The sequence below is a fragment of the Lissotriton helveticus genome, chromosome 8 (genome assembly GCF_964261635.1).
Source record: "Lissotriton helveticus chromosome 8, aLisHel1.1, whole genome shotgun sequence".
NCBI classification, from domain to species: Eukaryota; Metazoa; Chordata; class Amphibia; order Caudata; family Salamandridae; genus Lissotriton; species Lissotriton helveticus.
Window position 1 is genome coordinate 1,072,089,776 of NC_136069.1, and position 72,089 is coordinate 1,072,161,864.

Sequence of the window (72,089 nt, forward strand, 5' to 3'; positions counted from 1 at the left end):
TGGATGATGTCATCAGTGATGTCATCAGTGATGTCATTTGAGATGTCATCAGTGATGTCATCAGTGATGTCATTTGAGATGTTATCAGTGATGTCATTCGAGATGTCGTCAGTGATGTCATCAGTGATGTCATTTGAGATGTCATCAGTGATGTCATCAGTGATGTCACTGACCATGTCATGAATGATGTAATATGTGACATCATCAGCAGTGGATTGCGGGTGCGCGATATATAGTTAGTGCAACTAACTATATATGGAATTTCAATGGTTTTGTGTGAGTAAAATAAGGTTTTGTAAATGCTAATTCCTAACTATATATGGTCTATAACCTATGGTTTTTTCAGTGAATATATATATGCATATATATGCATTTATATATATGTATGTTTATATATATATACATACATATATAATCTGCATATCTATATAAATACAAATATAAATGCATGCATACATATACATATATGCACACATATGCATGTTATTTACATGAAAGTTTGAAAAACACTATTAAAAGCAAAGCTAAAAAGCCACCTCATTACAAACAGAATGGCTTTAAATTAAACGAGGGCGAGATCTATTGCATTTTCAATGCTTGTTTACTTTGGTTCCATCAAGAAGGCATTCAGATGTGTCACACATTTGCCATAAATTCTGAATGTTAGCACTCTAGTTGCTCATTATATTACTGTAGTAAAGCTACTGCTGACCAGGGAAGTCTGCTGCTGGTATTCAAAGTGCATGTTTCAGTCTGCATGTCAGAATTTTTTTAATGAAATAGAAGAGGATTTGAGAAGTCACTCAAAATGTGCCCTCATTTTTATTTCTGAAGCACTAATCATACTTTCTATGGCAAAATGAACCCCCTCATTTTGTTCCTTTTTAAATTAAATGTTTTCAGACTTACCACTTCATTCCAATCAAGATGGCTTCTGGTGTGCCATACTTTTGTCATAAGTAAGACTGTTAGCGCTCTAGTTGTTCTTTAGAACACTCTGGGACATTCTGTCATTGGGCTATACTTGGGCTACATCTGGGTGCTATTTGGGCTACATTTGGGCTCTTTTGTCTCTGGTGGCCATCGTGGGAGACTGCATGTCAGAATTCTTTAATGAAATAGAAGAGGATTTGAGAAGTCGCTCAAAATGTGCCCTAATTTTTCTTTCTGAAGCACTAATCATACTTTCTATGGCAAAATGAACCTCCTCATTGTGTTCCTTTTTAAATTAAATGTTTTCAGACTTACCACTTCATTCCAATCAAGATGGCTTCTGGTGTGCCATACTTTTGTCATAAGTAAGACTGTTAGCACTCTAGTTGTTCTTTAGAACACTCTGGGACATTCTGTCATTGGGCTATGCTTGGGCTACATCTGGGTGATATTTGGGCTACATTTGGGCTCTTTTGTCTCTGGTGACCATCTTGGAAGACTGCATGTCAGAATTGTTTTAATGAAATAGAAGAGGATTTGAAAAGTCACTCAAAAAGTGCCCATTTTTTCTTTCTGCAGCACTAATCATACTTTCTATGGCAAAATATACCCCCTAATTTTGTTCCTTTTTAAATTAAATGTTTTAAGAGTTACCACTTTATTCCAATCAAGATGGCTTCAGGTGTGCCATACCTTTGTAATAAGTAGGACTGTTAGTGCTCTAGTTGTTCTTTAGAACACTCTGGGAAGCTGCAGTAGAACACAAAGGAATCAACTGACAGTCTCTCTCCTTGTTGGCTGTACATGTTTTACTGAGAATGTCAGACTTCATTCTCACATGACTGAGAAAGATAATGTGAATTTACAGAAAATATGCTTTCAGTTTAGCTGATAGATCCCCTTCCAAACCACTGTGGGAAAAGCATGAGATAATAGTTTTCTTTCAAACATGATTCATGATATCCCAGCAGAAGGCTTTTTCACATGGTAAAATCACCTTAGAACACACCACAATTCCTAAAATGAGTATGGTACCATCAACAAATTATTTATAATGTAACTAAAGTCCTAAAACCTTCTATTAACTGCAATGCTTTTTAATGAGGTGCTATCATGTATATTGGTCCCAAGATGGCTGCCAACACTTCTTGGATGAAGAATTTGAATTTTGAAAACAATTTTTTTTTTGCCTTGGGGGTCCTTGTGGGACCCCCTGAGCAGGCCTAGGGGGTCAGGGTGCTTCTACCCTGCCCCCTTTTTTAGTTCTACACGTTTGTTTTTCAGCTTTCCTGTGCCTCAGTCTACCGAGGTACAAGATGGCTGCCAACAATTTCTGTTTTGGAGTGTTGACAGACATTGGCAGCCAATCAGAATGCAGCTCGTACTCGGGAAGGTACAGAGAACAGTAAGCTTACAGTAAGCTTATATAGATATATATGTGTTTTTGAAGTTAATTTTCATGAAAACCACTGGAGCAATTTTCACCAAATATAGAAAAGGCACTTCTGCGTACCAGTCCCTACAATTTTGCAAAGTTTGGTGTAATTCCATTCAGCGGTTCGGGCTGTAGCCTTGTCTATTCGTCCTATGGAAATCAACATGGGGAAAACACGTTTTGGGACCCCCCTTTTTTCTCGGCCCACGCATGACGAATCCCCCTGAAACTTCTAGGGAAGAAGCGGAGCGGGCCTAAATTTTAGAAAATTACACGCAAATTCCTCAACCGGCGCCAAAGTTATTCTCAATAGAATGCTGCGGATTTCCTATGGTAGCTAGGTCCTAACTATATATACCTACTGGCTATCGCCAGTAGGTAATATTACCTACTGGCGGTCGCCAGTAGGTATATATAGTTAGGATTTTTTCTCTATGGGATTTTTGAAAATTCTATGTCTAATAACTTTGGCGTTTGTGGACGGAATTGGCTGAAATTTTCTGGAAAATGGAACATTTTGTTTCTGAGCAGCCCCTGGAAATTTGGGGGGGGTTCGTCAAGGGGGGGCCGAGAAAAAAGGGGGGTCCCAAAACGTGTTTTTAACATTGAGTTTTCCATAGGGCGGTTGGCCTCACTTTTAGCCCGAACGGCTGAATGGATTTCCACGAAACTTGCCAAAATTGTAGGGACTGGTAGCCCGATGTGCCTTTGCTAGGTCTCAATATATGTGCTTCAGTGGATTTTGAGAAATTAACGTTTAAAAAAAGATATATATCTGTAAGCGCGCTCTGGGCAGCGCTCCGGTTCGCGGACTTTACGCGTAACGGAACTTCGCGAAGCGAAGCTGATTGGCTCTCCGGTGTCTGTCAACATTCTAAACAGTCCGAGGCGGCCGCCATCTTGTCTCTCGGTAGGATCGAGAGACAAGAGGAGGCCAAAACAAAGGGGGAAATGACCATAAGGGGGCATAGTAGATCCTCCCTGACCCCCTAGGTTTAATGTGGAGGCTTTAAAAGGGCCCCGCGGGGCAAAAAAAAACAAACATTTTTTTTGTTTTTTTTGCGTGGGTAGCGCCCGGTTCGCGAACCGGGAAGCGTTCTGGGCAGCGAACTATAAGGAAAAAAGAATGATAGACTTTTCAAATACTGTATGTTAATTGATTGTTGGTTTTGTTGATTATTTTTTAATTTTTTTATTTTTTAAGCAATTATTTATTTTTGTGATTGTGTTTCAAAATTTAATAACATTTCTAACATTTAACTAGTTTATGAATTACATATAAAAATGATTAAAGACTCAAACAATTTTTTAATATTACATACAATTTTATTTTTCGGATTGTTTTTCAAAATTTAATAGAACGTCTAGCATTTGACTGTCCGATATGTCCTCTTGTTGAGTGAACATAAGTTCCCACATTTGACCGTCATCATAATGAAGTAAATGATCCACAGATTCTACACATTGAACTAATTCATGGTCCCGTGATTCATCCATGAAATCTGAGTCATCATTGTCCTCAATATCTTTTTCTGTGTTGTTCTCCAGAACAATTTCGAAGGAAACATTCTGCTCACCTTCCATTTTATTGCTGTAATTTGCATAAAAAATAAATATATCAGTAGAGATAGGGCACTGTTGGGTTTAAGTTCAGACAGGTACTTGTGAGTTTATAACAGAGAAGTAATCTATGGGCACTGTATGGTTTCAGGCGTGAAGTAGTACTATTAAAAAGTGCCTGTGAAGAAGCCTAAGTAAATTCATAATTATACCACAGAAACCTAAATCAATCCATAATTATAATAAAGAAGCCTTTCTCAATGTCTAACTCTTACATAGGGATAGTATATAACTATCTGAAAATGTTTTCAAATTTATAAAATAATATCTCACCTTCTAAAAAGAAGTTTAAGTTGTGAGTGAAAATGATCTTGCAATGTAGTTCAGGAAGTAGTAGTCAAAATGGCTGTGTTTCTCTCTCTTCCTTTATATATATTCAGGTACATAGCCAATCAAATGTCAGGTAAAAAAAGTAGAAAATGAAAGTAACATTTTAATTGGTTGTCAATTCCAACACTTCAGATGTGTTTTGTGAAGTAATTTACCTCAGGGTATTTAGAGAGGTCTACAGGCTAAATGGTTAAATGGAATTTCAATCAAATTTGTGAAAATGGTAGGCATTGGTATGTAGTATGAGCTAATCTATATTTGGTGAAATTGTCTCCAGTCGCTTTTCTGTAAACTACTTTTCCACCTTTTTTGATGGTGCGCTTCCCAGGGAGCGACCCGGTACGCGAACTGGTGAGCGCCCCGGTTCGCGAACCTTAAGCGTTACGGGAGTCCACCATTTTGTGTTTCGGTCGAATTAAGATACAAGATGGAGGGCAAATAATGTTCAGAATGGGTAGAAGGGGGCACGGTAGACTTATCTTGACCCCCTAGGTTTTCTGAGGGTGGCTGAGGAGGCCCATATGTGCGAAAAAAAAAACATTTTTTAAAAAATTTAGCGAGGTTAGCTCCCAGTTCGCGTACCGGGAAGCGCCCCAGGGAGCGTACTTTGTTGAAAATTAGTGAAAAAAGTTAGAGTAAAATAATAATTGTGAGTGATCAGATGTAGGGTAGCTCTGAGAAGAGCTTTTGGGTTTATGGTACATTTAGGTACTTATAAGTAGGTACCAATGCACAGTCTTAAATTCAGAATGAAAATTCTGTTGCCCTCATCTGAGAAGTGAACTCCATCTCCTCTGTAGATATCTTGCATGTAGTAACGCAAGTTATTGTTGTACAGGGAGCCCATTCCATGGTCTCTCATGTAAGCTGAAACAGATTTGTTTACATGCTTCCTCGACTTCTCAATTTGTGGACAAAATTGGTTTGACCACCTCCATTTCTGTCTTTGGCATATATTTGAATATACCAAGGCAGTCTGAGGAAAAAGTGCCATCAATTGCTCAAAGGTGTCCTTTAAAAGCATTTCCAGACCTACCCCAGTCAAAGTGCCCAAATCATTACCTCCACAGTGCACAATTAACAGGTCAGGTTTTGGCAAATGCATAAAGGTTTTCACCAATGGTATCAATTGGTGACATTTTAATCCTCTGTGGCCAAACCACTTAATTTCCACATCTTGTAAATTGAGGTTAGGTAAATTCCTTTTCTCAGCATACCTCTGAGCCCAATAGATGTAACTATGTCCAACAATCCAGACAGAAAACATGGTGAGAGAAGGTTCTCCTGCAGTCAGATGAAGTGTGGCAATGAAATGGCAGTTGAAAAAATAAGAGTTTAAAATGAAAAAAACTGTGGAGTTTCTGTGTTAATGAAGCAGTAACAGTGATTGGTGGATTTTGATTGCTGAAAACAGAAAGTTAGGGTGCATGGATGAGTTGTTTGAAAGATGTATTTTGAGTGGTCAAGAAAAAATCATTAAATGAAAGACTGCACTGGATATGAGGTGCACTGAGAGTTCAGAGTTCAATTGCAACATTGTTGTGTGAACTTGCAAACACCAGAAGTCTTCCAAGAGGTGGTTGCCATGCAGAAAAGGCATGAAATGGCAGAGGGGGGAAGGGTTTTCATTTGAAAAATAGTGAGGGAAGAGTTTTGATTGGGTGACATGAGAGATATGTGTGAAGAGTTACAGCATTTCTGTGCTTTTGATAGCTGCAGACTCTGGAGTGCATACCTTTTGCTCTGCTGAAGACAAATTGGTGTGTTTCTGAGACTGTTTTGAAACTCAAAGTATTTGCTAAGGTGAGAAAAGATTTCTTTAATTTAGATAGAGAATAGTGTGCTTTAAGGAGAAAATTATGAAGAAAGTTGTGTTCTTCAAATGTTGCTTTGTCTCAAGTGTTTTACAAATAGATTTTGTTTCTTTGAGAAAATGTAATTGGAGAAAATGTGAAGTATTAGTACTGACAGGGTGTTATTGTGCATAGGAGCTGTGGAGTATTTTCAAATTATGATTTGAAAATCGTTTTTGAGGAAAATGAATGGTTATAATATTTATGACAAGGACATAATGGTGTATGCTTCATTATAAGGCAATTGAGTGTCTCTGATGTTATTTTTCCCATTTTAATGTAAGACCTTTCTCTGTGGAGCATATTGCTTGTAAATATGCTCCCACCTGTGCATGGCAAATTTAGATTTTGAATGTTTGTGTTACATAGCTATGTTAAAAGTGACCCAACCATGCTGGAAAGGCAATCAAAAAACGCTTTCATGTGTCTTAAGGACATTTTAAGTCATTTCCCTATGTGCAGTGTTTTCAAATTATGATTTGAAAATCGTTTTTGGGGAAAAGGAATGGTTTGTAAATTTATGACAAGGATATAATGGTGTATGCTTCTTTATAAGGCATTTCAGTGTCTCTGATGTCATTTTTCCCATATTACATTAAAAGACTTTTCCCCGTGGGGCACATTCCTTGTAAATATGGTCCCACTTGTGCATGGTAAATTTTGATTTTTACTGTTTGAGTTACATAGCCATGTTAAAAGTGACCCAAAAACTTGCAAAGGCTTTAAAAAAACACTTTCATGTGTCTTAAGGACATTTTAAGTCATTTCCCCCCGGGTGCAGTGTTTTCAAATTATGACTTGAAAATCGTTTTTGACGTAAAGGAATGTTGTTAAAATTTATGTGCGCCATATGCCCCCAAATTTCTTTTTCAAGGGTGCAGCAGGGTGTTCTTGATACACCCCTGCGGAAAAATTCTTAATTTGCGATGAGCTAATTGCTAATCGCAAATTGCACCTTCATTCCTATGGGCCTCCTGGCCCATGGAAATGAATGGGTAATTTGCAATTAGCAATTTGCTCATTGCAAATTAGGAATGGTAAAGAATCGCTATTTATTCCTTAAAATTCGCTATTTTGGAAATGCAAAATAGTTTGATGATACATATGGCGGTTCATCTCTAACAAGATAAGAAGCTTAGGGATACATTTATGATGACTGGCGCAATGAAGTGGACATCACTTACTTCATTGGTAGAGCTTTACATGTATTATCTCCTCTGTATTCTTCTTCAAGCGTAACTTTCATCTGCAATCCTGAGTAGGCCTCACCTTAAACAAACCTCTGGATAGGGCACACCTTATCGTCATCCTGAATTAATCATTTAAAATGCAAGGGACAGATTTATGATAGGTGTATGCCTCTTTTGCGCCACTGTGCGTCACTTTTGTGATGCAGCGGCGGTGCAAAAGATTTGCTATGAGGCGACAAAATTACAAATTGATGCATTTAGGCAGATGTGTCATGGTGTAAAAAACACCGTGCCACATGAAACTGATGCAGCAGTGATGCAAAAGATGCACCATGTTGCAAGACAGGCCTCACTTGGGGCCATATGTATCAAGCTAATTAGCATTCGCAAAGATCAAAATTCTGCGAATTTCGGCCTTTGCGAATGTTAATTAGACAAATGGTATGTATCAAACAAGTTTGATGCAAAATAAGGAGTAGCAAAATTTGCTATTCCTTATTTTGTGATTGCACTGAAGCATTTGCAAATTTTGCGATTACTTAAATGCAATGTATCAAACAAAAAATATGTAAAAAATGACATTAAGGATTTGGAAACTATTGTGGTAAATTGGTGGTAATTTGTGAATTCTTTTCAAAAATCTTTTTTTCAAAAAAACAAAAGGTCCCATATGACGCCAACACATGCCCTTAGGGCATGTATGTGTGCCATATGCCCCCAAATTTCTTTTTCAGGGGTGCAGCAGGGTGTTCTTGAGACACCCCTGCACCCTTGGAAAAATTCCTAATTTGCGATGAGCTAATTGCTAATCGCAAATTGCACCTTCATTCCTATGGGCCTCCTGGCCCATGGAAATGAATGGGTAATTTGCAATTAGCAATTTGCTCATTGCAAATTAGGAATGGTAAAGAATCGCTATTTATTCCTTAAAATTCGCTATTTAGGAAATCCAAAATAGTTTGATGATACATATTGCGGTTCATCTGTAACAAGATAAGAAGCTTAGGGATACATTTATGATGACTGGCGCAATGAAGTGGACATTACTTACTTCATTGGTAGGCCTTTACATGTATTATCTCCTCTGTATTCTTCATCAAGCGTAACTTTAATCTGCAATCCTGAGTAGGCCTCACCTTAAACAAACCTCTGGATAGGCCACACCTTATCGTCATCCTGAATTAATCATTTAAAATGCTAGGGACAGATTTATGATAGGTGTATGCCTCTTTTGCGCCACTTACAAACACTGCCCACGGGGAAATGACTTAAAATGTCCTTAAGACACATGAAAGTGTTTTTTTTAAGCCTTTGCAACTTTTTTGGGTCACTTTTAACATGGCTATGTAACTCAAACAGTCAAAATCTAAATTTACCATGCACAGGTGGGAGCATATTTACAAGGAATGTGCTCCACGGGGAAAGGTCTTTTAATGTAATATGGGAAAAATGACATCAGAGACACTGAAATGCCTTATAAAGAAGCATACACCATTATGTCCTTGTCATAAATTTACAAACCATTCCTTTTCCCTAAAAACGATTTTCAAATCATAATTTGAAAACACTGTACATGGGGAAATGACTTAAAATGTCATTAATTCAAAATTTGCTATTCCTTATTTTGCGATTGCATTGAAGGATTTGCAAATTTTGCGATTCCTTAAATGCAATGTATCAAACAAAAAATATGCAAAAAATGCCATTAAGGATTTGCAAATTACCACCAACTTCTAGTTGGTGGTAATTTGCGAATTCTTTTCAAAAAGCTTTTTTTCCAAAAAACAAAAGGTGACATATGACGCCCATACATGCCCTTAGGGCATGTATGTGCGCCATATGCCCCCAAATTTCTTTTTCAGGGGTGCAGCAGGGTGTTCTTGAGACACCCCTGCACCATTGGAAAAATTCCTAATTTGCGATGAGCTAATTGCTAATCGCAAATTGCACCTTCATTCCTATGGGCCTCCTGGCATCGCTGGACTTGGCTAAATAATAGCTGCAAAATGTTACTCTTGTTAAACAATTTTACTATTATAATCTCTGAGATTTGTCTCTTACTCTGCAACATCTCATTGTTGTTATCTTTTTTTAAAGATAAAGACAACATCAACATGAGCGACAATCAGCAAGTTGATTTCGACCTCATCATTGAACTCGTAATTGAAACATCAGTGGATGTTGATCCCTTGGATGATTTAAATCCTGAGGATGAAGAAGAACGTGATGAGGATGCAGATTTGTCCGAATTATATGACATAGGGTGGGAAGCTGACCTGCTTGAGCCTATGGAACTATAAACATTTATTTTTAAAATTTACAATAAATGAAAAGTAAAAATGTAAACTGTTTAATTTTAAATTAAACACACCTTCAAAAACAGGTTATGTGTAGTGTCTTCAATAAAATATTAAAATATGCTCATAAAATTAGATCAGATTCACATATAAAACAGGACAGGTAAATGAAGAAGAATTCCATTTCTTTTCTGCTATTTCTGTATTCTAAATTTGCCAAAGCACTAAAAAATATTATATGTAAAAATGTTAAGTAGTGTGTTAAGTTTTTGTTGACTGTTATTGATTTACTGTTTGGTAATAGTGGTTAATAATATTTTTTATTATATTTTACCACAGATTCAACTGCAGATAATTTCAAATTTTGAGAATGCCAACTAAGGAGAGAATGAGAAAGGCTACAAAACGTCAAAGACAGCAGGTCCATCATTTACAGCAGCAGTCCTCTACAAAAAAAAATCGTCAAGTCACCAAGAAAGCACCGGGTAAGAGTACAAAAACATTCATAAGAAATATTTGTAGTAAAAAAAATATTACTACAGAAAATGTTTCAGTCCAGAAAAAGAGAAGCAATTCAAACGGAAAGGAAAGGCCAATCAAAAATGTTACTGCTAGAGCAAGAGATAACTCTGTGCATGATAGTAGAAGGAAACAACAGTTTAGGGACATTCGTAAACGAATGTTCCGCAACAGGATAATTGGCAATTTGTTAAAAAATATTAAGAAAGGTCAACAGAAAGTGCTTTTTTATAAGAGAAAAAAAAAAGTTGAGAAAGTTATTGATCAGGCATTTGAAATTAAACGTAAGTTATTTATTTTGATAATCAATAGAATTAGGAAGCTAAACAAGGCAATTTATGATTTCAAAAGAAATAGTAGATGGAAGAGAATAGTTAATCGTAGTAATTTTTGTGAAGTTTTTTCTGGAGAATGGATGCATAGTTCAAGCTGTGAGGCATTTTTTAATGAGGAGAGTTATTTCCAGGATAATGATTTGGTGCATGCAGTTGACACCAGTGGTCGTGCTTATGAAGTGAAAGATGGTTGTCCAGTTGAAAAAGAAAAACTTGTGACAACAGAGGCAGAAGAGGTGTTAGGTAATGAGGTTTTAGGAAGACGTGCTAAGGGTCCTGTGTACACCTGGAAGTGTAGTAGTATTTGCAGTGTGCGACAGGATTCCATCAATTTGCTTTGTGATTTTGTACGGTCATTTAATAAGAAAAGTTTGAAGCAGAAAATGAGGTTGTTGCAAGAATTAGATCCTTGCAGAGTGAGAGAAGTGACAGGTTTGCATGGTCATTCACTGGCTTGTCTTTCCAGGAGAGTATGCCAGAGTGTTTTTCATCATTTCAGGATGCTAGCAGTGCATCATAATAAAGTGAGGAAATTAGTTAGAATGTTGTATTATGCTAAGAGTCCAGCAATTATGCTTAAACAATTATGCGCTGCTCTTTTGCATGGTTCTGAAATAGATGTGAAGAATATATGTGAAGAAATTGAGTTTTGTTACTTTGGAAGTAAAGAGGAGAATGTTGAAATTGACCAAGAAGAAGCGGGTAATGTGGAAGATAGTGTACAGGTTTCCAGTACAGATAATTTCCAGAGGGAAATTGCGACGTTTCAGGTCAAATCAAGTGAGAGGCCAAATTTCACTTGTGTATGTTGTCGACGCACTTATTATAAGAATCAGACTAAGTTAGTGGATTTATATGCAAAAAGTGAAAGGGAAAATAATAGTGAGTGGAAGGATTTCACAACATACTTGATGGTAGAAAATTGTTTTGATTTGGGATTGGATCAACGTGTGTGTACTTATTGTTGTTGCAAATTAAATCAAAACCAGATGCCTGCTAGAGCAGTTCATAATAATCTGGAATTGGTTGAGATTCCTTCTGAATTGAAGGATTTAAATACTTATGAATCTATTTTGATTCAAAGTATCCATCCCTTTCAGGCTATTGTAAGAATGGAGCCAAAGACAGGGAAATTGCCTCCATCAGATTTACAGAGAGGATTAAAGGGAAGAGTTGTTTATTTGCCTCTAGATTTGAAGAAAAACATTAACACAATTGGAGTAGAAAAAGTGGAAGAGGAACCTCTGGTTATCTTAGTTAATGGGGTTCCGACAAAGAATAAGAAAATATGGCAAGATTTAGTGGATGTTAGGAAAGTTAAAAAGGCAACATTGTATTTGAAAAAAAATAATAAATACTATAAGAATGTATATGTTGCAGAAGAGGAAGTAAGTGAGGAAGAGGATAGCGATTTGTGTGCTGGTCAAATTGAGAAAGTAGAACCCTCTACTATTGAAGAAATATATGAACATTATAGTGTTCATCCTTTGCATTCCAAGGAAGTCATGGGGAATGCTATTGAGTTGTTTCAAATGAAACAAGCCAAAGGGAGTCCCATTAGTGTTTGGGAGGAAAGTTTGGAAGCTCGGTGTTTCCCACAGCTTTTTCCAACAGGTCAGGGAGGAAGATATGATGAGCGACCTCATCAAATTCATGCTTCTGAATACCGGACTTTGCGATTGTATGGAGGAGATGCTAGGTTTCGACAATGCATTCCCTATTTGTTTCATCTCCTGTTTGAAAGCGATCTGTCTGGACTGTCATATGCAGTGAACCACATCTTGAAAAGTGGTATACACATGCAAAACATCTCGGCAAGTGACTTTATGGATAAAGTCAATGTCCAAGACAGTATTTTGGATTCTCACCTGATTAATCTCATGGCGTGTCAGCGTGGTACTAATGAGTACTGGTACCGTCGTCATGGTGATTTAAAATGTATGCTGAGGAACTTAGGAACTCCCACATGGTTCCTCACTCTGAGCTGTGCCGAGTATGGCTGGGAAGACTTACTTGAATTTCTACGAGAGGCAAATGCTAACGTAGAAAACATCGAATTCAAGACACCCGGAGAACTGTGCTCTTTGGATCCAGTCAATGTATGTAGGTACTTCAATCATAGATTTGAAGCTATGATGTCTTTCATCATGAATAAGAAGAATCCACCTCTTGGAGAGGTGTTGGATTTCTTCTGGAGAAAGGAGTACCAAGCAAGAGGTGCTCCTCACATACATATGTTGCTGTGGATCAAGGATGCACCTAAATTTGGAACGGATCCAGAAGACTCAGTGATGAGTTTTATACAAGAGTATTCTACGTGTGCTGTTCCAAACGCAAAGGAGAAGAAAAGCCTAAGAGAAAAAGTTCTGCGTTTCCAAAGCCATCGATGTGGAAAGTACTGTCGTCGTAAATTCCGAAACAAGGACAAGTTCTACACCAAATGTCGTTTCGGCTTTCCACGACCGGTGATTTCTAAAGGAAGAGTAAACAGTTTGATGTCTTCGCTGCGACATAATGTGATGAAGAAATCACCTAAAAACACATACAATTTGAAGAGGAACGAAGAGTCCAAGTACATCAACGACTACAACCCGGTGATTTTGTCCATGTGGAATGCTAACATGGATATACAGTTTGTGGCTGATAACTGTATGGCTGTGGCTCGGTATGTGACGTCTTACATCACCAAAAAAGAGAAGACAGAATTGAAGGATATGTGGGAGGACATTTCCCATGAAAAGAGCCTCAGCAAGAAGTTGTACAGTTTCAGTCTGAAGATGTTGTCGCATCGAGAAATTGGAGCGTACGAATGTTCTGACCGGTTGTCTTCAGCAAGTCTCTATGCCAAGTCCAGGAGTATCATTTGGGCGAGTCTTGGTCTTGCTGCAACGCGTAATCGAGTTCTCAAACCTGTGCGGGAAATTGAGTATTTGGCGGAAAAGGAGCCAAACAGTACCGACATTTTGAAGACCAACATGTTGGATACATATTATCCAAATCGAAGCATTCACCTCGAGAATGTTTGTTTATATGAGGTTCTTCAAAATTACATATTCAAGAGGAACATCAAAGAAGATACTGAGAAAGGAGTGTATGCTGTAATAGGAAGTAAGGGATGTCTGGTCAAGCAAAGAAAATGCCACTTGGTAAACCATCGAAAATTGAGTGGCGAATCTCCTGAAAAAAAGGAGTTTTTCTATTTAGCACTTTTGCAACTTTTCAAGCCTTGGCGTGCAGAAGAGGAACTGCTTGGAGATTTTCTCTGTTACGAAGACTCTTTCAATGCCGCCAAGGAGACCATAGAATGTCCTGCTTTTCCCAAATATCTAGAAATGTTGAATGTGGAAATTGAGCAGGAAGCAATGATTGCAGCCGAGATTGCCAGAGACAGTTCTCAGGACAGTCAGAGTTCTGCTTCATTGAGTCAGGATCCACTAGGAGGACCTGTTATCGAAAATGAAGCTGCCACTGCTATGAATGAAGTGGAAAGAGCCATGGCACATGCTCAGGAGGATGCGGTTAACTTAGAAGAGTTGGAAAGACAACTCAACGTTGAGCAGAGGAAAATATATGACGAAGTTACCATGCAAATTGATCATGGATTAAGTCATGACAAGAAAGAGTGCTCATGTACGTCGTTGAAGCCTGTCCGACTGTACGTGAGTGGAGAAGCGGGAACTGGAAAAAGTTTCCTTATTAAAGTAATTTCATGTTATTTGCAGGAAAGGACAGAGTCATCGCTGTCTTGTGTTGTCACCGCTCCAACTGGACTGGCAGCACATAACATTAAAGGGATTACTTTACATCGTTTACTGATGCTGCCAGTGGAGCATGACAACAAATTACAATATCACAAGCTATCTGGAGATGCTTGTTTTGAAGTTTCAAGAATCTTGAGGAAAATGAAACTTCTTATCATTGACGAAGTAAGCATGGTTTCCAATGTCATGCTTGCCTTTGTGCATTTGAGAATGCAAGAAGTTCTCAAAACAGAGTATGATGTGTTATTTGGTGGCAAACACATCATTGTTTTCGGAGATCTTCTGCAGCTGACACCAGTGAAAGGGCAACCTGTGTTCAAAATGCTCACGCATGAAGATACCAGGAAGTGCCTAGGCAGCATTGGCAACGTCAATATATGGTTAAACTTCAATTATGCTGAACTGCATGAAAATATGCGTCAGGCGAAGGATGAAGTTTACAAGACTATTCTACAAGATGTTAGAATTGGAAAAGTGACCGAGCATGGGAAAGAAGCTTTACATGCACGATTACTGTCAAATTTATATCCAGAACAAGATGTTGTGCCTGAGAATATTTTTCAGAAAATTACTGAGAAGAAATCTGGAATATGTTTGATGCCAACTCTTGCAGAATGTGCCAAATTCAACAACAAAATGTTGCATTTAGAAAAGCAAGAGATTGTGAAACTGGAAGCTATTGACAGAGTAGAGCATATGGGATCAACAATTATTTTGTCTGAGAATCTGAAAACAAAATTGGATTCATTAGAGAAGAGTATATCTAAAATCGCAGGTTTTGAAAAGACTCTGAATGTGTGCTTGAACTGCCGTATAATTTTAAGAAGGAATTTACATGTTGAAAGAGGTCTGGTAAATGGATCAATGGGTAATGTTGTTGATTTTGTGAAATACAGAAATAGAGATGGAATTGAATTTTTAAAAATTAAATTTGATGGCATTGAGGAAGTACAGCTAATTGGTCGTTGTTCTGCTAGATTTTTGCTTGTAAAAGACTTATATGTTCGCCGTAAGCAGTTTCCTGTTTGCTTGGCATATGCGGTGACAATCCATAAATCGCAAGGTTTAAGTGTAGACAGTGCATTGGTGAATATTGGCAGTTCTGTGTTCAAGGAGGGTATGGCATATGTGGCATTGTCACGAGTTAGAAATTTATCGGGATTGTACTTGATTGAGTGTGATGTCACAAACATTTGTGCTGATCTAGATTGTGTTAAGGAATACAATAGGTTAAGAAGAGAGTATGCGCCACATTTGCCTCAATATCCTTTGTTTGAGAAACGTGTGGTAGGCCGGAAACGAAGAAATGTGACCAATACTAGGGAGGTTGTAGCAAAAAGACGAAAAGTCGATGAACCTGAAATTATAAGCAGAAACAAAAATGATTCTGTTGAAGATGTTGTTGGTTTTCAATTTGAAAACAGTTCTGGTGTCAACTGCTATGCTAATGTAGTGGTTAATGTTTTGTTTTCTCTAGAAAATGTAAAAGAAGACATTGTGGTCAATTCTGATCAAAGATTTTGCAGTTTGTTAAATTCTGTCTTAGAAAAATGTAGCACTGATAGAACAAACATAGAAAGTGTGTCTGAAATTCGAAATCTGTTAGACAGATGTTCAGGCCAAACACAATTCTCTCAAAATATTCAGCAAGATTGTCAGGAGTTTTTAATGTATATGCTTGATGTATTGCATGCTGAAGGTGTAGATGTAGATCAGCTGTTTGGGCTTTCTTATCAATGGCAGCATGACTGCGAGAACTGTATGGTATCAAGTACTACTAGTGTAGACTCAGAAAGATTTATATATTTAACTTTGCCAGACAGTAAATCAGTCTCCTTTAATAAGCTAGTAAAAGCAGCTGATCACAACATGGAGTGTAGCCAATGTAAATCTGAAATGATGTCCACATTATTTATACAAACATATGGCCAGTATGTCATTTTAATGTTCCAACGATGTAGGCCTGATGGAACAAAATTGACAACTTTAATAAAAAATGTTGTGGCTTCGCAGTTGTCAATATCAGGAAGGACTTTTGTAACTGCAGCAATTATATATCATGACGGTCCTTCAATAACATCAGGACATTACACAGCTTATTTAAAGTCTAGAAATGGCTGGTCATTCTGCAATGATTCTGTTTTAATTTTCAAAAAAAATTGCCGTATGACCTTAAAAACTCTTACCTGGTGTTTTTAAAACCAAAATTTTAGGGAAAGAATCTCGGGATGTGCTCTGAGGAATTTCAAGAAGTTCTAATGGCTCCTACACGATTTGGCCTTGAGGATAAGTGTAGTTCAGAGACATAACTTCTAACCATAAGACTGGACGTCATGGAGAAATAAGTGCACTTTGAATGAGTTCAGAAAAACTATTTCTTTTTATAAGCTAATTGAAGCAGCCAATCAAAACATAGAGTAGAGGGAATGTAAGTCTGCAATGCTGTCTACTGTTTTACATTGCTTTGTGATTAAAAGTGATGTAGAGAATTAAATAATTGTAGTAGTCATAGAGGTAGTGTAAGTCTGCTTCATAGTAAGCAGTATCAGTGTCATAGGAAATGTAGAACATGACTGAGGAAGAAGGGGAAGATATTACTAGTCCAGGATTGTGAAAATGATCTTCAACATTTTAATTCTGAAAGTTGCGGAAATGCCAAATGACGGGATTGGCTTACAAGAAATCCAAGAGTTATAAATGGCTCTGACAAGATTTGGCCTTGTGGAAACTTGTGGTAGAGAGCAAGAAGTCATTTATTGTATGTAACATGTTTTTCAAAACGATGGAGGTTTTCTTTCAGAAAGTGGCGGGCTGAAAGTAATAACAGCACAACAGAGTGTAAGCTGTTCATAGGACATCCTTTGACGTCATGGAAAGTAAGTTAACTTTAAGGAGTTCTGAATTCTGATTTGTTATGTTGTATGGGTTTTTTAAACACAATCATTTTGATTGTGTTTTTTTTTCCCCGCTGTTATATGATGAATACCTTCAAGTCACTGTTTTTAGTGAAATTTGATACATTCTGAGAACAGCAAAAATAAACCATTTAACATGTATAATTAATTCTGTACTGTTTCCATTTATGATGTACATTTAGAACTGTGTAGGAGGGGTGGAGAAGGAGAGGCTTCTGTAAGTGTCAAAGTTCTTGCATACAGTGCTCATATTCTACGTAGTCTTTCATATGATAGACTACATTTCCACAATGAGATACCTAAGCAAAGGAAACACAGGTCATATGATTGTGGAATGAGCAAAAAAATGTGCATGTTTTTCAATTATATTACCTGTGTTTCCTAACATTACACACCACATTGTGTAGATGAGGTTTAGGCCTGTTCCTGGAGACAGAGGAGGTCTGACATTTGTTCAAGAGTGCAGTGGACATTAATCACTTCGTTGGTAGGCCTCCACATGTATTATGTCCTCTGTTCTCTTCAAACAACTCGAAATTTCATTTGGAACCCTGAGTAGGTCTCACCTCAAACAAACCTCTCGATAGGACACATCTTATTGGCATCCTGAAGCAATCATTTAAAATGTTAGTGTCTTGCGACACTTTTCTGAGACAACAGCAGTGCAAAAGATGCACCATGTTTTAAGATAGGCCTCACTTCATCTGCATCAAGATACTATTAGTTTAAAATGTATATCTTTAGGACTGTGTAGGGGGCCTGGAGAAGCAGAAGCTTCTGTCAGTGTCAAAGTTGTTGAAAAACTGTTTGTCCTTCAATCTTTCCCCTTGTCTTTTGTAATTTTTAAATACATGTTTTAATATTTTTCAAATGTCTGTTCTCTCTTTCACAGATTGAAAGTATAAAAACAAAAAGTGAGTAATTTAACGACAATTATAAGGTAAATGTTTTGTATTCTTTTCGTTACATTTCTATCACATTCACCTACTATTAGTTCCACAGCTTTATTTCTTTAACCCTCAGTTTCCTGCCTTTGCTACTTTCCTCATTCTTTTCTCTTTTACCTACTTACTCAACTCCTTCCACTCCTTTTCTCAGTCCCTCTCTTCTCATAGTTCCTCACTCTTGTTCACTCACTCCGTCTCTATTACTCTTAGTGTCTTTGACTGATCACTTTTTCACTACTTGTTCATAATGCTTTCTCTGTGTAGTTGAAGCACACTAAGGGGCATATTATGAACACAGCCAATAAAATTATTGCTGTTTTTATTGGCAGAAAACTGGTGCAAAAGTGGTTTTAGCGGCAGTTTTCTGCCGCAAAAGCGGCTTTGGTGACATATTTCTGCCGATAAAAGCTGCAAAACTTTTATTGCCTATGTTGATGATATGGCTCTATGTTATTTACATTTCTTTGCTGTTTCAATTAATCTTTTTCTGTTATTTTTTGTTTTCTGTTTTCTATTTTTTCTCTCTGTTATTCCCCATGTTTTAATCTTATTTTGAACATTCACTCACATTCTCCAAGAAACCCTTCTTTGTTATTGTTCTACTCTCTTTTTTTTCTTTCACTTCCTTATCTATTTTGTTTTCCACAATTATACCCTCTTCCGTCTTTTCTTCGGTAAATATATCTATTAAACAGTATCTCTGGTTTACTCCCTATAGCTGTCTTTCTTTTAACATCACTCTCTGTTTACTTTCCTTATACTTACTCTTCTTTTTTATTTATTTTTTATTTTTTTGGTTCGCTCCCGGTTCGCTCCCGGTTCGCGAACTGGGAGCGAACTAAAAGAAATAGAGCTTGCTAGAGTGCTAAACATTCTAGCAATTTTTTTTGAAAGGGGAGGTAGTTCTGAAAAGAACTTTTTTTTTAATGTTTTTGTTGTTTTATATATTTTTTTATTTTTTGAACATTTTTTGTTTTTTTTGTATTTTTTGAACAATTTTATATTTTTTTTGGTTTTTTTTGGGGGGGGGGAAACAACAAAAAACAGGCATTGAAAAGGGCTCAACAGGAGCAAAAAAAAAAATACTGTGTGGGGCTGTTAGGGCAATTATGATTGTTGTAAGCTAGGTTTATTGAATTGATACTCATGTTGCCACATGACATCAATGGACCGCAGTGCAGACAAGTAAACTTCATATGCCCAAAATTATCCTGGATGTTTGGCACGGTTTCCCGTGCCTCTGCTGCTGTCAAAGAAATCAACGAAGTTGACCTGGCCACAGGAGTTGCTGTTGGGTTCTGTTCCATGTCTCGTATTTCCGCCCGGCTGTAATTGAGTGGATGCCACCTGCTCATGTGCCTATGCATAGTATAGTTCCCATAACTATACTTTTTATCAGTCCCTCTTGATAATTTTTCTTTGCAAATGAGGCAGGTGACATACCTCGCATTCACTTTCTTCTGGCCTGGAGGCATTGAAAAAAACTGCCAAATGAAACTGGCTTTCCTATGGGAAACCCGGGGCACCTCTTCCAAGAACTGTGGTCCTTCTCTCTCCTCTTCCTCTATTTCTTCCTCTTCCTCCTCTGTGTTGGTGATGATCTGGGGAGGTGGTCCTCTCTTCCCATGAGGAGGTGGTGGTGGTGGTGGGGGTCCACCAGCTGAAGCTACCATTGAAGCCATTGCTCTAGTATGAAATAAGGTCTTCCTCTCACAAAGATGAAAGTCAGAGTGAGGAAAGAAGGAGGGGTTTTCATCATTTGGGAAAAACAATAGTTCTAAACCAATGAAAAGTGTTATTTTTAGGTCACCTGACCTAGCCTTACATGATTATGAAACCAAAAGTTAAATGAACCAATGAAAAGTTTTATTAACAAGTCACATGACCTCTCACGCTTATGTTACGCGCTGCGGAACGCGCCCCGGATCGCTTCCGGGTCGCTGCGCTTCGCGCCTCGGTTCGCGTACCGGAGCACTTCCGGGTGCGCTAACGCAGCGCGTCATAAGACGCATTACGCGACAACGTGATACGTCGCGCTTCCGCGACGCGTCACGATGTTGATTTCTAACGCGGCAGTTGCGCTAACGGAACGTTTACCGGTTCGCGGACTGGGTCGCGGCATCAAGATGAGCTAACGGGAAGCTTCCCGGTTCGCGAACCGGGAGCGAAACAAAAAAAATATTTTAAAAAAAATTATTAATAAACATATAAAATATATTTTTGGATTTAAAGAAGAATACATTTTACAGCTATAGATATTAGCTTTTAAAAAACCAATGAAATTCACTGAAAAAACCATAGGTTATAGACCATATATAGTTAGGAATTAGCATTTACAAAACCTTGAAAATTCACTGAAAAAACCATAGGTTATAGACCATATATAGTTAGGAATTAGCATTTACAAAACCTTGAAAATTCACTGAAAAAACCATAGGTTATAGACCATATATAGTTAGGAATTAGCATTTAAAAAACCTTATTTTACTCACACAAAACCATTGAAATTCCATATATAGTTAGTTGTACTAACTATATATCGCGCACCCGCAATCCACTGCTGATCATGTCACATATTACATCATTCATGACATGGTCAGTGACATCACTGATGACATCACTGATGACATCTCAAATGACATCACTGATGACATCACTGATGACAACATCCAGTGAATATATATATATATATATTGCACAGATATCTTAAAGATAAGAGAAAAAGTCCACACTCACAAAGAGTTTCTTCCCAATCTTCCGATTTATTAGTCAAGGTTCAGCATATGAAGTTACAAACCAACGCGTTTCGCAACCCACAGTTGCTTGTTCACGGTAAATGTAACAAGTGTGCAGACTCCTCCTATATTTTCGAAGGACCCGCCACATTTCCTGATGCTGATCTCACTTCCTGTGTGCCCACAGGAAGCTAGATGGGAAATGTAGTTTTATTAATAATTTCTTTGTCCGTATGACACCTTGTACACACACATTTATACCACAAATGCCGGCCCTAGATCAATATATTACTTCATATATTTTGTCAATACTTTGATTCAGTACATTTAGACAATTAAGTATCATTCGCCCCATTCTTATCTCGTGGCAAAGTTCATAAACATTCGGAGTTTTACTTGTAAGCCCTCTAGTGGGCACAGTCATTATTGCATACATTGATCCCATAAATCGGCTACCTTGTAGGAAGCTCTAATCGTATTTAATCATGCCCTCTGGTGGGCTTAATCAATGTTCTGCAAATTGTAAAAAAGTTCCATTGTTTAACTGATGATAATATAATAAGTCAAGGGCATATTTATAACATATTGTAACCACTGATTTTGATTACTATACGTATTGACTGCGCAATGTGTCTTACACTATATATGGCCGTATATAGCAATAAAATTCCCTGTGTACTTCGTGAAATCATAAACATATTTTCCATTTTATCTACATTTAAATATTTGCATTTTTCATTAAAAAACCCTAATGTTTTCACTGTTATCTCTTTTCTCGTTCAAAGGTACATAATTTTTTCACAAACCCCCCAAAACACCCAAAAAGGAAAAAGATAATTTATAAATGTACATAAAGTTCTTCACTCTGATTTAATCCCCATGGGGTAATTGTTCGAAAATTCAGGATTTGTCTCGATTCTCTGCATCTCAGTTGTTTTTCCTGATCTCCACCCCTTTCTTGTGGCAAGATACATTCGAGTGCGTACGTCTTTAGGAGTTTCCAATCACTATTGTGAGCCACCTCCATGTGTTTCGCGACTGCGTTGCTCCTGTCTTTGTTCGTAGTCGCTCTAATGTGCTCTAGAATGCGTTTTTTAAATCGATTTTTCGTGCTTCCAATGTACTTTAAAGAGCACGGGCATTCAATCACATATATCACATGCGTGCTCATACAGTCGATCAGTTGTCTTATTTGCCACATCTTGATTTATTAGTCAAGGTTCAGCATATGAAGTTACAAACCAACGCGTTTCGCAACCCACAGTTGCTTGTTCACGGTAAATGTAACAAGTGTGCAGACTCCTCCTATATTTTCGAAGGACCCGCCACATTTCCTGATGCTGATCTCACTTCCTGTGTGCCCACAGGAAGCTAGATGGGAAATGTAGTTTTATTAATAATTTCTTTGTCCGTATGACACCTTGTACACACACATTTATACCACAAATGCCGGCCCTAGATCAATATATTACTTCATATATTTTGTCAATACTTTGATTCAGTACATTTAGACAATTAAATATCTAGCTTCCTGTGGGCACACAGGAAGTGAGATCAGCATCAGGAAATGTGGCGGGTCCTTAGAAAATATAGGAGGAGTCTGCACACTTGTTACATTTACCGTGAACAAGCAACTGTGGGTTGCGAAACGCGTTGGTTTGTAACTTCATATGCTGAACCTTGACTAATAAATCGGAAGATTGGGAAGAAACTCTTGGTGAGTGCGGACTTTTTCTCTTATCTTTAAGGGATCTTTGCAATATTTAAAAAGCAGGGCTCTGCTTAGTAGTCCGGCACTGGTGGAGAGAGCGCCATTGGACTGCGAAAATTTGAGCCAAGGCTGTGGATATATATATATATATTCACTGAAAAAACCATAGGTTATAGACCATATATAGTTAGGAATTAGCATTTAAAAAACCTTATTTTACTCACACAAAACCATTGAAATTCCATATATAGTTAGTTGCACTAACTATATATCGCGCACCCGCAATCCACTGCTGATCATGTCACATATTACATCATTCATGACATGGTCAGTGACATCACTGATGACATCACTGATGACATCTCAAATGACATCACTGATGACATCACTGATGACAACATCCAGTGACTGTATTTTTCTGTAAAGTTAAAATATGTCTTGAGTGGATGTATAAGTGTCTGGATGAAGGATTTAGTAGGTGCATGACTGACTGTATGAGTGAGTGATTAAATGTGTCTCACTGAATGCATGGGTTAGTGACTAAACTGTCTTAATTTGTGCATCATTATGTCTGTTGTTCTGTAAACTGCTGCATGTGTTGATCATTAGCTATACGAGAGGCTATATGTGTTATTAATTGGTTGCCCAAGTATTTCTATGGGAGATTGAGTTTGTGTGGGGGTGGCTGGAAGGTGTGTGACTCTATGCATAGATGTGTGAGCAGTTTATTCACTAGGTGTATGAGTTCAAGAGTGCATGTGGAAACAGCTACATGGGCAGTTGACTGTGTGCATGAGTGTATTGATGAGTGAATGGATATCTCAATGCTACATGTCATAGTAAGTACATATGTAAAACACAGTACATGTGAGAGTTGGCATATATAAATAACTGTGCATGAGAGCCACTGAATGAGTGAGTGGTTGTATCGATCATTGTGAACTTGTATCAGGGATTGTATAAGAGAGTAAATATGTGTTAGTATATGTTTCGATAAGTAAGGTGTGTTTAACTGTATAGTTGAAGAAATGGAGGTGAGATTGTTTCTTTGCATGACTGACTGGGTGTGTGAGTAACTCCATGGATGAGTGGCAGTGTGTGAGTGTCTGTTTACACTGAGTGTATCTAAGGTTATATTAGAGTCTGAAGAGGTTTATCGTATTAGCACAAGAATGATGTCAAATGAGATGTCATCAGTGATGTCATCAGTGATGTCATTTGAGATGTCATCAGTGATGTCATCAGTGATGTCACTGACCATGTCATGAATGATGTAATATGTGACATGATCAGCAGTGGATTGCGGGTGCGCGATATATAGTTAGTGCAACTAACTATATATGGAATTTCAATGGTTTTGTGTGAGTAAAATAAGGTTTTTTAAATGCTAATTCCTAACTATATATGGTCTATAACCTATGGTTTTTTCAGTGAATTTTCAAGGTTTTGTAAATGCTAATTCCTAACTATATATGGTCTATAACCTATGGTTTTTTCAGTGAATTTCAATGGTTTTTTAATAGCAAATATCATAAGCTGTCGAATGTCAAGTACGTGGTAAGTAAAAACATTTTTGTGTTTATGCACACTGATCTGCTTTGAATGCTGCCCCCCACCCCTCATTTCTATTAGGAGTACTCTCTCTTTGCAGATAGTGAAGGGTAGTTAACGCAGCCCTTTGCCCCCTTTGTAATACGTCGTGCCTGCTTCTCTCTCCATTTGATTGATTGTTCTCTTTGGTTCATTCTCTATTTACAAACAAGCACAGAGTCGCAATACTCTGTTTAGTCTTTGCAGATAGCGAAAAATCGTGTAAAAAAACAAAAGGAATCGAGCAAAATCAGTAGGCCACTAATGGGATCTCTTTTTGACCTCGCTAAAATAGAAACATTAGGAACAACCTGTTGAAAATAGCAATGCGTATGTACATAAGCGGCGTTCATTTGTGTTCACAGTACCCCTTGTTGATTTTTTCAATCGAGCATTGAATTGTTCGAAGTTAATTCTCTTAAGGATCTTCTCTACCTGCAAACGAGGAAGAATAGGAATATTCTCTCTCCCTTTGCAGATAGTGAAGGGTAGGTAACGCAAGCCTTTAACACGTCGTACCTATTTCATTCCTCATTGATTGATTGATTGTCCGAACATTGACTGTTTGGGAATTAGTTCTTTTTGGAGGTATTCCCTGTTTGCAAATAAACGTAGGAAAATCTTTGCAAGTAGTGAAAGGGTACGTAATGCGGACCTTTCTCCCCCGTTGTAATCTGTCATGCCTATCTACTCCCCACTGATTGATGCACCTTTTTCACCCGGACCATTTACTAGAGATACGTCATCTGGCCCGACCAGAGAGCACCCCTAGTGAAAAGGACATATGCAATAATAACGAAGTGATCACTGTATCCTGTTAACAGAAACTTTACCATGAAACAACCTGGAAAGAAAAAAATAGGAAAACGAAAATCAGTAGGCCACTGATGAACATGAACTTTTATTAAACAACAAACAAAGAAACGATAACATAACGTAATGATAAAACCTATTAATGTCCTAGAAACAAGAAAACGTTAAAGTATGCCAGTGGTGAGAGACCAGAAAAACAGTCCGAGAAACCAAATCACCCCTCGCTGTCCCAACTCATGCACTCTGAAAGTTCAAAGTTTTGAGGAGTGCTTGTAACATTGTCTGAAGCCTATTTGCAATTGCTTCATCTTCACTATTCTTAAAGTAAGTGGGGGCTGTTGTGATGCGGTGCCACCCTGAACCGCTTGACGGAGGCCCCCGAGGGACGGTGTCATGTCGCGGACTCGGAGGGGGCGCTTGGCTCCGGCCCCCTCCCCAAGTCGTGTTGCCCTGGTGTGGCCTGAGATCGCCCCCGACATAGGTGGCCGTCTCCCGGGGTCAAGCGGAACTTTTTTCCTTTTGGTGACTCTTCCATTCTTCACCTTGTCCCACAATCCGTTTCACCTAAAGACACGCTGTAGTGGGGCACCCCTTTTCCGTTTCATTTGCTATTCAGCCCGCTTTTGCTACACTGTGCCTCTTCCGCTATTCAGCTGTTTACCGCCCGCTCTTTCGACTACAGCGTCTCGCTCACCATGTACTTGAGTTGCTCCCGCTCTTGCGGTGCAGCGATAGGCGGCTGCCACAGGACTCTCAAAATGGCGGCCATCTCTTCAGATTTGGGCGTGGTCCACTAAATGGGCCTGCGACACCTTGGAACTCGGACGCTTGTCTGCTAGAGCTTGGGCTCCATTCTCGAAAGCGTCCCCTCATCCTTGAAGATTCTACAAAAGTCTTGGGGGCCCCCGACTCCCGCAGGCTTCTGGTGGGGAGCGCCTAGCATGATTGCTCGTGGAATGGCCACGACGGAGCTACGAAATGGTGGTGCTCTCATGCTAACGCCAGCTTCAGTCTGAAACATCCAGAAACACTGTAGACTACCAATTCGATCAGTTCCGGTAGCGCTCCAACGTGACCCGGTAGAGAAGAACTTGCCCTCCCCTCTTTGACTGATGGTTCTTGTTGCCTGTCCCTTCTGTTGTCATTTAACAGAACTATTTAGCCTGCTGAAAGGGGTTGTGTGCCGTCCGCTGGTTGGTGGAGACATTTTGACTATATTCTGGACCTGCGTTGTCGCGTAATGCGTCATATGACGCGCCGCGTTAGAAAGTTTAATAAATTATGAAACACAATAAACAATCCTTAAAAAATAAAAAAAAATAAAAAATAATCAACAAAAGCAACAGCTAGGTAATACACATATAATTTTATCTCCGCGAAGCGGAGCGCTGTTACAGATATATATCTTGTTTCTGAACGTTAATTTCTCAAAATGCACTGAAGCACATATATTGAGACCTAGCAAAGGCACATCGGGCTACCAGTCCCTACAATTTTTCCAAGTTTCGTGCAAATCTATTCAGCTGTTCGATCCTACCGAGAGACAAGATGGCGGCCGCTACGGACTGTTTGGAATGTTTACAGACACCGGAGAGCCAATCAGCTTCGCTTCGCAAAGCTCCGTAACGCGAAAAGTACGCGAAGCGGTGCGCTGTTACAGATATATACTTTTTTTTTAACGTTAATTTCTCAAAATCCACTGGAGCACATATATTGAGATCTAGCAAAGGCACATCGGGCTACCAGTCCCTACAATTTTGCCAAGTTTCGTGCAAATCCATTCAGCTGTTCGATTATTATTATTTTTATTTTTTTTTGCCCCGCGGGGCCCTTTTAAAACCTCCACATCAAACCTAGGGGGTGAGCGACAATGTACTATGCCCCCTTATGGTCATTTGCCCCTTCGCTTTGGCCTCCTCTTGTCTCTCGATCCTACCGAGAGACAAGATGGCGGCCGCTACGGACTGTTTGGAATGTTGACAGACGCCGGAGAACCAATCAGCTTCGCTTCACAAAGCTCCGTTGCGCGAAAAGTCCGCGAACCAGAGCGCTGCCCGGTCCGCTGTTACAGATATATATCTTTTTTTAAACGTTAATTTCTCAAAATCCACTGGAGCACATATATTGAGACCTACAAAAGGCACATCGGGCTACCAGTCCCTACAATTTTGCCAAGTTTCGTGCAAATCCATTCAGCCGTTCGGGCTAAAAGTGAGGCCAACCGCCCTATGGAAATTAACATGGGAAAAACGCGTTTTGGGACCCCCCTTTTTTCTCGGCCCCCCCTTGACGAACCCCCCCAAAATTTTCAGGGGCTGCTCAGAAACAAAATGTGCCATTTTCCTGAAAATTTCAGCCAATTCCGTCCACAAACGCCAAAGTTATTAGACATAGAATTTTCAAAAAACCCATAGAGAAAAAATCCTAACTATATATACCTACTGGCGACCGCCAGTAGGTAATATATATATATATATATATATTGAAACAACCATAGGTTTCATACATGTTATAGTTAGGAATTACCATTTAAAAAACCTTAGAAATTCACTGAAAAAACCATAGGTTTTGGGGGCGTTAAAGTTAGCTGGACATTTCACTCGTATAAAACCATTGAAATTCCCCTGTTATAGTTAGTTGTACTAACTATAACTCGCGCGCCCGAAATCCACTGCTGATGATGTCACATATTACATCATTCATGACATGGTCAGTGACTTCACTGATGACATCACTGATGGCATCACTGATGACATCATCCAGTGAATGTTGTTTGGTTCGATATTTAAATAAGCATTATATATATATATATATATATATATATATATTCCAAACCAAAGTTTTCCAGCGCGATTACGGCTTGCCACAGCATGCGCCAGGAATACAATGCACGGAACAGATTTACGGTGCTCAGTTATCTTTTTATTCGCTTGTCGGCTTCATAACGTTTCGGCACACAGGTGCCTTGCTCACATGATAAATGGACTACATCTCCCACAAGCACAATGTGTGTTTTCATATAGGGAGATAGTAGACGTCGTGCACTTTACTGCTGGCCCCTGATGAGGAAAATAAATTTCCAAAACGCGTCGGGCTTATTTCAAACACGCAACTGCCCATACCAACTTACGCTTTGGGGAAGGCGCACGCAGGCTCGGGGGCTACCCGCTACTTGGACAACCCCATGGAGCGTAATACATTAGCGGCGGTCCTGCCGCTGGGTTGCACCACCCCGAAGAAACGGGGGCCATGAGACTCGCTATCCAAGGAGTCTCGTATGTGGAGCTGCACGATGGATGAGGACAGGAGTGATGTTTGGGGCTCATGGTAGAGCCTTTGGAACGAGCAGTAATTTGAAAGTGCATCCATCCAGGATATATGGAGTACATCTCCCACAAGCACAATGTGTGTTTTCATATAGGGAGATGGTAGACGTCGTGCACTTTACTGCTGGCCCCTGATGAGGAAAATAAATTTACGAAACGCGTCGGGCCTAATTCAAACACGCAACTGCCCATACCGGACTGCGGGGGACGGTGTTGGATTGGTTTCAATCCTTTCTATCGGGCCGCCGACAGGTGATCTGGGCTCCACCGTTCTCCGCGGAAATGCCATCGCTAGAGGTTGGCGTTCCTCAAGGGTCCATCCTGAGCCCCACCATTTTTAACATCTATATGGCCCCTCTGGCGATGGTAGCGGAGGCTTACGGGGCCCGGGTCATCTCATATGCTGATGACACCCAGCTCTTGTTCACGTGCAGCAAAGGTGAGGTTTTTGACGGCGGCAGGATCAAAGACTGTCTGAGTGCAGTCTTTGCGTGGTTTCGGCAGCGCAGCCTGAAATGCAACTCGGATAAGTCTGAGTTGCTTTTCTTTGGTTGTGCTCCCGATCCGAGCTGGAAGTCGTGGTGGCCCCAGGACATGTTCCCTCCCGAAAGGTCATCCTCCCAAGTGAAAAATCTGGGAGTGGTATTTGATGAAGATCTATCTTTCCGACCCCATATTGCAGGACTAGCAGGGAAATGCTTTGGCATTCTTAAAATGCTGAGGAAATTCCTTCCACTGCTTTCCCTGCAATATCGTAAGACTGTAGTCCAGGCGCTAGTTGGGTCACGGCTAGATTATGCAAATGCGCTTTTTGCAGGTCTGCCCAAGTATCTTCTGGCTAGACTGCAGATTGTCCAAAATTCGGCGGCTAGAGCCATATTTGGCCTGCCAAGGAGAGCCAGCGCTTCTCTGCTTTTAAACAGGTTGCACTGGCTACCTATTTCTAAAAGAATTAGGTTTAAAATCCTCACGCTGGCGTTCAAAGCCCTTCACTCTGTTGGCCCGAATTACATCAAAAAGCGTATTGCTTTCTATGCGCCACGGAGATTGCTGCGGTCAGCCGATTTGGCTAAAGTGGAAGTGCCCACTGTCAAACGAGTTCGGATGGGAGGACGGTCCTTCCAATATATGGCAGCGTGCCTTTGGAATGAACTCCCTCTCTCCCTCCGCAAAGCTAACAGCCTTCTAGCTTTTAGGAAAGAGCTGAAGACCATGCTCTTTTCCGTGTAATCAACGTGACGGTAGCGTCTCTGTCTCTGTGTTTTTCTGGACTTCAGGCCCCCTTTGCCAAAGCGCCGGGACACCCCCTGGGGTAGCCGTGCGCTCTAAAAGTACGGCCTTAACATAACATAACATACCAACTAACGCTTTGAGGAAGGCGCCCGCAGGCTCAGGTGCTACCCGCTACTTGGACAACCCCATGGAGCGTAATACATTAGCGGCAGTCCTGCCGCTGGGTTGCACCACCCCGAAGAAACGGGGGCCACGAGACTCGCTATCCAAGGAGTTTCGTATGTGGAGCTGCGCGATGGATGAGGACAGGAGTGATGTTTGGGGCTCATGGTAGCGCCTTTGGAACGAGCAGTAATTTGAAAGTGCATCTATCCAGGATATATGGACTACATCTCCCACAAGGACAATGTGTGTTTTCATATAGGGAGATGGTAGACGTCGTGCACTTTACTGCTGGCCCCTGATGAGGAAAATAAATTTCCGAAACGTGTCGGGCCCATTTCAAACACGCAACTTCCCATACCAACTAACGCTTTGGGGAAGGCGCACGCAGGCTCGGGTGCTACCCGCTACTTGGACAACCCCATGGAGCGTTATACATTAGCGGCGGTCCTGCCGCTGGGTTGCACCACCCCGAAAAAACGGGGGCCACGAGACTCGCTATCCAAGGAGTCTCGTATGTGGAGCTGCGCGATGGATGAGGACAGGAGTGATGTTTGGGGCTCATGGTAGAGCCTTTGGAACGAGCAGTAATTTGAAAGTGCATCCATCCAGGATATATGGACTACATCTCCCACAAGCACAATGTGTGTTTTCATATAGGGAGATGGTAGACGTCGTGCACTTTACTGCTGGCCCCTGATGAGGAAAATAAATTTCCAAAACGCGTCGGGCCTATTTCAAACACGCAACTGCCCATACCAACTAACGCTTTGGGGAAAGCGCACGCAGGCTCGGGTGCTACCCGCTACTTGGACAACCCCATGGAGCGTAAAAAAAAAATATATATATATATATAGCAATCTGCCTTGAAGACTGAGTGGATGTATAAGTGTCTGAATGGAGGATTTAGTAGCAATGTGATTACCTGTCTAAGTGACGAATTTAAAGTGTCTCACTAAATAGATGGGATAGTGATTAAACTGTGTAAATACCTGTATCACTCTATCTCTTGTTGTGTAAACTACTACATACGTTGGTTACTAGCTATGTGAAAGTTTATATTAGTTATTAATTAGTTAAGTGAGTATTTGTATGGGATAGTGAATGAATGTGTGTGGTTCGGTGGGACATGTATGACTGTCCAAAGATGTGTAAATAGTTCATTTAGTAGGTATATGAGGTTAAGAGTATATGTGGAAACAGTTGTTAGAGTGAGTGAATCTCTTTAAGGGTGTGGTGATGAGTAAATATATTTCTGAATGATATATATCCAATAAACTAGAAATATAAAAGGCAGTGTATGTGACAGTTGTTGTATATACATAAGTATACCTAAGACTCAGTGATTATATGAGTGACTGTATGGATACCTGTATACTTGTAATAGTGATTTTATAACACACTAAGTGTAACTTTCTAACTATATGAATAAATAAAGTGGTGTTTGTGTAAATGTGTAGCTTAGTAAATATAAGTATGATCAATTGTCTGCATAAGTGAGTAGGATGTCTGCATAAGTGAATCGGATGTGTGCTGGTGTGTAATGTTGATGTAGGTGTATAAGTATATTTAATAGTATTCTATTGATCTTTGTTAGCATGTATGACTGAATGTATACGTAAGTGTTTCAATGTGTGTGTAACTGTAGGAATCACTAAGTGGGTTTTTAGAAACTTGAATTGGTGTGCCAATGGTTTCAAACATGATACTCCATATTTTATGAGTGTTGAAAGGGAATGCTAGTTTATGATGAGGTGTATCAGTTTGTCACATGGATGATGTAATCAGTGATGTCATAAGTGATGTAATTTGAGATGTCATCAGTGATGTCATCAGTGATGTCACTGACCATGTCATGAATGATGTAATATGTTTGCGGGCGTGCAAGTTATAGTTAGTATAACTAACTATAACGGGGGAATTTCAATGGTTTTATACGAGTGAAATGTCCAGCTAACACCCCTAAAATCTATGGTTTTTTCAGTGAATTTCTAAGGTTTTTTAAATGCTGATTCCTAACTATAACATGTCTGAAACCTATGGTTTTTATCAGTGAATTTCTAAGGTTTTTAAAGGCTAATTCCTAACTATAACAGGCCTCAAAACTATGTTTTGTTCAGTGAATTTCAACGGTTTTTTAAATGCTTATTCCTAACTATAACATGTCAGAAACATATGTTTTTTTCAGTGAATTTCATAGGTTTTGTAAATGATATTTTTTAATTCTATTTATTGTTATTTTTATTTTTTCATACTGATGTCCTACAGTACACCTTATTTTTAGATATTTTATTTTTTATATTACATTATATTACATTAGAATTACATTATACATTACATTACAAAATGTACTTTCTCAGAATGAGTTACTTTAGTTTAAATACTTTGCAAATAGGCAATAGACTTTTAAGTGCAGTAGTTACAGTTGTTGCAATGTGCAACTCAATTTCAAACACAATGCAACATTGAGGTCAATGTGATTTTCTAGTTAAATGCAATTAATTACTTTTTGGATTACTTTTCTAACCACAGGACTGGATCCTAAATTCAGTCCTTACACATCACCTGTAAACAGTTGATTAAAAGCGTTTTGGTTACAGTAGTGATTTTTAAGGAATTTTATTGTATTTTAAAAGATTTTTTTTAAACATTTATTTATAACATTTTCTCATACATAGTCAATGGGCAATCGACAAGGCATTGCAGTTTTACAATATACAATCGTTCAATCAAGACAGTAGGGTAGTGAATGAGGGGACCATCCCATACATATGGAGTCATGCGTTGGGGTGACATTTTACCAATGTGTCAGTCAGCAATCAACAATAACAGCAGTTATGGTTCAACAGAATAAGCATTTTACGTGATCATTAAACTCAGGGCCCATCCCGGTGATACATCATACGGCCCCAATATCCTCTAGTATATATAGTACACAGCAACAACATTCAAGATGGTTACATTCCTTCCCCTCCCCCCTGCTCTGGGGTTCCAGCATCCAGTTGGCCCTCCCCTCCCACATCGTCTGCCTCCTTTTGTAATGTGTAGGACTGTAGTGGTCCCCAGATATCTGCTGGTCTAGATTTGATTGGTTGTGTTTCAGCATATAAACTGTATTGGTCCTGACTGTACAACATATCTTGGAGCCATTCCTTGAATTTCGGGGCTCTACCCCTCCCCCATCGGCATGCTAGTCTCCATTTAGCCAACAGAAAAGCAGTATCAATAAATTTCCTGTATGTTCTGGGTATGTGCGGTGTGTGTCCTAGTAAAAAGAGCACTGGATCCCTAGACAGTTTCATAGATAACATGCTCTCCAATGCACCATGTACCTGTTCCCAATAGACCGCAACCTGTGTGCAAAGCCAAGCTAGGTGGTAAAAGGCGGCCCCGGGTTGCCTACATCTCTCACATCGGTCAGAGTCTGTCAAGCGAAACCGGTATTTCCGTGCAGGGGTACAGTAGATGCGATGTAGAAATCTATAGTGGATGATTTTAAATCTGCAACTGGACGTTATGCGTCCTGTCAATTCACAACAATACCCCTAGGTCTCATCAGGGATAGCTTCCCCAATGTCCTGTTCCCAGGAGCTGCGCACCCTTCCGCCAACATCTAAGGTGTGTGCTCGAATACTTCCATATATACTAGATACTAGGTGCGTGCCGTCAGTGCTGTTAAGTATTATGTCCAACGGAGGAACGACCTCAGGTTCATTAGGATACTCAGATAAAAGGTTTTTCATCCCTTCTCGTAGCCGCACGTAATGAAAAACCTCAAGGGGAGTAGGGTTAGTATCACCAAAGAATTGCTCCCTAGTGCAGAATATCCCAATGTGAAACACGTCTCCCCATGTGGGCTTCTGCAGTCGTCTGCACATGAGTTTGAAACTAGTCTGCCGCAACACTGCCACTTGTGGGTGATATGTCATAGGCATACGTGGTGCGTACAGCAAGGGGAGTTGCAATCTGCGGATTATTCTATGCCACCTTATGTCGCTGCTGATTTAAAGAGCACGCCTGATCGACTTTTAAAACATTGTAATATTGCACATTATTCTTCTGTTCCCGCGGCTGATTTTAAGAGCACGCCGGACAAATATTTTAAAAATTGTATTTTGCACTTTGACTTCGCAATCAATTGAAGTTGCTTTGACCTGCACTCTTCTGCCCTCGTGGCCCCGTTCCGCCCCGGCTTGTGCCGTTTGCTGCGGAGGGCCAGCTCGAGGAGCGCACTTCCTGCTGGCTGACACCACTTCCGCCCTGTGCTGAGTCCTTGCAGGTGAGCGGTCTAGTGCTGCCGAGCCTGTCCTAGTATTTAGTTGCTGCTTTCAGCTCCCAGCCCCAGTGACAAACGCGGCGAAACAGGCTGCGGTTGTGTGTGTTTGTGGATGCTGTTTTTAACCTTATGTCGCTGCTGATTTAAAGAGCACGCCTGATCGACTTTTAAAACATTGTAATATTGCACATTATTCTTCTGTTCCCGCGGCTGATTTTAAGAGCACGCCGGACAAATATTTTAAAAATTGTATTTTGCACTTTGACTTCGCAATCAATTGAAGTTGCTTTGACCTGCACTCTTCTGCCCTCTAGGCCCCGTTCCGCCCCGGCTTGTGCCGTTTGCTGCGGAGGGCCAGCTCGAGGAGCGCACTTCCTGCTGGCTGACACCACTTCCGCCCTGCGCTGAGTCCTTGCAGGTGATCGGTCTAGTGCTGCCGAGCCTGTCCTAGTATTTAGTTGCTGCTTTCAGCTCCCAGCCCCAGTGACAAACGCGGCGAAACAGGCTGCGGTTGTGTGTGTTTGTGGATGCTGTTTTTAACCTTATGTCGCTGCTGATTTAAAGAGCACGCCTGATCGACTTTTAAAACATTGTAATATTGCACATTATTCTTCTGTTCCCGCGGCTGATTTTAAGAGCACGCCGGACAAATATTTTAAAAATTGTATTTTGCAATTTGACTTCGCAATCAATTGAAGTTGCTTTGACCTGCACTCTTCTGCCCTCGTGGCCCCGTTCCGCCCCGGCTTGTGCCGTTTGCTGCGGAGGGCCAGCTCGAGGAGCGCACTTCCTGCTGGCTGACACCACTTCCGCCCAGCGCTGAGTCCTTGCAGGTGAGCGGTCTAGTGCTGCCGAGCCTGTCCTAGTATTTAGTTGCTGCTTTCAGCTCCCAGCCCCAGTGACAAACGCGGCGAAACAGGCTGCGGTTGTGTGTGTTTGTGGATGCTGTTTTTAACCTTATGTCGCTGCTGATTTAAAGAGCACGCCTGATCGACTTTTAAAACATTGTAATATTGCACATTATTCTTCTGTTCCCGCGGCTGATTTTAAGAGCACGCCGGACAAATATTTTAAAAATTGTATTTTGCACTTTGACTTCGCAATCAATTGAAGTTGCTTTGACCTGCACTCTTCTGCCCTCGTGGCCCCGTTCCGCCCCGGCTTGTGCCGTTTGCTGCGGAGGGCCAGCTCGAGGAGCGCACTTCCTGCTGGCTGACACCACTTCCGCCCTGCGCTGAGTCCTTGCAGGTGAGCGGTCTAGTGCTCCCTCCCCTTATAGTATTTATGGCGATGTGGCGGAAGCGCAGCGGACGAGCGCAGCGGGAGCGCCGACTTCGCGCCGAAGTTGCGCACAAGTCAAGCCCGTCTGCGCCCGTCCGCGGCCGACCAGGCCCAGGGCCCTGTCGTAATGCTCAACGCTTCTCTTATTCTTCCACCGACTTGCTAAGATTAAATACATTAGGGCCAATCCCTGCCCGTACTGTTAGGAGGGCCCAGGTTTGTGGCATTTTTGTCCCTTCTGCTGTCCAGGCTTTTACTCCATTACATGCCCCCCCTTTGGCCCCCCTTTCAGCACCGTCGTCGATTTCTGCCTCATTACTCATCTACTTCCTTAATACCCGTTCCCTTATCCGCCACCAGCTTGAGATATTTCAACTACTACATCAGAGCAGCATTGATATCCTTTTGTTAACCGAGACCTGGATCACGGAGGACTCAGGTCCTGATGTCCTTGCTGCTATACCCACGGGTTACTATATCATGCATGCCAACCGCCCTGGTGGAAAATCGGGTGGCGGGGTAGCGGCTATCATTAGATCCCAACACAAATTTTCGGAGATTACCGCAACTGCCATTCATAAAACTGAATGTTTAGCACTTAAATTCTCTTCGGATGAGTCTTCCTTTATTTGTGTTATTGTTTACAGGCCCCCTGAACATATGCCCCTTTTCCCTCAGCTCTTCAGCGACTTCATTGCCCAACTTGCGATCAACAACGCCAATATTCTGATTGTTGGCGACTTCAATTACTGGCCGTCTGATGTCCATGAAAGTCTACCTTCTCTAGAATTTTCTGATTTACTAAATAGCATGAATTTCTCCCAGCATGTCCATTCCCCTACTCATCATAAAGGTCACATTCTTGACCAAGTTTGGACCTCCAACCTTGACATCTCCCCCCCAGATGTTTTTCCATGCTCATGGTCTGATCATAGCTTTGTTTCCTTCCAATTGCATCTTCATATATCATGCCCTCCTCCCCTAGCTAAGAATCTCCTCGCTCGCAATTGGAAAAGATCTAATTCCCTCGACTTCCATGCCATCTTAGCCTCCACTGCACCCTTGCCTTTGGACTCACTAAATGATCAAGCCGATCATTTGGATGAATGGCTTCGTCTTGCCAGCGACAAAGTAGCCCCTTTTAAAAATATCAAAACCAAGCGCCCTCATGACGCCCAACGCTGGTTTACGGACCAACTCAAAACTGAGAAACTCGCTGTGCGGCAAGCCGAACGCCGTTGGTGCCGTAATTATGATCCACAGCTTAAACTTTCTTATATCAACTCCCTAAAAGTTTATAAAAAGTTGATCACGACAGCGAAAACGGCCTACTTCTTGCAAAAAATAATGGATTCCCACAGTAAAACCAAGGACATTTTTGCAATCGTCAATGAGCTCTCTTTGCCCGATAGGGTTACCCCTCAACCTCAACCCACCCAAATCCTGTGCGACTCACTCAACTCATATTTTATTGACAAAATCATCACCATAAAAAACAATATCCCTACCCCCGCATCTCCTCTTCCTCCTTCCCTTCCCCCCAGGAACCCTAACACCCTGTCGGAGTTTCCCCCGATCTCCCTTCAGGAATTTTCTTCCCTTCTGTCCAAAGTCAGCTCAGGCTCCCCTAACGACTGCTGTCCTCCCTTGATCCTGAGAGAATTTTTTCTTGCTTGTCCAGGCCCCCCACTGGCATTACTTAATAACTCCCTTGCAACTGGGGAGGTTCCCCGTTCCTTCAAACAAGCAGCTGTTCTACCTATTTTTAAAAAAACTAATGCGGACCCCACAATTTTAAGTAATTATCGTCCCATTTCCCTCCTGCCCTACTTAGGCAAGATTTTAGAGACCTACGTCACCCGCTGCCTGAGCTCCTTCATAGAAAAATCCTCCTTTCTCGACCCCCAACAAGCCGGGTTCAGACCCCTCCACTCAACTGAGGCGGTCATTGTAGCAGTCATGGACACCCTCAGGAAAGGTGCAGATAAAAACATCTCTCAGGCCCTTATCCTTCTAGATCTTTCGGCTGCATTCGACACGGTCGATCATGCTATCTTGATCGACCGTGTCCACAATGCTGGCATTGAGGGGGTGGCCCTCAACTGGCTCAGATCATTCTTGGACCAGCGCTCACAAGCTGTTCATTTGTCCACTTTCTCCGCACCTCTTACTTCTCTCTCCTGTGGTGTTCCTCAAGGTTCTGCTCTATCCCCTCTTTTATTTAATTTATATCTTCAACCTTTACTCACGTCCCTCCGTAATTCCCCTTGCACAATTTTCAACTATGCGGATGATCTTCAGTTAATTTTTCCAATCGACTCTTCTCCGTCCACCCGCTTTAACTTTCAATCCACTATGCTGACTATTGCTGAGTGGATGTACCACAGTCAACTAAAACTGAACCCCACAAAAACAGAACTTGTACTCATAGGGGGTCCCACTCACCCCTGGAATTCCACCTTCTGGCCAATCACCCTGGGGGCGGCACCCACTCCGGTGAGAACAGTGAAAAGTTTGGGGGTGATCATCTCTGAAGACCTTTCGATGAGACCTCAAATCAACTCAGTCACCTCATCCTGTTTTTTCCATCTTAGGCGGATACGCAAAATCAGTTGGTTTCTTACCAGGAAGGCCTTAATCCAAGTCGTCATCGCTCTTATCACCTCCAGGCTAGATTACGCCAATACGCTGTATGCAGGTATTCCGGCATGCCATTTACATCGGCTGCAGCTGGTGCAGAATCAGGCTGCCCGCCTGATTTTCCGCCAGCCTAAACACCAGCACGTCACCCCCCTCTTGCGCAGTCTACACTGGCTTCCGATCTCTAAGCGCTGCATCTTTAAGTTGGCATGTTCAGCTTTCAAAGCCCTCTCCGAGGCAGCTCCGGCCTTTATTTCATCCGCCTTGACTCGTCACATCTCCCTCCGAGCTCTTCGCTCTGCATCACTTAACCTCCTAGAGGTACCCAAATTCAAACGCAAAAAACACGGCGGTTTGAGCTTCTCTGTTTTGGCACCTGTCACTTGGAACTCCCTGCCCCCTACACTTCGTCCAGTTATGACCGCTTCCGTAGTTTACTAAAAACTCGGCTCTTCCAGTCTGCCTATGACTAACCTTCCCCATCCTTGATCACTGCATTTGTCAAGAGCGCCAAGAAACCACTGGTGATAGTGCGCGGTATAAATAATTTTAACGTAACGTAACGTAACGTGTCTATCGTGCTGGAAACCGTCGTAGGTGGCGTGTCTAGGACGCCCGTCGGCCGATGAACGAGGCCAGTTAGGGGTAGCGGGTGCGCTATCCAGTCCTCTGCAGCTAGTTGTGGCATGTAGTTAGTGGGTCGCAGCCAGTGGAACAGAAAATGTACCTGGGCACTGAGGTAGTAAGCCTCAAAATCGGGGATATCAAACCCTCCTTTAGCATATGGCTGCACCATTACACTCCATTTAAGTCTAGGTTGTCGCCCTCCCCACACCAGTCTGATAAGCTCTGATCTTAGAGTTTTGAAAAAAAAATCCCTGGATAATAGGGGATGTTCAGAAAAAAATAGAGGAAACGTGGGAGCACTAACATTTTGATCAATGAGATGCGTCCCGCCATGGACAAGGGCAACGCAATCCAGCGTGTAATGGTGTTTTTTAGTTTTGTAACAGCTGTGCCATAGTTCATGCGCAATGTTTCCTCCCTTTCTCTCGAGACCCGCACCCCCAGGTATTTCAAATCAGCATCACACCATTCAATCGGATAATCCAACGGGAACTTGGTTACAGCAGGTGTCAATGGCAGAAATTGAGATTTACACCAGTTTATATTTACTCCCGATATTCTGCCAAACACTAGGAATTCTCAAAGTATCGCATTCAGTTTGGTTTGTGGGTCCTTGACGTAGAGTGTGACATCATCTGCGTATATCGACACAGATATTTGCCTTTGAAAACAGCAGAAGGCACTATCCTTATGCATCTGTCTTATCCTGCATGCCAATGGTTCTATTGCGATGGCAAATAAAAGAGGGGATAGTGGGCACCCCTGCCGAGTGCCCCTCGTTAGCGAGATCGCAGGTGACAGGTGCCCGTTTACAAGTATTCGCGCAGTGGGTGCAGTGTACAATAGTTTCACCCATGCCATAAAGACAGGGGGAAGCCCTTTTTTTGTAACACCGTGAATAGGTAGCACCACTCTACAGAATCGAAAGCTTTGGAAGCATCAAAAAACACTGCAGCTAACAGGACTTCCGGTTCCACTGTATGGATAAGGGAGAATAGGGTCCTAAGGTTATGACTCGTAGCTCTTGATGGGACGAACCCCGATTGGTCCGGGTGTAGTATTTGAGTCATGAGCAGCGATAGCCTGGTGGCTAGGACCTTAGCCAATATCTTCGTGTCGCAGTTGATAAGTGACAGCGGTCGGTAGGAATCACACACTGAGGGCTCCTTACCAGGCTTCAGGAGAGAAGTAATGACCACCTCGCGCATAGATCGAGGCAGGATACCCACTTCTAGGGACTCCTCAAAAACTTTGCGTAGTACTGGAGCCATGATGTCTATGTAAAATTTGTAAAATTCCGCCGGAATACCATCCAATCCCGGTGCATTCCCATTTTTCAGGGACATAATTACATCTTTTATTTCATCGACTTCCAGAGGGGCGTTCAGAAATTTTCTGTCTACATCACTCAACCAACAGAGGGCCACATCACCCAGAAATGCATCAAAGTCTGTATTACTCGTGGCTTGGGAGGTATAGGGAGCTGCATAGTGGCTAGTAAAGGCCTCTCTTATTTGAGCATTATCCTTCCGTGCGTCACCGTTGCAATCAACGATCTCTAGGATAGTGTTGGTACCTCGGGCATTCCGTATAATGGTGGCTATTGTCTTTCCAGGCCTTTCTCCCTCCCCATAGCGCCTAGCATTCCAATATTTACTACGGAATCGCGTTTCACGGTCCGCTTCAGTCTCATATTCCATTAGTTAACTTCTGAACTCAGCTTGCGCTTCCTGGCTGTCTCCTCATTGCATGCGATATTCTAAATCTCTCAGCTCGTCCTCTAATCTACGGATCATGCGTTGAATGTCCCGCAAGACCCCAAATCCTTTTGCCATACACCAGCCTCGCACAGTGACCCTCAAGGCCTCCCATATATTCTCAACACTATCAACTGATCCCTGATTTCGTGGAAAAAAGTCAGTAATGTCCTCCCGCAGTTCTTCCCTAAATACCGTGTCTAGGAGCGCCGCGGGTTGTAGGCGCCAATGCGGTCTAGGGCAGTCCAGGCCCGGAACCTTCAAGGTGACTAGCACGGGGCAGTGGTCAGAAAACGTGCGAGCCAGGTGCCTCGCAGCAGACACGGTGCCCGCCAAGTGAGGTATTAGTAGACAGTAGTCTAACCGCGCCGATGTCCCCGTATGAGAGGTGAAGTGCGTGCCCTCAAGTGTCTGGGGATGTAGGTGTCTCCAGCTATCGACCAGCAATCCGTCCTCCATTATGCCCTGCAGTACCTCTCTAGCTTTAGGGTGATATTGTGCTACTCCACCGCCCTATCCACTGTCGGGAACAATGCCACATTAAAATCTCCTCCCCAAATTACATGCGTAGATCCTATCTCTAGTATTTTGCCCCACAGCAGTACAAAAAATTCAGGTGTATCGATATTGGGAGCATAACAATTTACTACTGTAACCGTGGACTCTCCCAGTCTACCCCAGACTATCACATATCGTCCTGCAGCATCAGTTATCTTACCCTGGAGCAGGAATGGGACGCTACACTTAATTAGTATTGCAACTCCTCGAGCGTATGAGGAGTAGGAAGAGAAGTATCTGTCCCCTGCCCATCGGTTTGCAAAGGAGGGAGTGGTCTGTGGGGAAATGTGTGTCTCCTGTAACAGCACCAGCTGTGCTCCGTGTCTATCTAAATAAGACAATATCTGTCTACATTTTCTGGGATTGTTAAGGCCCCTGACATTCCATGATAGTATCGTCAACAGCTTATTTCTAGTATCACCGTAAATACCTATTATCGCGGTTGGATCCCCACATCAGCAATAGTATCAAACTTGGAACCATCCCATCATCACCACCGTTCTTTGCCGTCTCGTGTTGTGCCCGCAAAGTGCCCTGACCATTAAGGTCAACCATTCCCTCCCCCCCTGCATCCCCTGGAATACCACCCCCCCCACTGAAGCATCCCCAACTTGCCAGTGTGTGTAACCCGCCCTCCGTCCCCCATCCCCAGCACCACCCCAACATCGTCAAAAGGAACAGCAATTCCCGAGTCATTCTCATCCATTGATAAACAGATAACACAAATCCCTGAAAAAACGCACCCCTGCAAGCTCTCCCTCTCCCCCCACCCTCCTCCCACTGAAGCAACCCCAACTTGCCTGCATACTTTGCCTCCCCCCTCCCTGCATACCCATCCACAACATTGACGTCATCCAGACAGTAATAATACATAACCAGGGGGAACACCCGTTGGGGGACATGTCTAGCTGGCTACACTTCCACCACCCCTCCCCTAGCCCCACGACCTGAGGTACCTCCGGGCTGTGTCGGGGAGGGGGAGTGGGGCCTGGAATACATACCACCGGAACTACCGGAAACTGTAGGCTGGATGGACATCTAGTGTTCCCAGCCTTCGGTATCATAGTCGAAACACGTCCAGTCAGCAGCACAAAACCGCCCCCACATACATAAAATTCGATGCCCCGGTGGGGTGGTGGTCCACGGGGCTGGGGGTGCCTCAGAGCCCCCCCAGCTAACACTTTAAAGCCCCGGGGTGGTGGTCCCCAGAGCTTGAAGGGCCTGAGAACCCCCCCACCCATTTTGAAGAAGCCCTGGGGGTGGCAGTCCCCGGGGCTACGGGGGGGCCCCGTGAGACCCCGCTTATATTAACTAAGAACCCCGGGGGTGGCGGTCCCCGGGGTAGTGTGAGGGGGTTTGGGACCCCCCCACACTTTTTTTTAATAATGTCCTCGGGATTTGGCCCCCCGGTGCAAATTAAAATATTTTGCGCGGAAGACTGCGTTTCTTTTTTTATCGCTAGGATGCGCGGATCCTAGGCGCATGCCGTGATTTAAAAAAAATATATATATTGTTTGGGCCCTAGGGTCCTTGTGGGACCCCCTGATCAGGCCTAAGGGGTCAGGGTGTGTCTAACCTGCCCCCTTTTCACATTTTAAAAACACATTTCACAGGCTTCTTCAGCCTCGCTTCTACCAAGGCATAAAATGGCTGCCAACAGTTTCTAGTTTTGAATGTTGACAAGCACTTGACAGCCAATTAGCATTCAGCACATGATCGGAAGGGTGCGCTTATGGTACGATGACAATCCGCACAGTATCTGCGGATCCACGGCGCCCATAGATGTATAAATGGTTTTAACTATAATTTTCTTAGGAACTACTGAACAGATTTACCCCAAATAAGCAAAAGGCACAAGTCTGAACCAAGGACTACCTCTTTGCCAAATTTGGTGTAATTCTGTTCAGCAGTTTGGGCTGTAGCTGAGTCTAAAGGTCCTATGGGAAATTGCATGGAGAAAATACGTTTTGGGACCCCTCTTTTTTCTCGGCCCCCCCCTTCACCAATCACCCAGGTAAGGAGCAAAACTGAGCTAGGCAAAAGTTTGGAAAACTTCATGCAGATTCATCAACCGGCGCCAAAGTTATTCCAAATAGAATGCTGCGAATTTCCTATGGATAATAGGTCCTAAATATAACTACCTACTGGCGGTCGCCAGTAGGTAGTTATAGTTAGGACCTAGTTACCATAGGAAAATTGCAACGTTCTATTCCCAATAACTTTGGCGTCGATTGGCGAATCGTTGCGAAATTTTTAAAACTTATGGCCCACTTTGGTCTGCTCCTATCTTGAAAGTTTCGGGGTGATTCGGCAAGCGGGGGCTGGGAAAAAAGGGGGTCCCAAAACTTGATTTCTCCATGCAATTTTACATAGGAAACTTTAGACACGGCTACAGCCTGAACTGCTGAACGGAATTACACCAAATTTGGCAAAAAGGTAGCCCTTGGTTCAGAAAGAGCCCTTTTTGTTAAATGGTGTAAATCTGTTCAGTATTTTTTAAAATATGAATGGAAAAAGAAATATACATATCTGGGCGGAGCCTAACGACACATCTCATCGTGAGATCTGATTGGCTATCAGCACTTCATCCAAGTAGTGTTGGCAGCCATCTTGGGACCAATGTACTTGATAGCACCTCATTAAAAATCATTGCAATTAATTGAAGGTTTTAAGACTTTAGTTACATTATAAATCATTTTTGGATGGTTCCATACTCATTTTAGGAATTGTGGTGTGTTCTAAGGTGATTTTACCATGTGAAAAAGCCTTCTCCTAGGATATCATGAATCATGCTTGAGAGAAAACTATTTTCTCATGCTTTTCCGAGAGAAGTTTGGAAAGTGATCTATAAGCTAAACTGAGAGCAGATATTTGTAAATTCACATTATATTTCTCAGTCATGTGAGAATGAAGTCTGACATTCTCAGTAAAACATGTACATCCAACAAGGGCAGAGACTGTCAGTTGATTCCTTTGTGTTCTACTGCAGCTTCTCAGAATGTTCTAAAGAACAACTAGAGCGGTAACAGTCCTACTTATGACAAACGTATTGCACACCTGAAGCCATCTTGATTGGAATAAAGTGATAACTCTTAAAATATTTAATTTAAAATGAACAAAATGAGGGGGTTCATTTTGCCATAGAAATTATGATTAGTGCTGCAGAAAGAAAAATTAGGGCACATTTTGACTTCTCAAATCCTCTCTATTTCATTAACAAATTCTGATATGCAGACTGAAGCATGCACTTTGAATTCCAGCAACAGAGTTCCCTGGTGAGCAGTAGCTTTACTACAGTGATCTAATGAGCAACTAGAGTGCTAACATTCAGAATTTACGGCAAATGTGTGACACATCTGAATGCCTTCTTGATGGAACCAAAGTAAAAAAGCTGAAAGTATTTCCTAATGAGGAGACTGCAGTAAATGAGGCAATTAGGAAACTTCATAACAAATAAGTCTCCCAAGATGGCCACCAGAGACAAAAGAGCCCAAATGTAGCACAAATATCATCCAGATGTAGTCCACGTATAGCTCAATGACAGACTGTCCCAGAGTGTTCTTAAGAACAACTAGAGCACTTACTGTCCTACTTATGACAAAAGTATGGCACACCTGAAGCCATCTTGATTGGAATAAACTGATAACACTTAAAACATTTAATTTGGAAAGGAACACAATGAGGGGGGTCATTTTGCCATAGAAATTATGATTAGTACTGAAGAAAGAAAAACTAGGGCACATTTTGAGTGACTTCTCAAATCTTCTTCTATTTCATTAAGAAATTCTGACATGCAGACTGAAACATGCACTTTTAATACTAGCAGCAGATTTCTGTGATGAGCAGTAGCTTTACTACAGTGTTCTAATGAGCAACTAGTGCTAACATTCAGAATTTGTTGCAAATGTGTGACCTATCTGTATACCTTCTTGATGGAATCAAAGTAAAAAACTGAAAGCATTTCCTACTGAGGAGACTGCAGTAAATGAGGAAATTAGGAAACTTCATAACAAATAAATTTCCCAAGATGGCCACCAGAGCCCAAATGTAGCACACATATCACCCAGATGAAGCAGAGTTGATTCAGCCAGGAAACACCCAATGTTTTTAAGCCCAAATGGGCTTTATGTGATCTGTCTCCTGTCTACAATCTCCTCTTTTTTAATGTAAGTCAAAGGGTAAAATCAATACCCTAGTTTTTTTCAAAATCTCCCTCTTACCAAGTTCAAAATGTTAGCAAGTATGGTACATTGGATCATGGAAGGCAGGAGGAATTGGGGTAGGGACATGGACTCGGATAACAGAGGATAGGAGGGACATGGAGAGGTGCACCAAACTGCCCCTACAGGGCAGGCATGAGGGTTTACAGCAGCACAATAAACCACACAGGGCATGTGGGACGGGAGTGCAGCACAACAATCCATAGAAAGCAAAAGGGAGGGGACAGGACCATGCACATGGACAACAGAGAACAGAGGGGAAAAAGGCAATGGTAGCTAGCTGACCATAATGGACAGACAAGAGAGAAATCTGCAGCATAACTGACCATAAAGGGCAGGAGGGACGGATCAGGGGCATTACAATGAAGCAGACAATCCAGGAGGGAGGGAATAGGGGTCTGCAGATGGAAACAGAGGACTGGGGCAGGGGGGCAGGGCAGGAGCAGCAAGATGACCATGGAGGATAGGCAGGATGGGCACTAGAAGCAAGACACACCATGGAGAGCAACAGTGAGACTATAATGGCATACGCACAGACCATGGAGGGAAGGTGGGAGGGGGGCAGGGGCAGCTAGCTGACCACACAGGGAAGGTGGAAGAGGCTGTGGCAGCACAGAAGACCATGCATGGCAAGCAGGAGGGTTAGTAGCAGCACAATGGCTATGATGGGCAAGAAGGAGGGTGCAGGGGCATGCACAAAGGACCATGAAGGATAGAAGGGAGGGTCAGGACCTGGGCACAGACAAGAGATTTCAGGGTAAGGGGCCTCACAAAAGACCACGCGGGGCAGGCAGGAGGAGCAGTTGCAGCACAACAGACCAGGGAGGGCAGAAGGGTGTGGCAGTGGACAGGCAGGGTGGAGGTGCCAGGGACAGGTTACAGTCATCTGACAATGCTAGGCAGGTGGGAGGGGAGTGCAGCTCAACGGAACATTCAGAATAGATTGAGTGGCAGGTCCATGGAACATGGTGGGCAAAAAGGATGGAGCAGGGGCATGCACACAGACGTTGGAGGGCAGGGGGAAGGAGAATAGGGGCAGCAAGCTAAGCACAGAGGCTAAGCAGGAGGTCAATGATGGGGCATAAAATTGGGCAATGGAAGGCAGAAGGTGTGTACTGGTACATCATGCTAAATGGAGGGCTGTCGCAGCTCACCAGACCATGCATGGCAGGAGGGAGGAGACTAGTCCATGGATTCAGACAACAGAGGGTAGGGAGGAGGTGAATGGGGCAGCAAACTAGCTGTTCAGAGAAGGCGGGAAGGCCAGTGGCAGAACAACGGCCACACAGGAATTGTAATAAGGGAGCGGGGTCATGGATTTGGACAATGGATGGCTAGGAAGAGGGACGGCAGGAGCAGCAAGCTTGGGTGGGGGCAGCACAATGCCATGCCCTTCTTCCAACCCCCCACCATCCATTGTGATATGCATCTTACTTAACATTAAAAAAAAAACTAGAAATTTGCTGAAAAAAACAAAGATTACAGGGACGGTACAGTTAGACTCTGATTTCACTCATACACAACCAGTGAAATTCAGCAGTTATAGTTACCTGAGCTAACTATAACTTACGCCCCCACAATGTATTGCTAATGCCCTCTGACATTACATCATTCAAGACATGGTCAGTTACATCACTCATGACATCATTCATGACATCTCAAATGAGCTGTGAATGGAATGGAACTATAATCTCTAGAACTTTATTTAGGGATAGTGTGTGTACATTAACACCCCTTTTTTTCTTTTCTTTCGTGTAAGAACCATTATAATACGCATCGTGCCCAGATTAATATGGCCGATAGCCTTTCACTTTAAAGTAATGTGTAGTCCATTGTTTACGTTGATGTTTGCAATCCTAAGTATGTTTTTTATGAATAAGTCACGTTGACGAACATACAGGCATGGGGCAAGATATGCTGAAATGACATTGTGTGTATATTAACACTTGTTTTCTTTTCTTTATTGTATCAATTCCTGAACTTTCACATTGTGACCAGGCCAATATGGCCGCCAGCTTTTTGGAATAAAGTTATATGTAGTACTTTGTTAATGTTGGCAACTTTAGACATTTGTACATTTAAATAAGGATGCTACAATGACGTCTAGTATCGTTTTCAAGGTTCGGACGAGTCGAAACGCGTGTATCACGTCCTTTCCAGAAATACCGACTACCATTCTCGAAACCATAGACACACCAATACTAGTACAGCTACAATATTCTGTGCACTATGCATGCAGGCCTCTAACCAACTACATACTATTGATACGCTCTTCTAAATACCCAGTTAGTACCTATTCAGTGTATGAATCCTCCTGTCTGTCCCACGCATTTCTCCAATCACCCATCCAGCACTATCTACTTATCCAAATACTCTACCAATACTTAAGCACTTATAAATTCACTATACACTCTGTTTGTAATACTCTAATTATTCTAGTTACTAGTCATGAACTTATGGAATGGCCCAGCTACTAACACAAGTACAACTATAATATTTTGTGCACTATCCAAGCAGACTTCTAACTAGCTACATACTATTGATGCACTCTTCTAAATACCCAGTTAGTAGTCATGCAGTGTAGGAATCATGCAGTCTGTCCCATGCACTTCTTGAATCACTTATCTACCACTATCTACTTATCCTATCACTCCACTAATACGTAAGCACCTATAAATTAAGTGTTCACTCTGTTTGCAGCACTGTCATCATTCCAGTTACTAGTGGTATTATTATAAAATGACCTAGGCACCAACACAAGTACACATAAAATATTATGTGCATAATCCCTACAAATCTCTGGTCCACTCCTTTAAATACTGAAGTAGTACCCATGCAGCGTAGGATACCTCCAGTCAGTCTCATGCAATTCTTCAATCACCCATCCAGCACTATGTTCTTATAGTATCAGTCTGTCAATACCTAAGCACTTGTGGGGCAGATTTACAAGCACCCAGCGCCACCAATAAGTCACTTTTTGTAATGTACTGATGGCGCCAGGCAGTCCTTCATATTTACAAGGAGAGGAAAATTCACCCTGCATGGTTTTTCCTCTCCTTGTAAATACGACCCCTTCATACACAGAACTTTGCGTTGAAGGGGCTTTCCATAGGTGTTGCTGTGGGTGTTCCCATGCAACACCCATAGAACAAGACACATCTCCAGATTTATGAGAAATCGTAAATCTGGAGATGAGTGTGAATGCTGCGCCATCAGTTGATGTAGCAAGGTGCAACAAGGAGAATTGTTTTCATTTCTCATCATTTTTTCCTCTTTCAATGCATGCTGCATTCCACAGCATACATTGAAAGAAGAAAATGCCTTTACTGATTTGTTTTTGTGCAGGAAGGTGTCCCTTCCTGCACAAAAACAATCTCCGCATGACACAGACATCCTTGCATCATGGTGCAAAGGTGCCTGTGTCACCGCATGGCTGCAGTTTGTGCAGCAGTGCAGAGGGAAGCAGAGTTGCAACATATTCATGTACATATGTCACACCCCTGTGCAGTGCAGCTAAAGAGCTTGCAGTGTCACGCTGCAGTACATCCTCATAAATCTTCACCTATAAATTCACCATACACTACTAATGCATTCTTTCAGTCAATCATGCTGTAAACATATATTCAACCATACTTTCACACATTACCTTGCAATTATAGTTCTTTCTTTAACCAGATAAGGTAGTTCTGATAAGAACTTTTGTTTTCTTTTTTCTTTTGTATTTTTATTTTTTTTAACAATTTTATATTTTTATGTGTTTTTTCAAAAAATGAGCAAAAAAAGAACAAATAAAACAGGAAACATTTGGAATTACTTATCATTCCAAAACCAACTACAACAAAATTAACCCCTTCCGTGCTCTCCCTACCCAGTGCTGCGAGCGGCCAACAGCCATCGCAGCCCCGCCCACTTAATAGAACGCCCGCACCGGGGCGGAATTGCTGCCGCGGTTAAGGCGTTAATAAGGATGGTTGAGTTGCGCAGCACAAAGTGCATCCACCGACTGCTCACCGAAGCATATAAGTTTCTTACACTTCACGCAGTGTTGCTCGAGAAAGGCGAATTCTGGCCTAATGTCCATTGCAGGTGCTCCTAAGGACGCTCCAGTCCAGACGTACTTGCCACAGCAGGTGAGCGGTTCAAAGCAGCTCGCCTCATTTCCTCCCAAGCAAGATTGAGAGGAAATGTGGTCCGGAGATGCTTGTACATAGAAGCAGTGCCACAAGAGTATTTTTTTTCACTGCCTCTTGACAGGACTCGTCACAAATTTTGCACGTCACCTTTCTCGCATTTACTTTCTTCTCTCCAGGGGGAAAAGTGAAGAATTTGAAAACACAACAGATTCCAGCCTCTGTGGACGTGGTGCCTCCTGCAAGAATTGTTCTTCAGAAGGTACTTCCTCCTGCTGCTGCTGCTGTCTAGATGCTATTTTGTTTGATATTTTTGGAAAAACACCCAAAAAAACAAGCAAAAAGGGTTCTTGTAGGAAAAGAGATGTCTTTCTAAAGATGCTCTAACAAGAATGATTAAAATGTTTGGGGTCCTTCAATAGTTACAGTGGGAAATGTTATGAACCAATTAAATCTTTTTTTTTAGGTCACATGGGATCCGCGCACTCTGCGCTCATGAAGCACGCACCCGACTTCACAAAAATATATTTTAAAATAATATAAGTTTATTAAAAGTTCAAATATATTATTTTTATGAATATCTTAGATAATCTCTTGCCCTAATATGTATATTAAAGACACATACATATCTTTTAGAAAATAAATTTGTTTTGCGGGAGTTGCGCACCCAGCACGCCCCAGCAAGTATATGACATCACGTGGGATGCGCCACGGCGCAAGCGTAAAGCGCATGTGTCACGAATGTGCGGGAGCAGGAGTCTCGGACTGGTCGCATACCAATCGCACACATCACGTAATATTAAATGTATATGAAGTAACTGAAAAATACGCAGCCGTCACACACTGTACGCGGATCCTTCACAACTTTTCTAAAATGGCAGCTAGAATCCGCGCACCCACCGTGATGTGTACGCTTTGGGTGCGCGACTCCGAATTTTTTGCGGAAAAAAAAAGAAAATAATATAAATATATTAAAATAAAAAAATGTAACAATATTTCAGTTTGACATTTTTTGATTTTTTTTTGCAATTTCCAGAAAAATATATAATGTTATTAATGAATAAACTACTTATCAAAAAACAGTTAAAGAACTGTAGAACATAAGTACAAAAAAATAGGTTTACCTACTATTACACTTAAAAATTAGCATTTAAAAACCTTTGAATTTCACTGAAAAAACCATAGGTTTCGGAGACGTTATAGTTAGAAATTAGCATCAAAAAATGCTTTGAAATTTACTGAAAAAACCATAGGTTTCAGAGACGTTATAGTTAAAAATTAGCATTTAAAAAACCTTAGAAATTCACAGAAAAAAACATAGGTTTCAGGGGTGTTATAGTTAGCTGGACATTTCACTCGTACAAAACCATAGAAATTCTTCCTTTATAGTTAGTTCTGCTAACTATAACTCGCGCACCCGCAATGCACTGCTGATGATGTCACATATTACATCATTCATGACATGGTCAGTGACATCACTGATGACATCACTGATGACATCTCAAATGACATCACTGATGACATCATCCACATGACAATCTGATACACCTCATCATACACTAGTATACCCTTTCATCACTCACTGTAAAATACTCAGTACCATATTTGAAACCATTGAAACACCAATACCAGTTACTACATACCCACTCACTGATTCCTAAGTCTACGCACACAACTACCCATTCAACAACAGAATCATTTATACACGCAGTCACTAATTAGTCAAGTCAAGTCAATAATCTTTATTCGGATATTTCGTTATCCATAAAAGTACACACATAATCACGTACATGGTCAAGATAATAAAAATCACAATAAAATAAGATAAAAACATTGTTAAGTTTTCCACATCATTAGCAATAGCAGCAATACTTGCATGACAATGTGCAAAAGTGCATTATTATCCAAATCATCACCAACTTTCAAGTATATTTCTATAGCAGCATCAAATATTATGTACATAATAGCAGCAATATATACACAGTACACATTCTCATGCATCAGCTGAAAAGTGGTTTACTAAAGCATTTAGCAGCATTATCTAAAGTGCTAGTTTTGTAAAGTGCATAGTTCCTATTTAGTGGACCATCTAGATAAAGCGCAAAATACAGGGTTACCCATGAAACATTAGAGTGAGCAGATTACTATAGCTCATATATTTACAAATAGCAGCGCAAAATAAAGTGCAACTGTGCAAGTGCAAATATATGACACCTTTAAATACAAGTAATACATCTTAGCCTGATAGACATTAATTCATAGATTACTATGGCTCATATATTTACAAATAGCAGCGTAAGATAAAGTGCGACTGTGCAAAGTAAAAATATACGACACCTCCAAATATATGTAATACATCTTGGCCTAATAGATATTAATTCATAGAGGAGCGGGAACGAATAGCCATTTTTAAGAAGGTGCACACATGGTATATAATGCCATCATCTTTAAGCTGAAGAACAGTCTTATATGCCACTTTAAAATCCTTTGTACCTATAGCTCTAAAGAATGGTATCAACAAGAGCTTACTATATTTTTCATAAAAGGAGCAGAAGAACAAAAAGTGCACCATTGTTTGATTCCCTGAATTCTGACATGGGCAGGCCAAGTTCTCAATATTAGGTTGGTAGCCTATAGGGAAACACAGTAAGTATTTTATAGATCCTGCTCTTAAACGAAAGAGAAGACTACGCCCCCAACATGTGATATCTTTGAGGAGATAACCAGCTGGTATACACGAGATGGATTCAGTATCACCATCTATTTGGATGTACTGTTTCACAGAGGTTTTAACAGATTCTTGTTTATATCTGATCTCCCCATAATGTTTGTAAAGGATGTTGTGAATTGTCTTCCCGTCAATCCCATCTAGTTCATCAAGACTATCAAAAATATACTCGAGGTTGACTGCTGCCAGGCTCGCCCGTACTTGGGCCAGCCAGGGAATTCTAATGCCCTGGTCGCATTTTAAGCAGTCAGCCAAGATTTCCCTGGTCAAAGAGGCTTCGGGATTTTTCCAAACCTTTATCCAAAACAGAACAGGACGAGCCTTAATATAGTCCTCCAAATAAAACAGTTTTAATTCAGTGTGGCTTACAAAAATAGGCGATGAGATTGGTATTCCTAAGAGCCTTCTGCAAAATCTATTCTCCTCAGCCTGTGCATTTTTTAAATGTGTGTATCCCCAGATTTCAGCCCCATAAGTCATGATTGGAACACATTGTGTCCTACACATTTTTAATAATGACAGTATCACCTCTAATCTTTTTGGCTTAGTGAGGGTCAATACTGAGTTTATAGCTTTATTGAACTTGGACCGTCCATAAGCCAAAAGTGGGGTCCATGAGACGCTATCTGAGAATTGTATGCCCAGGTAGGGAAAAGTGCGAGTACATAGCATAGCATAGCATGGTCCAAAGTAATTCTATTGATGTGGCGTTTTTTAGGGCCACAGCACATTAAAAATTATTTTTTAAAATTGGTGCAAAGGTCAAGACTATACATAAAATCTGCAAATCCCCTAACTAAGATCCTCAAAGCATTTGGTGTGCGACCCATTAAAACAGCATTGTCTGCATAGAGTAGGGCGGGGAGTTTAGTGCCATTTATTATAGGGACGTCGGGAGTTTGATTAGACAAAACATTGTGGAGTTCATTAATATATAAAATAAATAAAAGAGGGGCAAGAACGCACCCTTGTCTAACACCTCTACCGACCGTTATGTCTCCTGACACTGCTCCATCCATGCTAATCCTTACTGTAGCTTTTAAATCTCTATGAAGGTAGGCTAAAAAGTGTACCAAATTATTGTCCAGACCATAATCCAAGAGGCGTTGCCAAAGCCTTTATCTGTTGACAAAATCAAAGGCGGACGAGAGGTCCATAAATGCCAGGTACAGTGGACTGTGTCAAGCTATTGTATACTTTATATTATTAAATTAAGGTTCATACACTGTTCCACTGTACCAAGGTGGCCCCGAAATCACAACTGGCATTTATTCAGAATGTTTCCATCCTCTGCCCATGCCCTGATCTTGTTAAATAGGGCTCTCCCTAATATTTTGAGGGTATTATCAATTAATGAGATGGGCCAATAGCAACTAGGGTCGGATCTAGATCCTTTTTTAAAAATCGGAATAATTACAGAAGTTGACCATGTACTGGGGATTTTAGTTGTGGTTAGATTATTAAAAACATTTAATAACAAAGGGGCCCAGAATTCCGGCTCTAATTTTATAAGGTCTATAGGTAGACCGTCCGGGCCTGGGGCTTTGTTACCCGCACTCTGGAATATTGCCTCCTCAACCTCACTTAAAGATATTGTAATTTTGGTGGGGGGCAGGTTTTCCAGGGAATTATCGCAATATAGTGGGGAATAATACATCTTAGAAAAATGGGCGACCCAAGCTTCGCTAGAGATGTTACAGTCAAGAGGGGTAGAAGGATTCCCAAGAGTTGTCAGAGATTTGGTGGCTGACCAAAAAATATTTGTGTTGTTGGTTTTGGCAGCACAGGCTAGATTGTCCCAATGTTCCTTCAGGACTGTATCGCGCCTGAATCTTAATTCCCTTTTATAATTAGATCTTAATTCACGAATAAGGGTGGGATCTCTAGGTTGGGCCGACAAAGCCGATCTCAGTTCCCTATTAGCTCTGGAACAGATGTTATCGCACCATTTAGGATCTGATTTATGTGTGCCCACTGGTCTAGAGATCAAATTTTTAATGCCCGCACATAATTCAGTGAAGGCAAAAACTGCCTCAGGATTAGGGTCTGACAGAACAAGACAAGTCTCACATAGAGTGGGATATGCTTTTACCATCTTCGTAAAAATATCCCTATAATCTAAGCCTCTCCATTTAACTCTCAAGGTGTCAGTAGAGAGATGTAAATTACCTGCTCCCAGTTCTTTCCTAAAGTTGGAGCACCGTGCAACCTTTAACAGGACGATTATGGGGTTATGATCTCCAAAGGTGGACGGCTTTACCTCTGCCCCGAGAAGGTGGTCTTGTAACGAGGGAGATATAAAAACATAGTCAATGACTGAAGCTCGTCCTAATCCTCTATACGTGGGCAGTGGATTATCGATGATGTTAATAGGGGCAACATCCATCACATTTAGGAGACTTGAATTTACTAGATGGTCTATTAACTCATCTCCTCTCTTGCATGGGTTATGTGTTGTTAGGCAGGTAGAATTCCCATTAAGACCTTTTCCTACCTTGGCTTTGAAATCACCCCCCAGACAGATCCCCGCCAAATTATACTTTCCCAATAGGTTGTCTCGATCCAGGATAAAATTAAAAAGTTCTACAAAATTAGGATTCGGTGTTGTTAAAAAATCATTATCAGTCACTAATTAATAGAACACTATCAAATGCACTTATACACATATATAGACATTGACACATCAGCAGTCATCTTAATCGGTTATGCAGTCATTCTACTCACTGATGAAAAAAATTAATCACACTTACATTTACTCACTTACAAAATTATACACACAACACCTCATTTATTCAAACACATAGTAACTCATAGTTAATATGGTAAAAAAATCACCATTACAATTATACACTCATTCATATAGTGACTCTCACAATCACTGACTCTTATATATACTTATTTATATACACCAACTCTCACATACAATGCCTTTTATTTTTTTACTTTGTTGAAGATGTACAACTAAAACATATATTTGCTCATCAACACACAAATAAATACACTCAGTCACCCAAACAACTGTTTCCACATGCACCTTTAAACCTATACACCTAGTCAATCAACCATTCACACATCTATGTATAGAGTTACACACACCCCATCCAACCACACACAAACTCAGTGTCCCATACAAATACTCACCCAACTAATATACACACTCATATAGTTAGTGACCAACTGATGCAGCATGTTATACAACAACAGAGACAGTGAGGCACACATTCCCATAGTTTAGTTACTAATCCATGTATTAAGTGAGACACTTTTAATTACTCACTTAAACAGACAGTCAAACAGCTACTAAATACTCCATCCAGTCAGTTATATATCCACTCAATTTTCAATACAGATTGGTATATATATATATATATATATATATATTTACTGAAAAAACCATAGGTTATAGACCATATATAGTTAGGAATTAGCATTTAGAAAACCTTATTTTACTCACACAAAACCATCGAAATTCCATATATAGTTAGTTGCACTAACTATATATCGCGCACCCGCAATCCACTGCTGATGATGTCACATATTACATCATTCATGACATGGTCAGTGACATCACTGATGACATCACTGATGACATCTCAAATGACATCACTGATGACATCACTGATGACATCTCATTTGACATCAATGACCACATCACTGATGATATAATTCATGTGACAATACAATGCATCTCCTCACATTTTAATATAACCTCTGTTACACCCAGTGTTAAATACAGAGTATAATTTTTGAAACCATTGACACACCAATACTAGTTACTACATACGCACTCACTGATTCCTACGTCTACACACACATTCACTCATTCACCCATACAATCATTCATACATACAATCACTCATCTTTACACTATCATATGCACTCATACACCTATACAGACACTCACACTCTGCCACTCATCCATGGAGTTACTCACACACCTAGTCAGTCCTGTAAAGAATCAATCACACTTCCATTTTCTAATCTATACAGTTAAACATAGAGCACCTTTCATTTTCAAACATATACTAACACATACTTACTCTCTTATACAATCATTGATACAAGTACACATTGATCTGCACAGAGTCACACACCTCCCAGCCAGCCACACACACACTCAGTCTCCCATACAAATACTTGGACAATCAATCAGTAACCCATATAGTTAATCATATAGCTACTGATCAACACATGCAGCAGTTTACAGAACAACAGACATAATGATGCACAAATTAAGACAGTTTAGTCACTAACCCATGCACTCAGTGAGACACATTTAATCACTCACTCATACATTCAGTCATGCACCTACTAAATCCTTTGTCCAGACACTTATACTTCCACTCATTTGAGATGTCATCAGTGATGTCATCAGTGATGTCACTGACCATGTCATGAATGATGTAATATGTGACATCATCAGCAGTGGATTGCGGGTGCGCGATATATAGTTAGTGCAACTAACTATATATGGAATTTCAATGGTTTTGTGTGAGTAAAATAAGGTTTTCTAAATGCTAATTCCTAACTATATATGGTCTATAACCTATGGTTTTTTCAGTGAATTTTCAAGGTTTTGTAAATGCTAATTCCTAACTATATATGGTCTATAACCTATGGTTTTTTCAGTGAATTTCATTGGTTTTTTAACAGCTAATATCTGTAGCTGTAAAATGTATTCTTCTTTAAATCCAAAAATATATTTTATATGTTTATTAATAATTTTTTTTTTAATATTGTTTTTTCTTCGCTCCCGCTTCGCGAATCGGGAAGCTTCCCGTTAGCTGACCTTGATGCCGCGAAATAGACCGCGAGCCGGTAAACGTTCCTTTACCGCAACTGCCGCGTTAGAAAACAACATCGTGACGCCTCCCGTCCGCATGACGTTTCGCGTTGTCGCGTGATACGTCATATGACGTGCTACGTTAGCGAACTGGTACGCGAACCGAGGCGCAAAGCGCAGGTTTCTGGAAGCAAACCGGGATGCGGCGCAAAGCGCGTAACGTAAACACAGCAGGTCATGTGACTTGGTAATAACACTTTTCATTGGTTCATTTCACTTTTGGTTTCCTAATGATGTAAGACTAGGTCATATAATCTAAAATGAACACTTTTCATTGGTTGAGAACTATTGTTTTTCCCAAATGATGAAAATCCCTCCTTCTTTCCTCACTCTGACTTTCATCATTGTGAGAGAAAGACCCTTTGTTACCAGTGAGCAATGGCTTCTTTAGTAGCTTCAGCTGGTGCTTCCCCACCACCTCCACCACATCCAAGGAAGAGAGGACCACCTGCTGAAGTTATAATTCAGCAAGAAGAGGAAGAAGAGGAAGAGGAGGAAGAGCACGAAGAGAGGCAGTTTTTGCCTGAGGAGCCCAGGACGTCTCACCGGAAAGAAAACTTCATTTGGCAATTTTTTAAAATTCCCAAAGGTCAGAAAAAAGTAAATGCAAGATACGTAACTTGCCTTATATGTCAAGATAGACTGTCCAGAGGGACCGAGAAAAAATACAGTTTCGGAAACTACACAATGCATCGCCATATGACTAGGTGGCATCCTAACAACTACAGTGCTGCACAGTTTCGTAACGACCTAGATAATCTCCCTATTATGGCCAGAAGATCTGTTGTACCGGAAGTAACGGGACCAGAGGGCAGGGAGATGGTGCCAAATATACAAATGAGATTTGGTGAAGTAAAACAAGTCTGCGTACATTGCAGTGGATTCATTTGCTACAGAGAAAGTAGCATCACTCTGATCAACAGAGCTATTGACAATCATATGCAAGTTTGTACGAAACGCCCCAAATAATAAATTCTTTTTTTTTTTGTTGCTCCTGTTGAGCCCTTTACAATGAATCGTTTTCGTTCCCCCCCCGAAAAAAACCCCCAAAAAATATAAAACCGTTCAGAAAAATTAAAAAAAAGTAAAAAAATGTTCAGAAAAATAATTAAAAAAATATAAAACAACAAAAACAATAAAAAAAAAGTTCTTTTCAGAACTACCTCCCCGTTATTAAAAAATTGGTACAATATTTGGAACTGTGCCAACCTCTATTTCTCTTAGTTCGCTTCCCAGTTCGCTCGCCGGTACGCGAACCGGGAGCGAACCAAAAACATTTTTTTTTAAAAAAGAACAGTAAGTATAAGGGAAGGAAACAGACAGTTATGTTAAAAGAAAGACAGCTATAGGGGAGTAAACTAGAGATACTATTACCCGTAATCCACTGCTGATGATGTCACATATTACATCATTCATGACATTGTCAGTGACATCATCAGCAGAGGATTGCGGGTAACAGTATCCCTAGTTTACTCCCTATAGCTGTCTTTCTTTTAACATAACTGTCTGTTTCCTTCCCTTATACTTACTGTTCTTTTTTTAAATTTTTTTTTTAGATCAGTCAGAAACAGTGAAAGTAATGAAATATAAAAGACTACGTAGAATATGAGCACTGTATGCAACAACTTTGACACTTACAGAAGCCTCACCTTCTCCATGCCTCCTACACAGTTCTACATGTACATCATAAATGCAAACAGAACAGAATTAATTATACATGTTAAATGGTTTATTTTTGCTGTTCTCAGAATGTATCAAATTTCACTAAAACAGTGACTTGAAGGTATTCTTCATATAACAGCGGGGAAAAAAAAACACAATCAAAATGATTGTGTTTAAAAAACCCATACAACATAACAAATCAGAATTCAGAACTCCTTAAAGTTAACTTACTTTCCATGGCGGCGAAGGATGTCCTATGAACAGCTTACACTCTGTTGTGCTGTTATTACTTTCAACCCGCCACTTTCTGAAAGAAAACCTCCATCGTTTTCAAAAACATGTTACATACAATAAATGACTTCTCGCTCTCTACCACACGTTTCCACAAGGCCAAATCGTGTCTGAGCCATTTATAACTCTTAGAATTCTTTTAAGCCAATCCCGTCATGTTGTATTTCCGCAACTTTCACAATTAAAATGTTGAAGATCATTTTCACAATCCTGGACTAGTAATATCTTCCCCTTCTTGCTCAATCATGTTCTACATTTCCTATCACACTGATACTGCTTACTATGAAGCAATGTAAAACAGTAGACAGCATTGCAGACTTACATTCCCTCTACTCCATGTTTTGATTGGCTGCTTCAATTAGCTTATAAAAAGAAACAGTTTTTCTGAACTCATTCAAAGTGCACGTATTTCTCCATGACGTCCAGTGTTATGGTAAGAAGTTATGTCTCTGTACTACACTTATCCTCAAGGCCAAATCGTGTAGGAGCCATTAGAACTTCTTGAAATTCCTCAGAGCACTTCCCGAGACTCTTTCCCTAAAATTTTGGTTTTAAAAACACCAGGTAAGAGTTTTTAAGGTCATACGGCAATTTTTTTGTGAAAATTAAAACAGAATCATTGCAGAATGACCAGCCATTTCTACACTTTAAATAAGCTGTGTAATGTCCTGATGTTATTAAAGGACCATCATGATATATAATTGCTACAGTTACAAAAGTCCTTCCTGATATTGACAACTGTGAAGCCACAACATTTTTAATTAAAGTTGTCAATTTTGTTCCATCAGGCCTACATCGTTGGAACATTAAAATGACATACTGGCCATATGTTCGTATAAATAATGTGGACATCATTTCAGATTTACATTGGCTACACTCCATGTTGTGATCAGCTGCTTTTACTAGCTTATTAAAAGAGACTGATTTACTGTCTGGCAATGTTAAATATATAAATCTTTCTGAGTCTACACTAGTAGTACTTGATACCCTACAGTTCTCGCAGTCATGCTGCCATTGATAAGAAAGCCCAAACAGGTGATCTACATCTACACCTTCATCATGCAATACATCAAGCATATACATTAAAAACTCCTGACAATCTTGCTGACTATTTTGAGAGAATTGTGTTTGGCCTGAACATCTGTCTAACAGATTTCGAATTTCAGACACACTTTCTATGTTTGTTCTATCAGTGCTACATTTCTCTAACACAGAATTTAACAAACTGCAAAATCTTTGATCAGAATTGACTACAATCTCTTCTTTTACATTTTCTAGAGAAAACAAAACATTAACCACTACATTAGCATAGCAGTTGACACCAGAACTGTTTTCAAATTGAAAACCAACAACATCTTCAACAGAATCCTTTTTGTTTCTGCTTATAATTTCAGGTTCATCGACTTTTCGTCTTTTTGCTACAACCTCCCCAGTATTGGTCACATTTCTTCGTTTCCGGCCTACCACACGTTTCTCAAACAAAGGATACTGAGGCAAATGTGGCGCATACTCTCTTCTTAACCTATTGTATTCCTTAACACAATCTAGATCCGCACAAATGTTTGTGACATCACACTCAATCAAGTACAATCCCGATAAAGTTCTAACTCGTGACAATGCCACATATGCCATACCCTCCTTGAACACAGAACTGCCAATATTCACCAATGCACAGTCTACACTTAAACCTTGCGATTTATGGATTGTCACTGCATATGCCAAGCAAACAGGAAACTGCTTACGACGAACGTATAAGTCTTTTACAAGCAAAAATCTAGCAGAACAACGACCAATTAGCTGTACTTCCTCAATGCCATCAAATTTAATTTTTAAAAATTCAATTCCATCTCTATTTCTGTATTTCACAAAATCAACAACATTACCCATTGATCCATTTTACAGACCTCTTTCAACATGTAAATTCCTTCTTAAAATTATACGGCAGTTCAAGCACACATTCAGAGTCTTTTCAAAACCTGCAGTTTTAGATATACTCTTCTCTAATGAATCCAATTTTGTTTTCAGATTCTCAGACAAAATAATTGTTGATCCCATATGCTCTACTCTGTCAATAGCTTCCAGTTTCACAATCTCTTGCTTTTCTAAATGCAACATTTTGTTGTTGAATTTGGCACATTCTGCAAGAGTTGGCATCAAACATATTCCAGATTTTTTCTCAGTAATTTTCTGAAAAATATTCTCAGGCACAACATCTTGGTCTGGATATAAATTTGTCAGTAATCGTGCATGTAAAGCTTCTTTCCCATGCTCGGTCACTTTTCCAATTCTAACATCTTGTAGAATAGTCTTGTAAACTTCATCCTTTGCCTGACGCATATTTTAATGCAGTTCAGCATAATTGAAGTTTAACCATATATTGACGTTGCCAATGCTCCCTAAGCACTTCCTGGTATCTTCATGCGTGAGCATTTTGAACACAGGTTGCCCTTTAACTGGTGTCAGCTGCAGAAGATCTCCGAAAACAATGATGTGTTTGCCACCAAATAACACATCATACTCTGTTTTGAGAACTTCTTGCATTCTCAAATGCACAAAGGCAAGCATGATATTGGAAACCATGCTTACTTCGTGAATGATAAGAAGTTTCATTTTCCTCAAGACTCTTGAAACTTCAAAACAAGCATCTCCAGATAGCTTGTGATATTCTAATTTGTTGTCATGCTCCACTGGCAGCATCAGTAAACGATGTAAAGTAATCCCTTTAATGTTATGTGCTGCCAGTCCAGTTGGAGCGGTGACAACACAAGACAGCGATGACTCTGTCCTTTCCTGCAAATAACATGAAATTGCTTTAATAAGGAAACTTTTTCCAGTTCCCGCTTCTCCACTCACGTACAGTCGGACAGGCTTCAACGATGTACATGAGCACTCTTTCTTGTCATGACTTAATCCATGATCAATTTGCATGGTAAGTTCGTCATATATTTTCCTCTGCTCAACGTTGAGTTGTCTTTCCAACTCTTCTAAGTTAACCGCATCCTCCTGAGCATGTGCCATTGCTCTTTCCACTTCATTCATAGCAGTGGCAGCTTCATTTTCGATAACAGGTCCTCCTAGTGGATCCTGACTCAATGAAGCAGAACTCTGACTGTCCTGAGAACTGTCTCTGGCAATCTCGGCTGCAATCGTTGCTTCCTGCTCAATTTCCACATTCAACATTTCTACATATTTGGGAAAAGCAGGACATTCTATGGTCTCCTTGGCAGCATTGAAAGAGTCTTCGTAACAGAGGAAATCTCCAAGCAGTTCCTCTTCTGCACGCCAAGGCTTAAAAAGTTGCAAAAGTGCTAAATAGAAAAACTCCTTTTTTTCAGGAGATTCGCCACTCAATTTTCGATGGTTTATCAAGTGGCATTTTCTTTGCTTGACCAGACATCCCTCACTTCCTATTACAGCATACACTCCTTTCTCAGTATCTTCTTTGATGTTCCTCTTGAATATGTAATTTTGCAGAACCTCATACAGACAAACATTCTCGAGGTGACTGCTTCGATTTGGATAATATGTATCCAACATGTTGGTCTTCAAAATGTCGGTACTGTTTGGCTCCTTTTCCGCCAAATACTCAATTTCCCGCACAGGTTTGAGAACTCGATTACGCGTTGCAGCAAGACCAACACTCGCCCAAACGATACTCCTGGACTTGGCATAGAGACTTGCTGAAGACAACCGGTCAGAACATTCGTAAGCTCCGATTTCTCGATGCGACAACATCTTCAGACTGAAACTGTACAACTTCTTGCTGAGGCTCTTTTCATGGGAAATGTCCTCCCACATATCCTTCAATTCTGTCTTCTCTTTTTTGGTGATGTAAGATGTCACATACCGAGCCACAGCCATACAGTTATCAGCCACAAACTGTATATCCATGTTAGCATTCCACATGGACAAAATCACCGGGTTGTAGTCGTTGATGTACTTAGACTCTTCGTTCCTCTTCAAATTGTATGTGTTTTTAGGTGATTTCTTCATCACATTATGTCGCAGCGAAGACATCAAACTGTTCACTCTTCCTTTAGAAATCACCGGTCGTGGAAAGCCAAAACGACATTTGGTGTAGAACTTGTCTTTGTTCCGGAATTTACGACGACAGTACTTTCCACATCGATGGCTTTGGAAACGTAGAACTTTTTCTCTTAGGCTTTTTTTCTCCTTTGCGTTTGGAACAGCACACGTAGAATACTGTTCTATGAAACTCATCACTGAGTCTTCTGCATCCGTTCCAAATTTAGGTGCATCCTTGATCCACAGCAACATATGTATATGAGGAGCACCTCTTGCTTGGTACTCCTTCCTCCAGAAGAAATCCAACACCTCTCCAAGAGGTGGATTCTTCTTATTCATGATGAAAGACATCATACCTTCAAATCTATGATTGAAGTACCTACATACATTGACTGGATCCAAAGAGCACAGTTCTCCGGGTGTCTTGAATTCGATGTTTTCTACGTTAGCATTTGCCTCTCGTAGAAATTCAAGTAAGTCTTCCCAGCCATACTCAGCACAGCTCAGAGTGAGGAACCATGTGGGAGTTCCTAAGTTCCTCAGCATACATTTTAATTCACCATGACGACGGTACCAGTACTCATTAGTACCACGCTGACACGCCATGAGATTAATCAGGTGAGAATCCAAAATACTGTCTTGGACATTGACTTTATCCATAAAGTCACTTGCCGAGATGTTTTGCATGTGTATACCACTTTTCAAGATGTGGTTCACTGCATATGACAGTCCAGACAGATCGCTTTCAAACAGGAGATGAAACAAATAAGGAATGCATTGTCGAAACCTAGGATCTCCTGCATACAATCGCAAAGTCCGGTATTCAGAAGCAGGAATTTGATGAGGTCGCTCATCATATCTTCCTCCCTGACCTGTTGGAAAAAGCTGTGGGAAACACCGAGCTTCCAAACTTTCCTCCCAAACACTAATGGGACTCCCTTTCGCTTGTTTCATTTGAAACAACTCAATAGCATTCCCCATGACTTCCTTGGAATGCAAAGGATGAACACTATAATGTTCATATATTTCTTCACTAGTACAGGGTTCTACTTTCTCAATTTGACCAGCACACAAATCGCTATCCTCTTCCTCACTTACTTCCTCTTCTGCAACATATACATTTTTATAGTATTTATTATATTTTTTCAAATACAATGTTGCCCTTTTGACTTTCCTAACATCTACTAAATCTTGCCATATTTTCTTATTTTTTGTCGGAACCCCATTAACTAAGATAACAAGAGGTTCCTCTTCCACTTTTTCTACTCCAATTGTGTTAATGTTTTTCTTCAAATCTAGAGGCAAATAAACAACTCTTCCCTTTAATCCTCTCTGTAAATCTGATGGAGGCAATTTCCCTGTCTTTGGCTCCATTCTTACAATAGCCTGAAAGGGATGGATACTTTGAATCAAAATAGATTCATAAGTATTTAAATCCTTCAATTCAGAAGGAATCTCAACCAATTCCAGATTATTATGAACTGCTCTAGCAGGCATCTGGTTTTGATTTAATTTGTTACAACAATAAGTACACACACGTTGATCCAATCCCAAATCAAAACAATTTTCTACCATCAAGTATGTTGTAAAATCCTTCCATTCACTATTATTTTCCCTTTCACTTTTTCCATATAAAACCACTAACTTAGTCTGATTCTTATAATAAGTGCGTCGACAACACACACAAGTGAAATTTGGCCTCTCACTTGATTTCACCTCAAACGTCGCAATTTCCCTCTGGAAATTATCTGTACTGGAAACCTGTACACTATCTTCCACATTACTCTCTTCTTCTTGGTCAATTTCAACATTCTCCTCTTTACTTCCAAAGTAACAAAACTCAATTTCTTCACATATATTCTTCACATCTATTTCAGAACCGTGCAAAAGAGCAGCGCATAATTGTTTAAGCATAATTGCTGTACTCTTAGCATAATACAACATTCTAACTAATTTCCTCACTTTATTATGATGCACTGCTAGCATCCTGAAATGATGAAAAACACTCTGGCATACTCTCCTGGAAAGACAAGCCAGTGAATGACCATGCAAACCTATCACTTCTCTCACTCTGCAAGGATCTAATTCTTGCAACAACTTCATTTTCTGCTTCAAACTTTTCTTATTAAATGACCGTATAAAATCACAAAGCAAATTGATGGAATCCTGTCGTACACTGCAAATACTACTACACTTCCAGGTGTACACAGGACCCTTAGGACGTCTCCCTAAAACCTCATTACCTAACACCTCTTCTATCTCTGTTGTCACAAGTTTTTCTTTTTCAACTGGACAACCATCTTTCACTTCATAAGCTCGACCACTGGTGTCAACTGCATGCACCAAATCATTATCCTGGAAATAACTCTCCTCATTAAAAAATGCCTCAGAGCTTGAACTATGCATCCATTCTCCAGAAAAAACTTCACAAAAATTACTACGATTAACTATTCTCTTCCATCTACTATTTCTTTTGAAATCATAAATTGCCTTGTTTAGCTTCCTAATTCTATTGATTGTCAAAATAAATAACTTACGTTTAATTTCAAATGCCTGATCAATAACTTTCTCAACTATTTTTTTTCTCTTATAAAAAACCACTTTCTGTTGACCTTTCTTAATATTTTTTAACAAATTGCCAATTATCCTGTTGCGGAACATTCGTTTACGAATGTCCCTAAACTGTTTGTTTCCTTCTACTTTCATGCATAGAGTTATCTCTTACTCTAGCAGTAACATTTTTCATTGGCCTTTCCTTACCGTTTGAATTGCTTCTCCTTTTCTGGACTGAAACATTTTCTGTAGTAATATTTTTTTTACTACAGATATTTCTTATGAATGTTGTTGTACTCTTACCCGGTGCTTTCTTGGTGACTTGACAAATCTTTTTGTTAGAGGACTGCTGCTTTTTTTCATTCACCTGCTGTCTTTGACGTTTTGCAGCCTTTCTCACTCTTTCTTTGGTTGGCATGCTGAAATCTTGAAATGATCTGCAGTTGAATCTGTGGTAAAATATAATAAAAAAATTTATTAACCACTATTACCCAACAGTAAATTAATAACAGTCATCAAAAACTTAACACACTACTTAACATTTTTACATAGAAGATTTTTTTGTACATGGCAAATTTAGAATACAGAAATAGCAGAAAAGAAATGGAATTTATATTCATTTTACCTGTGCTGTTTTATATATGAATCTGATCTAATTTTATGACCATATTTTAATATTTTATTGAAGACACTACACATAACCTGTTTTTGAAGGTGTCTTTATTTTTAAATTAAACGGTTTACATTTTTACTTTTTATTTATTATAAATTTATAAAATAAATGTTTATAGTTCCATAGGCTCAAGCACGTCAGCTTCCCATCCTATGTCATACAATTCTGACAAATCTGCATCCTCATCACGTTGTTCTTCATCCTCAGGATTGAAATCATCCAAGGGATCAACATCCACTGATGTTTCAATTACGAGTTCAATGATGAGGTCGAAATCAACTGATTGCTGATTGTCGCTCATGTTGATGTTGTCTTTATCTTTAAAGAAAGATAACAACAATGAGATGTTGCAGAGTAAGAGACAAATCTCAGAGATTATAATAGTAAAATTGTTTAACAAGAGTAACATTTTGCAGCTATTATTTAACCATGTCCAACGATGCTGAGGAGGCAGCCGCGGGCCGTGGAGGGAGTTACGGTGGAGCAGGGAGGCGGGAAGGGGAAGGGGCAGGGTGGAGGGACCTAAAAACTGGCATATGAATAATTGCAGGTAAGTACACAATTTAATTATTCAAACGAATTTCGTAGCGCGCACTGCATCGCAAAATGCGATGCTGTGCGCGCTACGAATTTCGTTTAAATAATTAAATTGTGTACTTACCTGCAATTATCCATATGCCAGTTTTTAGGTCCCTCCACCCTGCCCCTCCCCCTCCCCGCCTCCCTGCCCCACCGTAACTCCCTCCACGGCCCGCGGCTGTGAGGAGGTGAAGCCTATCTCCAATTTTTCACTGAACAGGACTCATCTCTTCTTAACCTTGGATAAACCTCACCGACTCTGTGTCCCCTGCACATAATTAAATGTAAAGGGGCAGATTTATATTAACTAGCACATCCCCAGGGATGCACCAGTTAACGTGCACCGCTGCTCTGCCACCCACGGTGTGCCGCATTTACAATCAGATAGGACAAAGCTGCATCAAAACCATGTGCCTGATTGAAGCAGGCATAGATCTTGACGCAGGTAGGCTGAAAGCTAAAGCAACAACTAAGTGTCGTGTGCAGAAGTTGCAAAAAAGGAAAAATGGCGTTTAAACCAGTAATGAGCCCATGCTAACTTAACACAGTGTAAAGATATCCAGGATCTACATCAGTTTGGGGTTCACGAACCTGGCAGGTACAAGGCACTGAGGCTTTGCACCGTGCATGTCTCATCCCAAATCATATGTTGTTTGTGAATGAAACAATTTCCCAGACCAAATGCTTTGGATTGGCTACTTCTAAAAAATTAAACACCCCTACTATCCCGGAGTTAGAGGAATATGATGGTTGGAGTAATTTTACTCGGTTGTCCATTAGTGATTTACAGGCCCTACTCCGTAATTCTTCCTTTAACATTTCCAGTATAAATCCAAAAGGTTGGCTGCTTTGGCAACGTGCCTTATCCACGGTTTAATAACGCTGCCTTTTGCTTTATATAAGTTTTCAAATTGTATGAAATATATACCAATAGGTCGTTATGAACCTTTAGGTAGTGGCTTTCCATACACATACAGATGTTTCAAAGATGATCAAGAAGTTTATCTGAATGGAGAGGAATGCACTGAGACGACAGATCATTCACTAATGTGTAAGCACATACAGTTACACGGTTCATGCAACAAAGACCGACCAAATATGTCTTGCGTGTTGCAAGGCACGCCAGTTCCTGCTATCATCCCCACGTTCAGTTGTTGGAAAATGGTAGTTATTTGATGCTCAATAATGAAGATTGTTCTGGGTTAATTAAAAGTATTCCTTTTATTGTAACAGTAAGTAAACGGGTTATTTGCTGCAGAAATGTTCTATTTCCTCCCACACATGAACATAGGGAGTTTTCAATCTGGCCACAAATACCAACCTTGGGAGCAGATTTCAACGGCATGGCAAGAATAAGGGCTCTTTTGTCTCAGAGAGAGGTGGCCTTGAGTTCGGCCCGTGAAACTTTCGTGCTTCACATAGCGAACACCCGTACAGAGGTGCAGACCCTTTTAAATACTGATTCGCCTTTCCATTTCAGCAAGATGGTTCGGACTATCTTTAACGCGTCCTCCACAAAGGGCCTGGCGCACTTTTTTAAAGTTGTTACCAGTGGTCTCGTGACTTCATTTGAGAAAATCTTTGGAGTCATCCCTGCTTTCTTTCATTCTATTTTTTCCACTGTGCTTGGTGGATTCCCATTTTTACTTGCATTAGCAGCGGACGCTCTTGTGCTTTTTTACATTTTTAAATATGGATGTCCCTCCTGTGCAAGCTCCCGCCCTGCAGCTGCTGACGCTGTTCCGCAATCGCATGCTTGAATATTATGGCACAATGCCGTTGGCGATATTAAGCACGGCATATGGATTATCTTTTCGATTCTCCTACTTCACCTGTGTCCAGCCTGTATTTCACTGCCTGACCTGTGATTTCGATTGGGCCATTGATTTGTGTCTCTGCGGACCGGTTTCTCCTGACGTCGACTTTAATCAGCTGATGAGTCCTATCATTACTCACGAGTTGGTTTGTCCTGGCGAAAGGATTATGGCTGTGGCATTGATGCATGGACTAATTGGTCCCTGGAATTTACTGGCGGCAACACAGTCTTTCTTGGAACAGAGCTTTCTTGAAAACCCCCTGAGCTGTCCTCTGATGGTGATAGAGGATCCGGTGCTGGGAGAGCACGTATGTTCTTTTCCGCTTTTAAATTGGATGGCTGAACTCTTTTCAGATGAAGACGGTGACTTCCTATTGGAGGCTGTTGCAGCTTATTTTGCATACACAGTTATGTCATAGACCTTTTTCATGTTTGATATGCTGAGTACTAGCATTTCATTGACAATTCATTGACTTATTTGTCAAGTTTTTATTATTTAGCTTGCCTATTGGCTTAAGCCTCGATAAAGTAGTTGGCTGTTTTATTTTTCTTTAGCATTAAATTTTCCTAGTTTTTAATGTTTTACCTTGCGGACCGTCCACATATAAAGTTGCAATCTGCTCTCATGAGATGGCACTTCTATTATCTTATTCAGTTCGTTTCCGGATCATGGGGAGGTGTCATCTAGATCCTGGATATCTTTACACCGTGTTAAGTTAGCATGGGCTCATTACCGGTTTAAACGCCATTTTTCCTTTTTTGCAACTTCTGCACACGACACTTAGTTGTTGCTTTAGCTTTCAACCTAGTAGTTCATCGTGGTTTACATGAGAATAATATGTTATTGCTCTACTATCTGCTTTGCTTGTTAAACTATATCTGTACAGCGAGTGCTGAAGTTTCAAGAACAACACGATACAGAATTGTTATGAGGTCTGATCTCCACGACTTCATACTCATAACATAAGTGCAGCTTCTGCCAATTCTGGGCATGAGGCGGGTTTTATATTGCTTTGCCGAACACACATACACAACACTTGATGCGGTTCACATGAAGAGAGAGCTGGTGTATGCTGATGTGATTCCTTCAAATCTAAGACACTAAAGTATGGGCACGCCCTAAACCAACACAAAGAGACCTTCTTAGCAAATAATATAATATGTGTATTAGGGAGGGTGAGATATAAGCAGCCGCGGGCCGTGGAGGGAGTTACGGTGGGGCAGGGAGGCAGGGAGGGGGAGGGGCAGGGTGGAGAGGGCTAAAAAACGACACCTGGATAATTACAGCTAAGTAAACAATTTAAATAATAAAACGAATTTCGTAGCGCGCACTGCATCGCAAAATGCGATGCAGTGCGCGCTACGAAATTCGTTTTATTAATCAAATTGTTTACTTACCTGTAATTATCCAGGTGCCGTTTTTTAGCCCTCTCCACCCTGCCCCTCCCCCTCCCCGCCTCCCTGCCCCACCGTAACTCCCTCCACGGCCCGCGGCTGCTTATAAGTGTTGCTAACTCTTGTTCATTTACAGCATGTTAACATACTGTCACCATTCGCTTTTTATGTACTAGTAACTATGCTGGTAATTTTGCTACTGATAATATGTGTACTTGTATTATCTAAGATACTACGCCTGAGAAGACGGCATTAGTAAATAAACATTTCAAATACACATGTGTTCTTCTTAACTCCATGTTCTAGTTTCTAATAAATATATAACGACCGAGTGTTCATGTGTTCCACGTATCCTGAGGTACTATAAGTTCATATTCTGGATTGTCTAAACATTGAGAGTTTGTTATATCCAATGTGACACTATACCTAGCTTGCTAAGGGGTTTTTGAGTACTAAGGTGAGTTTTGGGGCACCCTAATTCTCCGAGGTTCCAATCCTCTGTGCACACTTCTGTGTGAGAACAGAAACCCTGCGACAGGGGCACCCCTGAGCCTTGCTGGAGCTTCATCACACTTGCGATACAACTCCAGCAATGCGCCACCTTTACGGCACAGATACGTCACGCATCTGTGCTGTTTTTGCCCCATGATGCGCCGCATTGTAAATGCAGCACACCATAGGTGGCGGAACAGCGGCACAGGATGACTAACACATCCCTGGTGATGCGCCAGTCATCATAAATCTATCCCTATGCTTCTTATCTTGTTAGAGATGAACGGCCATATGTATCATCAAAGTTTTTTGCATTTCCTAAATAGCGAACTTTAAGGAATAAATAGCGATTCTTTACCATTCCTAGTTTGCGATGAGCTATTTGCTAATTACAAATTACCCATTCATTTCCATGGAGCAGGAGGCCCATAGGAATGAAGGTGCAATTTGCGATTAGCAATTACCTCATCGCAAATTACGAATTTTTCCGAGGGTGCAGGGGTGTCTCAAGAACACCCTGCTGCACCCCTGAAAAAGAAATTTGGGGGCATATGGCGCACATAAATTTTGAAAACATTCCTTTACCTCAAAAACGATTTTCAACTCATAATTTGAAAACACTGCCCACAGGGAAATGACTTAAAATGTCCTCAAGACACATGAAAGTGTTTTTTTTAAAGCCTTTGCAACTTTTTTGGGTCACTTTTAACATGGCTATGTAACTCAAACAGTCAAAATCTAAATTTACCATGCACAGGTGGGAGCATATTTACAAGGAATTTGCTCCACGGGGAAAGGTCTTTTAATTTAATATTGGAAAAATAACATCAGAGACACTGAAATGCCTTATAAAGAAGCATACACCATTATGTCCTTGTCATAAATTTTAAAAGCCTTCATTTTCCCCAAAAACGATTTTCAAGTCATAATTTAAAAACACTGCACATGGGGAAATGACTTAAAATGTCCTTAAGACACATGAATGCGTTTTTTGATTGCCTTTGCAGCATGTTTCGGTCACCTTTAACATGCCTATGTAACGCAAACATTCAAAATCTAAATTTGCCATGCACAGGTGGGAGCATATTTACAAGCAATTTGCTCCACAGAGAAACTTCTTACATTGAAATGGGAAAAATAACATCAGAGACTCTCAATTACCTTATAAAGAAGCATACACCATTATGTCCTTGTCATAAATATTAAAACCATTGCTTTTCCTCAAAAACAATTTACAAGTCATAATTTGAAAACACTCCACAGCTCCTATGCACATAAAAACCCTGTCAGTACTAATACTTCACATTTTCTCCAATTACAATTTCTCAAAGAAACAAAATCTATTTGTAAAACACTTGAGACAAACCAACATTTGAAAAACACAACTTTCTTCATAATTTTCTCCTTAAAGCACACTATTTTCTATCTAAATTAAAGAAATCTTTTCTCACCTTAGCAAATACTTTGAGTTTCAAAACAGTCTCAGAAACACACCAATTTGTCTTCAGCAGAGCAAAAGGTATGCACTCCAGAGTCTGCAGCTATCAAAAGCACAGAAATGCTGTAATTCTTCACACATATCTCTCATGTCACCCAATCAAAACTCTTCCCTCACTTTTTTTCAAATCAAAACCCTTTCCCCCCTCTGCCCCCTCTCTGCTTTTTCTGCATAGCAACCACCTCTTCCAAGACCTCTGGTATTTCCAAGTTCACACAACAATGTTGCAATTGAACTCTGAACTCTCAGTGCACCTGCATATCCAGTGCATACTTTCATTTAATGATTTTTTCTTCGCCACTCAAAATACATCTTTCAACGAACTCATCCATGCACCCT